Below are 61,277 nucleotides of genomic sequence, written 5' to 3' on the forward strand. Positions count from 1 at the left end.
ATTAAATATTTTATGCAATTCCAACTTTAATAGATTCTTCAGTAAAATATTTTAAAACTTCAAATTTTGATAGTCATATAATTCACTCATAATATTATAAAGGCCTTCAGTCATAACGTGATATGTATCTCTCTAATTTTCTGTTACCCCTCATTGAATTTATGCTTTAAATTAAAGTGTAAAGGATTAATCTGCAATTAATATAATAATATTTTTTACTGAAACAAAGCATTTTTTTAATAATATGATTACTGATAATAGAGTCACTGAGCGTTTAAACTTTATGGGCACTAAAGAATATCTTTCTTAATTTATATAATATCTCAAGAATTTGTCAACAAAATTTTCTCAGATTCATCATGAACGCATATTCATTAACAATGTTTCATTTTAAATGCATCAAACACTAAGAAAATAAAATGAATCGTTTAAAATAATCGGTCGAAAACAGGTTTAAAAAAACTACTTAAAAAACAATGTACTTAAAACTATAAGCATATATCAAAAAATATATAACTAACATAAATACAATTTAATTACAAAAGCATGCAACTAACCTAAAAGTAATTTAAATCGTCCGTTTGATAATGGTTGCCATGCCAACAATCAGAACACAGTGCGCATGCGTGAATTTTCTTCGCCTTTTACGGTAACGCAAATGCGTGAATTTTTCTACGCCAGTTGGGGTAACGCTATGCAGATTATACATTTTTAATTTCCTTTATTCTGTGTTATTTTAATTCAAAAGTACTTCAGAATGAATCTGAAACATGGATTAATTAACAATGTTTAATTTTAAATGCATAAAACATTAAGAAAATAAACAGAATCGTTTGAAATAATCCGCCGAAAAATCTTAACCCTAACCTCATTACTGTTGGGAGAAAAAAAGAACTAAAGCCTAAATCATTTGGCGTTGGGGAAAATGGAAGATTATTTTGGCGGAAAAGTTGGCGGTGGGGAAAATGGAAGATTTTTTTGGCGGGAAAGTTAGTTTTTAATTAATAATTAAAATTCTAATTAAAATTTCAAAAAAAGGGACCCCAGGTGCACATTCCCGACCTCTAAGGTATACATGTACCAAATTTGGTAGCTGTATGTCAAATGACCTGGCCTGTAGAGCGCCAACACACACACACACACACACACACACACATTGAGCTTTATTATAAGTATATAGATAATGATTGATCTGTAAATTTTAGTTTACATATCTGCTTTTTAGAATGTCCTGATCTTGTCATCGTCCAGTATAGTTCATACAGATTCAAATGTGTCGCTAATATCTGGAAAGCTACACTTTTTAAAATTATGTTGATTGGTATAAAATAGAAAATATAAATTAAAAAAAATAGATATGAAGTATGATTTTTTTTTTTCCACTTATGCCCCCTAAAAATTACTTCAAAACAGTTTGCTGGGAAGTAGTATGAAATAGAGCTTTACAGGTACAAAAATAAAATTATTGAAGACGTCTTTGCTGATTTTTTTTCTGTAATTTAGTTGGGAACCTATTTCTGACTAAATTTTAATTTTACGGCTGTACTTTGTTTTATTTTGTAATAAATTTTTTTAACCACTATGCTGACAAATCACCTTATTCACAGAAAAAAACATATTTGTTTGATATCGATGAATTCGATATGTTTAGTTCTGGATTCACATCGTCACCGGTCTGCTCTTTAATCACATGACAATGTTTGTGTGATGTTATCGCAGCTTATAAAGTCAGTCAACCCCCGTATGTCATTCTTTTCGTGTTCTTATAATGATTTTATAATCGGTACTTTTATTTTGTTCATTTTTAAGCAAATTTATTAAACCATGGGATCTATATGCAGTTTATGTTGTGGTAACAGTGCTGATGACATATATGAGGTAAATAAACGCACATTGTTCTATTTAAACTTTCCTTTTTTCAGAATTGAATTTTTTTGAAAGAATTAATATCTTTTATTCACTTTTTTTGTAATTTTATGCGAAATTTTTACATAAATGCTAGATAGATTTGAAAAATAGTTTTATGTTTTCTATTATTTTTACCATTTCGAATTCAAATAGTTGTCGAATACAAAAAAGAATTTGAATGTATCTGAAGAATATTTATATATAAATTATTATTTGCCTAAAAAATGATTCCACTCTTGAAATATTAAATATAAAGCCTTATTATCTAAATGGGTAAGGCTTATCATGAATACTTTTCGAAATGTAGCTGATGTATCATCTTAATTATTCCGGAATACATTTATCTTTTTATTCCCTTGTTATTTAATCAATATTCTTAAAGCTGCATTTGCTCTTTACATTTGGCTGTAATTTCTTTTCTACAAAACATTTTTGAAATGAAATGCGATTAAAAATATGACATATGGAAATTTAGTACTTTAAAAAGTGAGAAAAAAAAACTGATCATAATAATTCTTTTAGGATGAACATAATGACAAAACAAATCTATTGGGAAACCCTGTTGGAGAAAGCACAAGGTCAGCTAGGTCAGTATGAGTGCAATGACCTTAAGTATATATGCAGCTATCATTGTTCAAGAAGTTTATTATAATTTTTTTTTTCTTTTCTACAGTCAAAATATATCTAATAAACATGCCACAAATGGTGTTGGAGACCATCAAGAAAAATTGAATAGAATTTTGCAAAAAACGGCAAAGTATGTTTAAAACTTTTTTAATTTTAATTTTTATGAAATTATAAAATATGTCTATTTTATACTATTTATGTTATGTTATTTTTGCAGCAGCTACATTGATGTGCCAGCCTTAAATTCCTCTGTGGAACAAACAACAGATAAAACCAAAGACTATGAATCTAAAATTCGAGAAAATTTAAAAAAGCATGAATACACAGAGAAATCTAACCTGTTAGAAGATACACCACAAATAGAGAGAACATTATCTGGAGAGCCATTATCACAAGATGATTGCAAAATGGTAATTTTAAATCGGTTAAATGTATTCTTTGCAAGCTACCTGTTATATTTTAATTAAAATCTTATTTTCTATTTTCAGATTTTTTTATTGTAAAAAATCCTAATGTATTAATCTGTTTTATAATTACATAATCAATTTAAAGTTTAGATTTATAACATAATTAGTTAAAACTGTTTGTAAAATTAATTTTAAGTTTGTGACCTTGTAGATGAAATGAACATCTGTGTGGTAAAAATAATTGAGTATGAAGCTAATATAAATCTAGTTAATTTTTATCGATCAGTATTTTTTAATTTGTGCTTCTTGTTAATGCATTGCAGAATTAATGTGTCTAGTTTCAATTTTATTTTTCTGAAGTATGAATATACTGATGTAATAGATTTTTATTATAAAAGGAAAATTAAGAATTTTTATTTTATGTAATATATTAAAATCCCATAATTATGTCCTTAATGTAGATATTACAAGCTATGTGTTTTAATCTTTTATGGAGGTTAGAGTTTTAGCTAGAATTCTGGAAGATAAAAATTGATTAATTCTAACTTTCAGAAAAGACTCTGAAGTGCAAGCTTTCCTGATAAACAGGGCAGCTAATTGATTTGTTTTAAAATGGTTCCTGCACCTCCTAATTCTCTTAATGGTGGCTAAATTTGAGGTTGCTCCTTTAGTTAAGAATTGTTTATTATTTCTTAATATTTTAGTTAGAATTGCTCTTGAAATTTTTGTTCTAGCTAATAATTTATCAAAAATAATCAGTTGAGGAAGTTGGTTTAAAAGCCATATTCAGGATCACTTTTTAATAACTGCCTTTTTAATATCTTGTATATTAATTTTTCTACTTTTTTGCAGTCTGCAAATGAAAATGCTGTTTTTCAATTTCAAGAGTATTTAGTTTGTAAGATGATACTATATTTAAAATTATATTAAATTAAATGAAAAATTATTAGTAGTATATTCAGAAGTAAATTAATTTTTCTATCAAAAGTCTGCAAGTCAAAATATATGTATTAAGTGCTAAAAGTAATATTTTAAGTAAATTAGAATTTGAATTGCATATTTCTTTCTTAATGAATGTCCAAGATCATTCTTTCATATGTTAGTGTACTTTATCATAAGTTTCTTTAATTTTATTTTTATGAATAGAACCTTATAATAATGCAGTTCTAATGAATTAAATTATAATAAGATGATGCTATTTTAATAAAACCAAAAATTAAAATTCTTGGTTGATAATTATACTTTGGAAATATTAATATTATGTAATGTAACTGAGGAATTTTGGAATTCTAGCTTTTTGAAGAAGTCATTGAGATATTAATTACAAAATTTCATCTTTACAAACATGGTGTAAGTAACGTTAAAATGTATAAAAATAATCAGTGTTGCAAATATTAAATTTTAGTAAAATCTATAGATTTAAAGTCTTACTAGGCAATCTTTGTTTAATGGTGCCTTGAAGAAGTAGAAGGGGGTGGAAACAATTTAAAATTTTGAAAGACAATTATATTTTCATTAAGTATATATATCATTTGATGAATTTCTGTATCAAGGCAATAGAATATATTGTAAATTAATAAAATTAATATTACCAAAGAAAAATATTAAAAAAATATTTATTTATACTAATGTTGCTAATTGCTGCTTCTAAAAATAATTTCACTATAAATTTTTATAAAATTTTTAGTTTAATTCTTATTTATCGTATGGTTTATTCTATATTTTATTTTTTTAACTATGCAGTTGTAGAATATAAGATAACCTTTTGCAATATAAAAGTTTAAAAAAAAGGCATTTTTATGTTGTGTAAAAAATTATGAATATTTAATTAAATTTCAAAATTTTTTTTATAGGTTAAAGAAGTCAGTTCATCAATTTTGGATGCTCTCCAGTCTATACAGGTCACAAATTCTGAAAATCTTGTTATACCATTTAATGCTCCAAAGGATAACCCATGAAATTTTTAGAAAATTTCTTTTGTGCAATGCCATAATGTCCCTATATACAATCTCATAGAATGTGATACAGTATTCTGTAAATATTTAATCATGTGTATATATAGAATAGATTCTAATTTTATACTACTATATTCAGTTGTAAAGAGTTTTAACTTTTGTACTTGATGATTGATTTGTAATTTTTTGAATTGACTGTACAAATAAGAATTTCTTTTTTGTATTCTAAAGCACTTAAATGTTGTACAGCTCTGTGATGTTTATTTCCATTGTTGCTTATGATCTTACCGTTCCAATTTTATTGAACTTCAAACTGTGTTAACATATCTTTAATCTTATTTTGTGCCTTTTTGCATATTTTCAGTAATAAACTATTAAATTGTTTTTTGAAAATTTCTTACTAAAATTTTATAATTCTGATTTTATCAATATTTATATATATATAATACAAAGAATTGCTGAGAATTTCAATGTAAAAATAATTTTATAAATATTTTTCATAAACAAAATCTCATTAATTTGATGTATGTAAGAGGGGAAATCAGCACAAATGTCATCCTTGACATCTGAAGAACTTAAAAAAATTATGATATCCATACCAAAATAGCCCTATTGTTGCTTTCAGACTAGGTGTTAATATAACTATCCAAAAACAAAATTAACTAGGCATGTTCTTTCTAATAGGAGATGGCCATAAGAAAAATTATTTCGGGTTTTATACAATTCAGAAATGAAAAACATCCTCATTTAGAAAGTAAAAACTAAAGAAACCTTTACTTAAGTAGTTGAAAATAAGATTTGGGAAAGTTTGTTGTAGGTTAAAATAAAGGTGATTTTAGCACATTTTTAATCTTATTTTCAAAATTAAATATTTTCACACATGTATATATATATAAAAAATGTATTGTGCTTTTGAAAGCTGATTCCAAAGTATTCATTGAAATTTTAATGGGTTTGAGGAAACAGACTGCTGAATATATAATTAATATTAATATAATTTCTAAGTAAATCTTCTAGTTTTATAATTTGTTTCCTTACTTCAGTATTGTATTTGTAGAATACTGAAGATTTCAAATGGAACTTTCTAAATTTCTTTCTTTTTTTTTCTATGAAAAGACATCTACTATAGTTTTCAATGGCCTTCTTGGGAATACAATTTTTTTCTTTCTTAATCAATAATTTAGCTATTATAAAGATAGCTAAAAACCATTACAAATGTGATATATGTATTTAAAAAAATATTTAAATCTAAGTTGATTTCTTATTTTTATTGATTATTTGATTGAAATCTTCAATTAATATTAAATTTAAATAGCACAAAAGAATGTTGGTATCATATAATTTCTCCAGTTGCTGAACAATTCTAATGCATAAGTGAAATTCAATAAATACTAATGCATAGTGTGATGGTGCATAGTTATTTTTTTAGTTTATTGTAACTAAGATTATTAATTCATCTATACTTGCTTATAGAATATTTTGTGTAAATGCTACTCAAATATGTTTTCAAATACAATAGGTAAATAGGATTACAATAGGACTCGATGAATAAACATAACTTCATTAATTTGAATATCAAGTCCAACTTAATATACATCTACTTCAAATAATAAACATAATATGGATTAGGGTTTAACTCTGTATATGTTCAGTTGAAATTTTGATAAAACTGAAATAAAAGTTACTTTTATTTTACTATTATTAAGCTTAAAAAAGATGTAATGCTCTGGTAATAATGAAGTTCACTGAAATTTTTTTCCTGAAACTTTTTTCCTTGTATTCTTAATTAAAATGTATAGGTACAATTTGTCAAGTTATTCATTTTTTTTTTATTGCAATATGTTTAATGATTCATTTATATACGTTAATAATGGATGCAGTAATCTGGCATTCCTTATAAATTCAAAAGAAGAAAAAAATGAAACATTTAGTTTTTTGAAAATAATTTAACAAAATAAATATCCATTATTGAAGATGTCAGTAGGAAAATGTATATTTAAGAATATAAATTGGATGGCTTAATTTATATTCTTAAATGCTTATTCACTTTTTAAAAAAACTTTAATAATTTGTGATTACCTACATGTGTTCAAAAATGAGTCCTAAAAATACTTAAAACATATATGAATTCTCAGGCAAGTATATACACCATTTGACTGCATTATATAATTTAATTTGATTTATCACAAACTTTTCTTTTAGCTAGCAATAGCAGATTTAGGCAATTTACGACCCTGAGTATTGCACATTATGAGGCCCTTCTTTTAATAATTTTAGTTGAAAGAGTTTTATATTTCAATATATTAATTTAATGATTTACTTTAAGCTAATTTTTTATCTCGGAATTTTTGTGAAATGCGTATTTTTATTTAATTACTAGCTACCTTTGATGACCAACTCACTAGGAATAACAGTTGTGTATAATATCAATTAATAATTTATATTAAATATAATTAATATTCTCTTAACAAAATAGCTTCATGCATCAAATTACGATAAGCTTATATACTATAGTTGTATTATTACAATAACCTTACGTCTATTTTGTTCATTGGATATATGAATCTTTTTTTTTTTTTTGCTTTCTCATATATATTTTTGTTTTTTTATTCCCATGTAAGCTACATAGCTATTAAAATTGAATTCTTTATCGTTAGCTTTCAACATTGAAAGAAATTCACATTATTAAATATTTGAATGAAACAGTAAAAGCAGTTTCAACCATGGAAGTCATTATAGAAAATTGTAAAATAAAATATTTTGTAAAAAATTGCTAAAATTCTGGAAAAATTGACATAACTGACATGGCACTATTAAAAATATATTTTTTAAATTTTAAAATAGTGTAAAAAATCAATTTTGTACAAAAATATATTTGAAAATTATCATGTAATAATGCCAAAATAAGTAAATTCCCTCAAGATATATTTGTACTGGATTTTGTAGTTCTTGGTCAAATGGTCTCTATTGTAGAGCATCAATACAAATACATTCTCTTTATTATTAGTTAAGATTATATGATTGATTTGGATCTACATTTGTACAAAATACTATTTATTATAGCAGTATTTAAGCAAGTATATTTTAATAACCATGTAAACATAATGAAGCAGATGTGAAAATTGTCTTTATTCTTTTAAATTGGTAATCTTAATTTTATATTTTATTTCCTAGAATTTATATTTTTTTGAGCTTGTTTAGTTTACAGCTAGGTTAATAATTTATGTTCAATCAACCTTTTTGTCTCCCCCTTCGTGCAACCCAGGTTAGTTGCCTACTTGGAAATCTACCATTGACAGTAACCCCACTGCATTTTATACTTTCCAACAGTTAATTTCCAAAATGTGTTTTTTTTTTTTTTTTTTTTTTTTTTTTGTATAATGGAAATATCAAGAAATTCAGAAATTAATGCACACACATAAAAACTGGACGTGACTTCCTTGACTGAATTGGATTTTTAGTTAAAAATTAATCAGTTGTTATAGTGGAACTTCTGTGATGATGGGTACCATAATCAAATTAGATTGGTGAAAACTTTCTTAATAGAGACTAAATTTTAAATTATGATTCCTTTTCTTTTGGGTAGGTTTCCCAAAGTGATCTATTTGAAATTATAAAAATACATCCACAAGAATTATTATGCATTAATATTTCAAACTATTTTATTAGCTTGGAAATTTCTTATATGCATGTTTAGGAACATTAATTAGTTTTGATATGAGTAATTGTGAATGTTGCTTTGCTGTAACCTATGCATTTCTACAATTATTCAAGAATATTCTTAGAAGAATATTTCCGTATACTCGGAAAAGAGAATTTTACTGATACATTTACAATGCTATTTTTTCCCCCATGAAAATGCATATGCACAAAGAATATTTATGTTTATTTCTGTAAATAACTTTTTGACTTATAAAAGATGATACCCCAAAAAACTATTTTACAACCTCTCCTACTGATTGCATTACAGCTATCCAGCTAGGCTGGGTAAATGTCAACATCATTGATCAATTTGCTCATCAACATCATTGATCAATTTGTTAAAATCAATTTGTAATGATGCATATTCAAAAATTAAATAAATAACTATCTACTCATTAGGAAAAACAATCTGCATTTAGCTCCACCACCCCTCTCTCATTTTTTAAATTTATGAACATTAAAAAAGAATTTTACTTCATCAAATGTGTAAACTCAATCTCACAAATTGCTAGGAGGATTTATGTCAGACTTGGGGCAAAACACTGATATAATCCTTTGTACTTAACAATACCCAAATAGCCCTTCTTTGTTCCAGGATCCAATGATTTTTGCCAGCTTTTCAGCAGCTGCTTGGAGTAAGCATACCTTAAGTTCATTTAACTGAATCTGCATTTAATAAAAAGATGGATATAGTAATACATAATGCACAAGAAAAACAAATATATCCCTTTTGCCTTTTTATTTTATTGACTGATAGCAATAGCAATATATAAATGACTACAATAAAACTATAAACTTAATAAATAATTTTTTTTCTTTAAATAATAATACTTATAGAAATTGCACACTTTCATTTCCTGGAAGATTTAGGTCTAGATGAATGAGTTCGACTAGATTTTCCTCTTGAGGATTTCATACGAGGGATCCTTGTGACGCTTTCAGTGTTGTAAGATAAATAAAGGTGGGAAAGATCTAAGTTATCAATCTGAAAAAAAAATAAAAAATAAATAAAGATAAAACATAAATTTCCAATAAATTTTATTTTTTATTTATTGCCATATTTTTAAAAAATCAAATGATATATATGTATGTCATTCTAATCTAAAAGTAAAATTTTGACATTGAAATAAGAAATCTGAGAACTCTAAATTTCATCTTCATCATGGTCATAGTTTATGCAAAGCTAATGAATGCACTTTGATATGATTGAGGTTGTAATAGCTTAATATTTAATGCAATATAGCAATGCAAATGCAACTAGGGATATACATTCAAAAATAAAATTTATCATATCTATATCCAAACTGATATTAAGTCTTATTCTGAATCCAACTCAAAGAATGAATAATTTTTATCTATAAGATTAATTAGAATTTTTAAAGTACTAACAATTATAAATAAGTACAAAAAAATGGATACATTCATTTTCTTAATCAGTTGTATCTTGACTTTACTTTGAAATGAATAAATCAGGCAAAGTAAAGAAGACATATCTATCACATCAACTGACTATTTATAAATTTTACTAGATATTTGAATCTGCAAAATTTTGGCATTCATTGTCATCAAAATATTTTGAAAACTGAATAAAAAAGCAGGTGTTAAATTGCTCTTATTTGCTGCATCATTGCATTCTTTCCAAGTTGTTACAATGCAACAGACATGAAAACAACTTCATTCATTAATAAAGGAATTATGCTTTACTCACATTATTTGCTGTAAAGTGTGCACTGTGTTTAATATGAATTTAAAAATAAATTGTGAAATTAATCCATTTATTATCACAGATAAATTTATCTAATTTGTAAGATTTTATATTTCCTAAGAAATAATATTGACAATAAAAGTTTTAAAATTTTAATTATTTGTAAACAGGAAATTTTCAAATAAGCATTCACTTTATGAGTTTATATAAACTGTTTGATGTAAAATTTTGAAGGGAGCCTTTAGTAAAATAAAAATTTCAATAATAGTTGACTTAATTATCAAAACAGAAAATATACTCACCTCTTTTTTCTTTTCTTTGTCAGCTGCCGGGAGTTGTTTTCTCATATTATTGCCAGTATAAGCAACACATTTGAGTTGGAATTCTCCAATATCTTCATTCCACTGGACAGCTTGCTCTATAACATCCTGATACTCTGGTGGAATGAACATATCGATAATAAGTTTATTCAAGCTGAGTTCCCGGTCCAATTGTCGAATATTCTCTAGAAGACCTTCCATCTCTCGCTGATGTTCCTGACGAAGATCATTTAATTCATTCTTGGCACTCAGCAGCATCTGCCATACTTTCTTTAATTTCTTGGTTTTACTAGCAGCCTCTTCTTGAAGGCTGGAGTATTTCTCTTCAATGTCTAGTCTTTCAGTCTATATAAAATAGATGGTAAATTGTTTTTAAAAATGCAATTTTTAACTACACATATGAGTTACAAATAATGCTAAAAATGATAAAAAAAATATTAATATGGAAAAAGAACTGAATGAATTAAAAATATATATTTTTGATTAAAACATTATAACTTAAGACTAAAAAAAAATATTTCAAAATTAGAAGAAAAATATAGAACAGATCTTTTTTTAATATTTCTGGTATCAGCCAAGGTTAAGATGTGTATGAAATAAGCATCACCGTCAGGAGCCAAAATTAAATGCATGAAAACATGCAGTTAAAATTTGTAAAATTGTTTAATTATTTAAAAGCTAGAACAAAATTTCTTTATAATGAAAATGAAGAGATATAAGAAAAGTAATAAAGAAATATACAAACAGCTTTAGAATCATTTAAAATTGAACAGTAAAAACTAGGGTTTAAGGAAATAATACATATTTGTTCGATTTTGACAAAAGGAAAAGCAATGAAGTAAGGTTTAAACTTTTATTGCGCATAGAGATTTAATTCAATGAAATACTGTCACTTTTTAATTTCTGCTTGTTATTTAAAGAACTATATTAAATTACTAATCAATAAGCTGTTTTTTTTTTTTTTTTATCATTTCACACTTACAAAACATATTTTGCAAATGGAAAACCCTACAATTCACATTATTAAAAATTTGAAAAAGTAAAAATAGCTTTTACACTAAAATAAAAATAGGAAAATTAATTATTTATAATTCATTTTTCTAATTATGTCATTAACAGTTTCTGCGATGACTGAAATTTTTTATAATACAATTTCACTTTTACAATGATTTGTAAAAGGACAAATAACAACAACGAAATAATTGTTTTTAATAAGTTTTAAAAAAAATCATACTTCTTTTTCTTCTAAAGCTTTTTTCAGTTCCATTTCTTTTTTCTTTCTTTCTTCAAGTTCTTTGGAACTTTCTTCCAATAGCCTTTCCTGCTCTTGTGCTTTCTCTAGAAGATTTTCACCACCAATAATAATTTGCTTTTCTAATCCTTGAAGTTTTTGAAGAAGCACATCATGATCAGTTCTAAAGTAGATGGGAAAAAAGTACTGTTTTTGTAACTTTGTATAAGAAAAATGTTCATTTTCACCAGGAAATTTATAGCTATTTTTAGAACTCTTAAAGTTTGATGATTTTGGTGCAGAAAAAATAGTAAAGTAGAAAGCATTTAAGCAATCAAAATTAATGATAGAATATGAAAACAATTTTTTTTATTTGGTATTATTAATTTACTAATTATATTTCAATTCATACTCATTTTCTTCTTTCTTTGTAAAACAAGCTGAAGAAGTATTCCAATTACTTATATTATATTACATGATAAGCTTAAGAAAAAATTTAAAACAGAAGAATCTTCTTGGTAAACAGATACTTCTGTTTTAAAGTGATAGAGACAGAAAATCTCATTTAAAATATTTTTAAGTAAATTTTAAGAGTTATGAAAAAGCCTTATGAAAATATTTTTAATAAAGGAATATTACTGAAACAATTATCATAAAGAAGGAGAAGAAAAAAACGAAATGAATTTTATTACTATAATTTAGTCAATTTTTGTAACATAAATTGTGATTCAGATTAAGCATTAAAGAAAAATTATTATAATCACTCTCATATAAATTCTTCAATCTGATACAAAGTAAATAACATTATGTGCAACTTTGTTACCATCTAGCAATTTTTATATTATAAATATATTTAAAATGTTGATGAAGCAAAGTTTAGATTTGTTCATAATTTATAGCATAATTTGTAATGTAGATTTGTATCTATTTATTACAAAAAATTTTTATAGATCATTAATATTCTCTGATATAACATAATCAATAGCATGAATTTTTTTACCTTAATAGCATAAATTTTTATCTTAATTAAATGTAAAAAAATAACAAATATTTAATGAAAAATGATAACATTTATTATATTATTTCCTCTTTACCATAAAAAGATAGATATTTCAGGATTAAGATAACATGTAACATTAGAGAATTGTTGTTTAAAAAAAAGGGAAAAATCTTCAGTTGTGAATATTTCCAATGCTTACCTTATACCAGCTAAGTCCCTTTGCCTCTTTTCAAGTTCACTACCTATCTTGGTTCTTTCTTCTTCCAGAATATCTTTACGTTCTGCAAGTTTTTTCCTGTCTTCTTCAATTTGTTCTTGCATTTTCTTAATTTCTTCTTCAGAAAAGGCTAGATATTATAAAATAAGATACCACATTTTATATCTAGCCATTAAAAATATTTGATAAAATATTTGAAGATAATTAAACAAACACATTAAAATTATCTACAGAAGTTTAAAATATACAAATCCATGATTCTAAACACATTAATACAAAATAAATAGTTTTCTGCCATCTTAATCTGTTTTGACCATATGAGTGTCAATTAACATTAAAAACATTTGCAAATGCCCAGATTTTCTTTCTTTTTTTTTAAATATATATAATAGTTAATAACTGTATCAAAAATTTTATTGAAATTATTAATATTATATATTAATAAAGAAAGTAAACATATCAATAAAACTGTTTTGAAAAGTTGATATTTATATATTGTGATTTCAGAAAACTAAAAATAAAAATATTAAGCACATTCAAATTCCATTTCAAAATAGTAAAAGATAAAAATTTCTTAACAACATTGCAAAACTCTTTAAAAAAATTGAAAAATTGAGATGAATAATTTTTGGAAACACAGTCAAAAAGAAAATACATTTTCAAAAATGCCTAAAATAAAATTATTTCAAATTTAACTACAAACAATTTGAAATTACCTTTTTTTCTGTGGGCTTTGGGGGGTTTAGTTTCTTCTTCTCCTTTTTCAGATATATCTTCCCCAGATTCTGTACCTCCTTCACTACCTGTGAGAAATAAAATTAAAGCAATTAAAAATCTGTTATTTTAATCAAAACAAGTCTCTTTAACTTGTATTTCCCATAAAAGAAAATATGAAATGAAAATTTAATTGAAAATGTTTTGTTTTTGTCACTGAATCTTCATTTTATAAATATGGTATTCCAATATTAAATCCTGCACATCTTTTTAGTAATTAGAATTTGAAGAATTATTAATACATTAACTAAATTTATCAATGAATATATATATATATATAACAATGAATTATATGTAGTATTTTTAATAACTACTAAAACTTAGAGGATTTTTTTTTGTTGTAAAAGCACTTATATTCTTTAGCCTTGAATATTAATCATCAATTTTGTCAATTCTGAATTTAAAAAAAATATAAAAAATTATCAAAAAGTGATTAAAGATTTTTTTTATGAATTTCTTGATAGTTTTATATTGTCTTTATAATATGAAAAATTATGAGAATTCATTTTTTATATCATATAAAAAATTCTTATTCTAAAGATAAATGCTTCAAAAATAGATTATAGTGCAAAAGTAATGATACTTTTAAAAGAATGTTATTTTAAAGATTTTAATCATGAAAACTGTTCAAACTCATTTCCTTAAACAAACTATTTCTTCACAATTGTTTGATAAGTTTACATAATTACAAGACTTTTGAATACATCGATATTTTAACAAACTGAATGTTAGAAATAGACAAAGTTTCATTTACCCATTAAATTATATATAGATATATATCAAAGAGTAAGAAAGCGATGAATTTACTTTAATATATAAAATATAAAATTACTATTAATACATGTTTTCTAATAAAACAGATATATAATACTCACACTCTTCCAATTGTTTCTTTAACTCTTCAATTTCATCTTTAAATTTCTTCAGCATTGTATCTTTAGGATCTTCATTAATTTTTGCTTTATTCTTTATATTTTTAGCTCTGTTTGCATACCTCAAAGTACTCAGACTTTCATCATAATTATACTCTGCTGGACCAATATTTGCACACTAAATAGAACAATAATTTGCTGTTGTAATAATCTTTAATATTTTATGCAAATAAAAATATTAAAGAATACTATATCAGTTGATAACTATTTAAAACTATTTATTTGATGGATACAGTATCCTTAGAAAACTCGACAAATAATTTGCACATGTATTAGAAGTATTATTATTACTATTTCTAGCCTAGTGTTATACAAAAAAATATTAGAAATTTTTCACTTAGTTCACTTTTTACTAAATTATTATTTTCATTTGTATTAATTTTATATAAATTAAGAAATTAATTTAATTCTAATTAATTAAAATAGTTAAATCATTATTCACTTGTATGCAGATCATGTTGTCATTAAGAAACATGTAAGTACAATAAAGAATGCAAGGGGTGACATTTATTGATTGTTTAAAGCAGATTGATTATGCCAAATGGCATCATATGGCCCATTTGGCTTTTTTTACTGAAGAAGCTATTAAGAAAATGTCATAATGTCATAACATTTATTTGGAAATTTAAGCAATAAATCAGAATAGTACGAGAAAATAAAATAAAAAATATTATAAACAGCTAATACAATAATTTAAATTGTTTTAAAAGTTTTAGACCAAAACCTACCATTAAAGTTTTTGCATTTCCACCAAGAGAATCTTGCAATAGTCTTGTAAGTTTAGAATTTCTGTATGGAATGTGAGTACTTTTCCCATCTACCAGGGCTGAAATTACATTTCCTAATGTAGACAAAGACAAGTTAATCTTTGTTGCCTCAATAAGCCGTTGACCACTTGATCCAGTTTTACTCTGACGTTCTGAACCCTATGTACAATTAATTATACAAATCAATAAAATTCAAATAGTAATTTAATATCACAATAAACTACAATCTTATGAACAATTTATATTATAAATAAGCTATAACAATGCTGATAGTAAAAAACAGAATTCTGTTATTTTATATACATATAAAATAATTTTCCTCTTATGAAAAGCAACTTATATAAATAACTTTTTTATTGGATATTTGACAATAAGAGACATTAGTAAATATTAAAAATTATTAATACAATTGGACAATATAATTTTTGTTCCATATTATAATATAAAAAATGTATTCATCCAATCAATGTCCTGCATTGTTTATATTTCATAAAACAACTAAAGATTCTTAACAATATAAAGAAAGAATTTTTAAGAGTGAAAAGTTGCTTGCAGTGTTTTTTTTTTCTAGATTGTTTTAAAATTAAATAATATTAATGCAAAAAAACCAACAGTAATAATGAGAAGTTCATTATATTAGATTATGATGGCATTAAAATAGCCAAAACCATTGTAGAATCATTTTAGGATACTTTTATTAGAAATATCTGAGAAAAAGTAAAATTAACTACATATTTACAGATTAGCAACAACAATAATAATAAAAAAAATAAAACTTACAGCCAAATCAACTAAATGAAGTTTTCCTGCTCGAATGTGTTCCTTTCTATCGAATCCTTCTTCACAACTCTCAACAGTAATACTAAATATGGCATGTGATCGAGAACTGTGCAAATTCATATTAGTTGCACCAACAACACCTTTATTAAAAGTAAATAAAACAACAATATAAGATATCATAAATTAACAAAATATAAGGAAGAATGCAGATACCTCCCCAAAGAGAAATTAAAAACAAGTATTTGTTTTTCAAGCTGCGTTTTTGAAAAATTAATAACAAAACACTATTTATTTAAAATCATCGCCAGTGGGTAAACTTGTAATTTAATGTAGATCTAATTTGAAATTAATGCTATGATTTGAATGAATTAATAGTGATAGCAATGATATTAATTTATAAATATCATTTTGTATTTAAGATAATGGATATATAATTTATTTTGGATATATGATAATTATAAAAAATGATTATTAATATTAAAGAAATGTTCCATCACAGGAAATGTTGCTCAAATGCTTAGAAATCTTCCACTTTTCTAAAGGAGAAATCACTAGTTTGTTGTAGATATTCATTACTACAACAAACAAAATGAATAGTGTAATGAATTAAGTTCAAGAAAATATTTAAATTAACAAAAAAAAAAAAAAAAAGGATTGCAAGTCTGAATGCTTAAAACAAACAAGAAATTTTCAAAAACATCAATAAAATATAAAAAAAAACTTTAAAATGATAAATAAGTATACTATGAAAATATGGTTAAGAAAAAATGAATGAAATGTGTTCATTAAAATAATTTATGATTATGAACACTTCTCTATGAGGCCTTCTTTCACGGAATCCTGTATAAAATCATTACTTTAAATTTCTCATTAGTTTTTCAATAATATCAAATTCAGTTTTAATACATACGGTTTTTACTCCCTAGTGTCATTATGCGATCAAGATCATCAGCATTTTTCACAACAACACCAGTAAGATTTTTAACATAGACTCCAATGTCTGGTCGCTCTTTCACCTAAAACACAAATAAGATTTTATATTCAAATAAGATATTATATTCAAGCCTAATACTTCAGCCTGATATAATATGCTCTGAGAAAAAAAAAAGTTTAATAAAAGTAAATGAATCAAAACAAAAGCAAAAAGAGAAAAAAGAGTTAAAAGTAAAAAGAAAGAATTTATTTATTACAACATAATTCAAGTATGAATTTTGTAACTAAGGTTTATTCAAAAATCAATATTTATTATATAATTAAAAAAATCCTTATATTAATATTCAGTTCATAATTTTTTTAAATAGTCTTCATAGCCAAAAATGATATAAAAGTAAATTACATATAAAATTGTTTTATAGTTTTTGAAAATTGTAATTTGCACATGCTGTGAGTAATGATCTGATGGATTTTGAATATTCTGATAGATGAAACCACCTTTTATGAACCATGAAATTTTTATGTTTATTACAAAATTAAATTTGTAGAAATCAGCACTTATTATGTTTTAAATACTATATGTAATCCAGGAAACCTTAATTGATACAATTGACATTTAAGTGAAAGCATAAATTGACTTAATTTCAAAATTATGAGATTCAATAATAGAGTTATAAGAATACAATAGAAAACAACCTGTATTGAGTGAATATACGATAGATTGCATCAAATCAACGTAAAACGGGATACTTAACAAAGTGAAAATTACCAATTCATCTTTTTTTTTTTTTTTCATCAAGATGGCTGATTTTAAATAAAAAAACAATTCTACTATATTGAAACTGATTCAGATTTCATTATAATCCTGACTATTTTTCAATTTATTCATGACAATGACAAAGATTTCTACCATTGTGTCTTTCTTTGTTTCTTGCATATTTACTAAAGGACAGCAATTAATCCCTAAAGATATTATTTCAACCACTAATTAATATTAATTAATTACCAGTGCAGTATTATTGTAACCAGCATCAAACATGTCATGTTAGTCTAATGACATACAGTTAAACCTAAAGTTCGCAATAAAGTTCCATGTATTTACAATCAAAATTAATTTTCAAAAATTTATTTATTTATTTTATTTTGAATCAATGTAAATGTAAAAAAAAAAAAAAAAAAAAAAATCAAAGGAGGTAAATTTCTATTATGAAAATCTAAAATCAAAATAATATTCCGGCATAAAGCACTTACAATCTCCAAATACATAGTGCATAGATTTTTGCCATTTTTGTTTCTCTTTTTTTTTAACACTATAGTTTCATTTTTAAAGAAAGTAAGTTAAAAAAAAACTATACTTTTATTTATTTGAAATTGAGAATACCATGAGACAAACTAAATAATATAATCCAGAAAATTTATTATTTTCTCAGTATCATGTATTTTTGGGCAATAAATGTATCAAATGCTCAACATTTTAATAATAAATTAATAATTTTAATCCCAGCAATTTAATTATTAATCAACATGATTACATTAAATAAACTATAATTGTGGGTAGGTATTTAAGAAAGGAAGGATTTGTATTAAGCAAAAATACATCCATAGCAGCAAAATGTTACATTAAAAGAAAAACTTTTATGATATGACAATTTTGATGTAGGTTTTTATAACATTTCATACACAAGTAAATTAGAAAAAAATGCATTCTTTTTGCATAAAATTATTTTTTATTTCATTTCTTAGCTATTGAATTTTATGTATATTTCCAGGCATCTAATTTATAAAAACAACATAAAACTATCATAAAAAATAATTATAAAAAATGATTTTCTCAAATAAATAAGAAAAGTATATTAAAATAAATAAGCGAAGTATATTAAAATAAACTACCTCCAAACGAACACTTTGATCTTTGCCAAGAAGATCTCGTACTTCCTCATTATATATTTCAAGGTAAGTTGCTCTCACCAGGAATCTATAAATTCAGGTCACTTAATAAAATTGGAGAAATTGCAGATAATATTATAATACATACTTTAAATAATTAAAAGCATAAATTGTAAAATATTTTCTAATGAAATCAAGTTACTGATAGCTTTTATTTTTATATTGTTCATAATGAAATTTTAATATGAGATACTATTTTTTAAATATTTAATGAGATATTTTTTCTCAATTTAAGGTAATAAAAAGCCAATAAATCAATCAAAATCATAAGTTCAAAAAAAATAAAAAATATAGGGTTTCTATAAAATAACTATCACAGTTTGGAAGAATCTTTACTTAATGCTACTCAATGAAATGAAACCAAATTTCATAAATAGGCAGTGAACATTCTGAAAAAGAAAAAAAAGAAAAAAAGTTGCGGGCTGGAAAGATTTTTGGATTGTTGTCACATACATCGTAGATTTTGAAAATTTTCAATGATTATATGAGATCACAATGGCACTCATTCCTTTTAAAAAGACAAGAGCTAACAATCAATCAACAATTACTTGATTTACCATTCATTGTACTTAATCTATATTTTACTTCATATGAGCATGTTTTATTCATAAAGCTGTTTTACAACAGAAAGTTTAACATTGCAATGCTTAAAAATTTAGAAGACTTTACAACATATGATAAAGTCTAATATTTGCTGTAGTAAAAAATTGAAAATAGTTGTCATAAAAATAAGTAAAAAATTTAAGGAAACTCGAAAACTACTGTTGTTAAAGCCAGTAAAAAAAAGTAGTATCAGATAGCAAAATAACAGGAGTTGGTACAAACATATAATGTGACATTTTAAGTGCAGCAAGAAAAAGTGTCCAAATCTAATCATACATAATTTTATAAAAAAAAACACTTAAATGTCACCAAGCTTTGTCTTATATAAAGGGAATGAGCATACTTAAGATCTATTAAGATCCATGTACTGAAGATCCATGGCATGTAATCCATGTGGCTCTAATACTGCTTAATAATATGTTTTTTTTTTTGTTTTTGTTTTGTGTGTGTGTGTGTGTGTGTGTGTGTATCTTTTATTGTTCCAGCATTACTGAAATTTTGCCTAATCCATTTTTCCTTTCACTTATTTTGATTTTTAATTCCAATTTCAGCTCCAGCAGCTTCAAAATTTATCTTATAACCAACTTTGATAGATAAATTCCCCTCCAAAAAAATTCATCTTACCATACCTTCTACAGTGTATACAAAATACAAATTTGTATACAAAATTCAGACCATTCTTCAAGTAGCAAAAGTTATTTTATGGTTCCCTACATATTATTATGCAATTTCAGTACATTATGTAAACATTGTTTACAATGATTTTACCATATAAGCAAATATAATTAATGTGCTTTTGTGATTACACTTTTAATAAAATGAGCTCTCATTTTATAATCATAATTATGAATGGTATGTCTAATTCATGAGATATATTTCAGATAAAAATTATTTTCAATTTACTAAAAAAATATCATATTTCCTAAATCCTCTTCCAAGGGTCACTTTAGATCATTTCATTTAAAGTTACTATAGAGACATCACACAATAACATATCTAAATAATGTTGAGCTTGAATTTACAAATTAAAACAATACAAATGCCTTAAGGGAAAAGTTAAAATTTAACAAATAATTTATTAATTTATCTCAATTTTATAAAGTAATCTACAAAAGAAATAATCATTCTATTTACTTAAAAATCAGTATACTGAGAATCTTTTCTATCAATGAAGATTCAAATTTGATTACTAATACTAATGAATTAAAACCAAAGAAGAACAGAAGAACTATAATTAAGATTATTAGTTTGTATTATAACTATTATTAAGAGTATTAGTTTGTATGATCATAGAAAAAAATTGAATACTAAATTTGACAGTGAAGATTCTGGACACTATTTTAACATAAATAAGTAATCTTGTTATTTCCTTTTTAATTTTTTTCTTTGAATACAGATAATTATAAATTTGGATTTTAGAGAGGAGGAGGGAGATATATTTTTAAAATTTGTGCATTCTTGAAATAGTCACTTTCTTTTATTTGCTTTTAAATATATTTTTTTTAATATAAAAATTATCTTTCCTGCCATTTGCACCATTAGGAAATAATAAATATAATTATGGAAATTTATTTTTTAATGAACTTTTTTTAATAAGATTTTTTCCTTTTCTCTGATTTTAAGAAACAAACAACATACATTTTTAGAAGTAAAGTTGATTACTAGAATTAGATAAATTTGTTATAATAATTCCATTAATTTTATAAAATATTACAATAATTAAAACCACTTTAAAAAATATTTGAAAAGCATATATTTCATGAATAAGATGGGGGGAAAATATAATTGGATGTGTACCTTTTGTCACCTTCTGCTTTAGCAATATGCCCAAAAATATGGGCAAAAGAGTTTGGAATGATACCTTTCTGCTCAGGAATATCACGATTACCTTCCATCGTGAATGTTTTACCAGTACCAGTCTGACCATATGCAAATATTGTTCCTGAAATTTTTTGATAAAAATTGTATATAAATAAATAAAATACAACCACTTAACACATTTATATATATATTTTTTCACAATCTAAGTTTAAGAATAAATCTACATTGTGTGTGTGTGTGGTTGTGTATGTATGTATACATGTAAACATAATTTTGGCAGTTACATGGCCAAAAGAAAGACATTTAATTTTGATTTATTTTTCCCATGGGAATTACGATTTGTACATAGGGATGAAAAGCGAAACACATTTGTTCACACCAGAACAAAGAGACAGAAGTTTTTCCCTTCCGTTATTTACTATGAGATTCTAATAAGGATTTCATAAACACATAATAGACTTAGGAAAGAGAATTTTAGGTATCTTTGAATGAAATGCATAAGAGTTAGGGATCTGTATTCTTCTGCTTGTGGCATGAGACAGGCTCAGCAATTTTTCTGAGCATGTATTAGAAATAAATAAATAAGAAGAATTTAGATCAAGAAGTAAGAGGAAATTTTTGAATTTAACTTTAGAAATTTAATGAAGAAAACTTTAAAAAATTTATAACTTTTTAAAAAATTAGAAAATTAATTAGGATTTAAATTAAATTAAGAGACATATTATATCAAAATATATCTCTTAATCAGCATATAACACTACATATATGTAATGATATTTTAAAATTTAATTTAAACTTAATTAATGTCAAATTTTAGCTCAATTTAGCCCATATTAAATTCATTCTAGAACTTTCTCTTATTTTCTGATCCCATTCCACTTTTTCTATTTAATTAATTCAACAGAAACTTTGTAAAATTACTGAATTGGCTGAAAGCCTAAACATTCCCACATTCCAAGTGAAGAAACAAAATACCACTGACTCTAAAACGTCCCTGTGTTTCCCTTGATTTTTGATTGACATGCAATTGGAAATCCCTATTAAAATATCACAGTATATAAGACCAGAGATAAAAAGTTCATCAGCTTTTTCCCTTATTTCTTTCTGTGTTGTGTGTGTGCTCATTGGTCCTGCTTGTACATAATGCATGCTTCACTGAAATGAAAAAAAAAAAAAAAACACCGTCAACAAATTGAAAGTCTGTCTTTGAAACTGCCTTCTGATTAAAAAATTATATGCTTACACACACACACACATATATATCAAAATACAGGTACATAATAAGTATAAATGCAAATAAAAATTGTAGTGATAAAAAATCCACTAATAACCTGCTTACAATAACATATCCGATAGTATTGCAAGCAGGATTAATAACATTCTAAAAAGTTATTTTTATCACTGAATTTTAACTTTTTTTTAGATTCACTACAGTTCTTCACTCAGAAAAAGTTTGCAACAATAAAGATTTATAAATGAGAAATATCAATCTTCATATTTATTGTATGATAGCAATTGGATAATATTAACAAATTAGGGAATACATTTTTTTTTTCACTTTTAATTTTAACATCAGTGAATAAATTAATCTACTGAGTGAACAAGAAGAGCACTGTAACCAATAAAAGACTGTTACTTAGATTCCATTTTCTTTAATACATTATTAATCGAGGACTCAGAAATTAGTTAAAGGGTTTAATTTGGAAGGTAGGGGCAAAGAACAGTTAGAAAAAGCCATACCAGATGTATACTTAGATAAGATGTAAAATTATAAAAATACTGCATAAATAAGAAAAAGATTCATATTTTCATTATTTAGAAAACAGTTGCATTAAAAAATTTTACTTCAAGAATAAATATTAGTATATATTTTCTTTAACCTCCTTTCCCCTTAAGAAATTTGTATATATACTTAAATTTTTTTACAAATGCATCAATGTTTATATAATGAAACTTCCTACCATTGTATCCCTCCAAAACATTATCAATGATTGGACGAGCAGCCAGATTATACACATCTAATTGTGTAGAGTCTGTGCCAAATACTGTGTCAAAAGTAAAAGTTTTGGGTGGATCATATTCTGAACCATTTGGATTGGATAATGTAACAGATCCTTCTACTTGATTTACCTATAAAATAATAATAATTCAAGTACTTATGTAAAGGTACATTATGAAGAATTATTCTTAATGGCATATAAAAAATAAACTACATATCAGATAATTTTATTCAATATTTAAACCATTTTATAAGCTGCACAAGCATATAGTTCTCATTTTCAGTAACTAAATCGAAGAGTAACCATTCTTGTAGCACCTTATATAATTTTCCATTAGCACTTCATTTTCTAACAGATTTTCATAATATCTACAATTTAGATATAATAAATGTGCACTTAAATAAAATAATTTTTTAAACTTTTTGAAAGAGATTATACTTAGATTTAGTTTTATAAAAAAAAAATCATGATAGGCGGTTAAGAATAAGATAAAATAATACATACACACATATATATACTACTCCATAGTAATCAACATTAAAACTATACATTAAATAGATAGGTTCTATAAGGGATTTTAAACCATTAAATTGTTAATCAAGAATGCTCTATTACACTTCAATATTCAGAACTGCTCAATATTGATTTATTGATGAATATTCTATTACTTGATAATTTTCAAACTTTTGCAATATAAAAAGTAGTTAGTTGTATATAATTCACTGAATATAAAGCTCATTTTAGTAATCGAAGACCTAAAATATATAATTGTGTAAATTTATTTTTGCCGAAAAAAATTCTAACAGATTTGTGTAAGTATTTTTTTAAATTATTATTATCAAAATCATGCACCATCAAGAATGGTGTCAGAAAGCAAAAAAAACTTGCCTTTCAGCATAAAAATAATTATGTTTGGTTGTTTCATATTCTTACTGATATATCTTATATTTATAATTAAAAAATAATGATGATGCATATATGTGTTTGATGTTTTCATCATAAATATTATTTTTGTTACAGTTCTTTGGCAGATTCTTAAATCATATACTTTTTATGTAGCATATACAAAAGCATTTCTTGCATTAAAACATTGTAATTATTATATAATATCTGCTTTGTAATTTACTTTCAGGATACTAAGATTTTAAAAATATCTATTTTTGGAAAAAAAAAAAAAAAAATTCTAAGTAACCTAAAACTTAAATAAGTTTTTCTATCTGATTCTTCAACAACTTTAGTTAGGTTATTAGATAGATTATATGAAAACAAAAATTATAATTATCGATTTTTAAGTGAAACATAGCAATTCTTAATTCTAAATAATTTGTATCTAATGTTTAAAATCTTATGCTTCAAAAGATAATTTTTTCTTGAACTCTACATATGAGTTTTAATCTGAAATTCTAAATAAACATGATATATTAAAATTTATATTTCAAAAGATAATTTTTTGTACTAAAAAAATCAGTTGTAAAAATATATATATATATACATCTTCTCATTTTATACATCTATAATCAAATAACTTTAACTGGTAATAAATTTAATAATATTTATATTAATGTTATTTATAAAATAAAAAATTAATAAGGCAGTTAGTAAATAGTAATTAATAGTGTAATCAATTAACTATCAATAACAGTTCTTGCTTTGAGTAGCGAAGAAGCCACAATTGTTCTGCAAGAAAGATGAAAATGAATTTTCACAATATACTAAAAATGTTCAAACAAATAAGGCAGATGAATTTGATCTGCAACAAATTATTTTAAATTTGCAATTGATTGACTTAAAGTAGCTTTAAGTTATTTGGTTTTAAAAAAAAACCTATTTAAGAAAAAATTTTCTTTTAATTCTAAAAAATGTACAATTAACATCAAGATAATTTGAATATTATAGAAGATTAGGAATATGTAGGAAAAATATTTCAAATTTATTTTAATATTGCAAATATGAAATACAAATTTATTTTGGAAATAAGTAGGTATTTTTACAATAAGAAACCACATTATAAAATATATAGTATTATTTTGAAAGATATAGAAACATAAAATGAAACAATTGAACAGAATGTTGCAACATTTATCAAAAATAACTTTATGCTAACTGAAAAGAACAAATACAATATTTATGTACAATAGACAGGATTTTTTTTTTTCAAATAAGAAATTCTAATAATTCTTCTAATCTCAATTCTAATAATTCTTAAATATGATTATTTTTTTTCTAAAAACAAATCTGCATTAAATAGAATAATGAATTAATAAGAATTCACTTTACCAGTAGAAGGTTATTCCATGTAGGACTGATTTCTTTTTTTTAAAAGAAAGAACATAATCTAAAAACAACATATAAAAAAATAAATTTTCTTCATTTATCTAAGATTTGACATTTATTTGATCAATTTTTTTGCTTATTTTTAAAATATGGATGGTGGAGATTCTACAATAATCTTTTATATATTTTCTTTAAATTATAAACTGGCAGATGTACACAAACTTTTGGCTATAAACAGATAACTTAAATGTATATACTTCATAAAATGATTAGTTTCCAATTATATTGTTGACAAGAAACTTACTTCAACAATATTTCTATAATTTGCAGATTTTTCACTTTCATTCATAGGACGACATCTTAAAACGACTTTAATATTTTCAGCTTCTGGGGCTTCAACCTAAAGAGCATATTTAAAAATTACACAGATTTCAAAATGTGCATAAATAAAAACAACAGATCTGGGAATAAGTTTTAAGTTGCATTTTTGACAAATAATTTGAGATTACCTTGGAACAAATAAATCATATTCAGAATCATAAAATAACAGATAAAGATTTAAAAAAAAAGATTGATATTATTATTTACAGTAGGAAATTTATATATATGCATACATTCTTTTAAATCACTCCATTCAAATATAGTTGTAATATAAATAAAAGAAGTATAAAAGGACATATCATGTTGTCCCTTTATAAAAAAGTGCACTATTATAATTAATATAATTGCTGTAAGTAATAAAAATAAAAATAATCGTAGCAACTGATAGTATGAAGAATCAGAATAGTTACAACATATGAAATAAAATTAACTTTCCCAATAATAGGGTTTATTAATATATTAAACTGCAATAATTATTTTGGGTATTTAAAATATTTTATAAATTCAGAATTTTCAATAAAAAATAAATACACGCATACGTTTATTAAAAATAAAGAAGTGATAACTTTTTAAAAAATATCAATTTCTAGTAGAAAAAAGTACACTACGAAACAATAAACTTACAGGCATCTTTAAATTTGAAACTAGTATAGCACGCAATTAACACTAGAAACAAATTGTACGATTATGATCTGAAACTGTAACATATAATCGTAAAATTAATAACGTCAATTAATTTCGTTTCATAAGAATAATAAAAAATGATAGCTAGGCAGAATCAGTGTTTAGATGCAGAATTTGCAGATCGATGAATTTTATATATTCAGATTGCTATGGCAACCAGCAACAATGACATAAATGATTCTCTGAAATATCGATGTTAAAATTGTTATTTATAATACTACAAAAAAACTTTACAACTCTGTCATATAGTCCATAAAATAATTATTCAATTCATTTATTATATCATAGAAATTTTTATAAAGCATATTTTGCTTAAACCTAAGAAAATATATATCGACTTTTCTCATATTTCACACGTATTTTTCAATAGAGTTGGCAACGATCATTGACAAATTAAATTGGGATGGCGGTTTGAATCAAACTGTTGAAAATAAATACCGTGGTTTAATTATTGTTTTGAATGCTGTATTAGTAAGTGATCTTTGATTTTTTTAAAAAATATTTATATGCCTTTAATATTTTTAATTATCTTCTTAACATATATTAGCGAAATAAATCTCAATAAGTCTGGTGCTGTTGTGTTCATATTTGAATTTCTGCGATATCTTGCATGATTAGCGTTTGTTTGGGGGGCATAACATGAAGAGGCTTGGATTATAATCTATTTTCTTTTTTTTTAAATCTGATTTTCAAAAGGAAGGAATCTAAGTATACGAATAAAATAAGTGTTATCTAAGAAATATTTGATTGCTTTCACTCTTTTTGCTTCACTACTTTCAATCGATACTAATATTTATTTAATCAAATTGTTTATATTTGTTATTTATGATAATTAATGAAAATATTTTATAACTGTTCAAAGTGTATACAATTTGGATTTTTATAACCTGATTATTGCCTTTATTTTTGTTGAGAATTGCTATCTGTTTCTGTCATTATAAGCACAAAATTATGTTGTATTAAAAATTTCATCAGTAAAATTAATAATTATTAAGAATTTCAAAATGCACTTAGTTCTCCAATGTATTATATTTTATTGTGTAAATCTCAAGAAACAGAATGGTTGTTATATTAAAAAATGAAAATGTCCTGTTACTGTTGAAGATCAGATGTTTAAAGTGATTCATTAAATATTTTAATTCAAACTTTTAACAAATATTTTGCCTTTGGTTGCTTGCTTTTTCAATATTTTTTTGTAATTGTTCTTTTACTTAATATTTTATAAATAAAAATATCTTATAACTTTGCTAAAAACAGTGATAAAAACTTTGTCTTGCAAATCAAATTTATTTATATATATTTGAGTAATAGATGATTCTGAAACAATCATCATTTAGGGTAGCATATTTGAGATTATTTATAATGCAATTATTAATTTTAAAAAAACTGAAATTCTTTAAAAACCCATTTAGAGAAAATCATGTTTTTTTAATATAGTCATTATTCATCCATGTTTTGAAGCTTTCTATGATGCATCTGTTTCATTAGTGATATTTTCAGCAGATATCATGCTTCATATCATTTACTGTTACATGTGGTTTGCAAAGCAGGTCTGTTAATTATTTAAATATATATCAGATATTAAGGATTTAGGCATTGCAGTTCTATCATCAATAATAGGATTATGCTAGTTAGAGATTTTTACAAAATATACTTTGTTTAGGCATTTAAAAAAATTTTGAAATAATTAGAAAAACTAGTTCTCTTTTCTCAATTAATGATCCACTTTTGGCAATTTTTATTTTCCACTTTTGGCAATTTATTATACTGATGTTTTTTGTATGTGTCATCATTGGTTGAACTTCCTTTATCACCTTTCATGCTTGAAAGATATTTCTATAGTACCACTTCATTGTAGGGAGAAAACTTGGATAAGCCACAAGTACTGTGTACCAATTTGTCAAATTTTATTTCAAATTGAAAGTTCATGACTGCTAGTATCAGCAGTGATTACTTACACCAAGGTGACATCAGATCTAGAATGTCAGTAAAACTCAAAAAATATTTAAAAATCAGGAAAAATTACCTTTAATGCAAAAAGTAGCAATAACAAAAAATAATAATAATATCAAAACAACCGGGGATAGTTAGTAGTGCAATTAGTTAAAGAATGTTGCTAAGAGCACCTCTAATAAAACTTACAGAAAAATTGGTTTTTCAATATTCAAAAAACAGAGAGAGTGAATAAATTTTATTTCGACCTGCTCTCAACTCAAAATTCATTAATACCATGTCATTATTAAAAGTAATAATGATATATTCTCATGGCAACAGTAATGTTAAGGGAGAATTTTCTATCGATAAAGATTTCTATGGAGGAAAAAAAAGAAAAGAAAAAAAACGCAAGAAGAATTGTTTGTGACAGTATTCAAGGAAATGGTGGAATATATAATTTTGATGTGTCAGAACAATTGATTTAAATATGAGGAATTCACAAGCCAAATATAAAAAGAGAAGAAATGAAATGACAAAAAAGAATTAAGCAAAAATTTGAAAAGGAAAACAGAGTATCAGCTCAAAAAATTCAAAGTAAAAATAAATTAAAAATACAATTCTTGACAGCTTAAAAAGAAGATTTAAATGTTGAAACAAAGATTTCAGGGCTCAAAATTTTTGGAGGGGGGGAAAAAAGTGTTTAACTTTAAACAGAACTGGTTGTTTTGAACCAAGTATTCTTTATTAATACTCTTATAATTAGCATTTCAATATTGAATTTAATAATTATTATTTGTAATTTTTTGCATTTAATTTCTTGCATCTAAGATTATTTATAATAATAAATAGAATTGACAGAATTTTTATTAATTTATAGGAACATAAGTTTTTGATTAAAGCATGTAATTTCTTATATGATTTATTAAAAAAACAAAGTAACATTTTGGCAGTTTTGTTGTTGTTAAAATCCTTGCTAACATATATATTATTATGTGTATATAATCATGATATTTTTATTATTAATATTTATTAATTATTAATATTTTATTAATATTTAATCAAATTATTAATATTTTAATCAAATATCACAATAACCTTTACTGTTAAAATAATTTGAACTTGTGTTGCAAAGAGTAGTTTTAATGGAATTATTATGCTGTTTTGAAATAAAGTATTTTTTTTTCATATAAAAAATTAATCTGTTTAAAAAAATTTTTAGGGTAACCATTTCATTTTTTTTTAAATTAAATTCCATCAATTTTTTTTTCATATTAAATAATTTATTAAAGCATTTCTAATAATGTTTATTGTACACATATAATGATTCTGAGTAGAGAGAAGGCCAGGAAGCTAATACAATTAATGTTCTAAGTCAAGGAAATATTTCAAGTTTAGTCTGGAACTTTTTAATTTTTTTTTTTTTTTTTTTTTCACACAGTTTCTGTAGTTACCCTATATTTTCCACCACCATCCATTTTCACGTGAAATCATAAGCTAAAACTTTGACCGTAGATAATAGTTGGACTGATTCCACTAATTCATTTCACAACTTTGCAAGTACAGCTGGTAGTTATATATGAGCTTCATGCAGAGATACACCTATATAAAACAGCATCAAGGGACAAATACCAAAGCAGCACCTGTTCCCAATTTTTATCATTACAATCTTTATATTCCCATAAAAAAAATGTTGGTGTGGGTGTTGGAATTAAGTCTAAATAATTATATATAATACATTTTTGAGGCTAATGTTTTCTAGCAGTTGGTCAATGCATCCTAATTTTTCAAACAGATTAATTAAACTATCTATAAAAAATAAGTAATACAGCTGCTAAAATGTCAATTATTTACAGAAATCTAGATAAAATGCATAAAAGCAATTGAAATGATATTTTAAAACATAATAATTGACAGATCTAAATATACATTATTATTTCAGAGTCCTCACACAAAAATAGCAGCAGGTATCGTAAGCAAGCTTATTCCAACTGTGATGAGATCAGTGCAATATATATTAATTTTATATTTTTCTAGTGTATCAAAATTTTAACAAAGATAATAATTTGAATCTCTTATTTAAATCTTTTTTAGGAGTTTAAATTACTATTAAATCAATCATTTCCTCAATAATGACAAAATTTAATTGAGAAATTCAAAACAAATTTAAAATTTTTGAAATGCAATTTTATGATATATCATTATGTTGTTGTTTTTTTAGATAAAAGAGCCATTTGAGTTCAATGTCCATTATACAATTATATCGTTTAATGCTAAAAGGTTAAATGCATTTGTCAGTTGATCTTATTTGTGTTGATTGGCACAAATACAGGCCAAACTGTTAGAATTAACTTGCCAAAGTTATCATCCTTGACACAGGTATACTACGGAGGATGGAACTATGCATCTTAAAGCAATTTTTCGACACTAGAATCCAATTTAATTTATCAGAATCTGTTTCAATAGTTTTTGTAATAATTTCTGAAGCTATCACATACAAAGATAGTTCCCAATTGTATGACTTCAAAATTCCAAAAATTTTGCACCAAATTAAAATTTAAATACTCATTTTTTCTAATGACATATTTAGTTGTGCAATATTTCCTCAATTTCAATAACATTTTGAAAATATTTTTAGGTAGTAGTATCATTTGTTGAAATTTTAACTGCCCAATTTCACATTGAGCCTTAATTTCTCAAATACTACTTGTATGATTTTGCTTATAACATGGAAAATCAAAAACAAAAAGATAATTTTAGATATTCAAGGCACATGTATCTTAGTTAACCTTTTTGTGGACTCGGGGAAGATTTCTTTCCGCCTATATGATCTTATGAAATATATGCAGCTCAGATCCCCCTATAATATATTGGCCTTGCTGTTGTATTATTGGGAACAGTAATTTTCACAAGCTACTAAGTAGCGGATCAATGTTCCTAATTCAGAAAATGTTGCTTCAATAAAGTGGATGGACAATAATGCTGTTACTTTGTTGATTACTGCACATAATCCAGTGATTATGACATCTGTAAAGTGAGCAAGAAAAAAAATGGTTTTAAAACAGAAGTATATTGCTGTATATGACAATATCATGAAAGGGGGTGAATGCTTTGTTCAAAGGAAATGCAACAAATAGGAAGAAGATCTGTAAAATGGTGGCATCTTTCTTATTGACTTTCACAACGTAAATAATTTTATTCTGTGCCAAAAAACAAACAAAACAGACCAGCTAACATTCTGTATAGCATTAGCTTTTCACGAATATTCCTCAAGAAAAGTAAAGCTGCCTTGCTTACTTCTGAAGAAAGAAGTGTACAATTCAATTTGATATGCTTGTGGTGAAGAGCTTATAAGCCAGTTAACAGCTACGAAATACGGGCAATTGTTTTTGTCTTGTTACTCAGCTGTAAACCACAACATTGGTGACCTCAGCTCATAACCATCCGCTACATTGGTGACCTCAGACATTGACCTTCAACCTTTGTACAGCTGTTGTGGCGCCATCTACCCACAGCAACCCAAAGTCGTCTGATTCACTTGGCACAGCAACATAAAGCCATCAGACTCACTTGGTGCTACTCAAATGGATACAGGCACATTAGACTCAACAGGTAATAAAACATTACCACTCAACAGCCACATCGCTCATCTTACTGGAGGAAGAGTACTGCGATGAAGAGCTTATAAACCAGTTAACAGCTACGAAACACGAGCAATTGTTTTTTGTCTTGTGGTCTTGTTACTCGGCTGCGAACCATAAGGTCCTGGGTTCTATCCTTATTCATCCCAATCCGCTACATTCATAACCTCGGACGATGAAATTTCAACCTTTGTACAGCTGTTGTGGCGCCATCTACCCACAGCAACCCAAAGTCATCAGACTCGCTTGACTCAGCAACAGCAACCACTCACCCACACACACTTGGCGCTGCTCAAATGGGTACAGGCACATTAGAATCAACAGTTAATACATCACCCCTCAACAGCATATCGTTTGTCTCACTGGAGGGAGAGTACTGTGGTGTAAAGCTTATAAGCCAGATAACAGCTACGAAACACAGGCAATTGCTTTTGTCTTGTTACTCGGTTGCAAACCACAAGGTCCCAGATTCCTCACTCATCACAATCGGCTACACATCCAAGAATTAAAATGTAAACAAAAAAAAATTTGAAAAGATAAAATATATTTCTTTAAATGATACTAGTTAATTAATAATAAAACAAAAAAGCTGGTAAAAATTTAAAAGTGAAATAATAGGCCCACAAAAGGGTTAAATGATGTTTGTCTATAGATCTTATATAGTGATTTGAATCTAAAAAACAGGGGGGGAAACAGCTAAAATACTTTTTATAAAATTCTAACAATTTATTCCATGATTTTATGGTTCCAGGACATTTGCCCTGCCAGCTTCACCGTAATTACACTACTAGCTTCATTTCCTTGGTGAACATTATCAAATTTTAATTGGAAAAGAATATGATCTTTGCAAACTTATTTAATGATTTATTGATGGCATGTATGAAATTTGTTGTCATAAGTCATGAAATCTTCAACATTTTTTACAGCACTTAATCAATGGTATTGAATATGTAATTACTGTTTGGCTAATTAATTTTTTATGTTCATTTTGAAAGTATACAATTTTTCCGTTTGTTGTGATGATTTGATTTTTAAAAAATTGGTTGCTGTAGTTAAATTATGGTAATATGTTGTGATATATAATTAAATAAAACAAATAAAATTGTATTTTCTACTAAAGCTTTTTTCTGGTAATTATTAGATTTAACTTTTATAAATGTAGGTAGTGAAGTACTTAAAAGAGGAAAAGTTCATTTTAATTTGTTGACCTTGGCATGGCTTAAACATTAAAATAATATTTTAATAGTTATTATATGAAACATAATTTTACATAATAAACATAGATTTAGCCATTAAATGTATTTTTAATGAAACTCATCATTTGATACTTTGTTTTTCTAAACCATTGATCTGATCATGTAGAACCAGTTTAATATTTTGCTATTTCTGCCTTCTGCTAATATTTATTTTGATTAAATTGTCAGTTATTTAATTTGAAAAATGTTAAAAACTGCACAAAATCATCTTTGGTGACAAAATTTTTATTAATTGCATAATTATGTTTTTTTCTTTTGCTTAATAAGTTGTCTAATGAAAATTATAAAAAGATAATGGATTAAAAATAATGAAGCAACTTTATCAGAATCATCAGTATTGCAATATTATACAATCAAAAATTATGATTTTTGAAGTTCAGTTAATTAGAAGTTAAGATATTCTCAAACTTTTAAAATTTTGGGATTTATAAGTTAAAATAAAATACATAAATCATTAGACCATCTTAAAAGCATTTGTGACTGAAAATCAATGCATTCTAAACAAGAGTGTTCACCACAATAAAATTAATTAATATTTTTGTGTTCACCACAATTATAATAAATATAATATAGTGTTCACCATAATAAGCCTAAATAAATATTAGCCTGATTAGATGCTTGATGATTCTCTAATTAGTCTTTAATTATTGTATTATTTTTATTCCTAAATTAACTGGTTTGATCTTTTTATTTTAGCAACTCTCTCTGTATAATTAATTTGATTTACTGTATTAACTTAAGTTACTGTTCATGTAATCATGATTTGAATTAAATTGTTTTCAGAATCAATTGTTTAAAAATTCACTTTATGATTTTTAGGAAAAACTTAAAAATGAATAGGCGTTCAAAGCGGACCAACAAAAAGAAAGCAATTCCTTTATACTTTCAAAAAAGTCATTCTAATTCACAGTTTTTAATTACAGGTAATTAATTTTTTATTATATATCATTATGACTCTTAAATTTATATATGAAAATTTTTGGTTTGTTTGTTTTATTCATGAATGGTTATGCAGTGATAAGCTGATTTGTAAAGATATTGATTGTAGTTTAATTTCAATTAAATCATTTAGCCCTTTGTGCTCAGATGATGTCTCTTACTCACCATTCAATATGGTGCATCATTTTGACGTTTTATTTTATTATTATTTTTTAAATTTTAATTGTTAAATATACCAACAGAATGGTAAAATGATGTAGATTCATTTTTTTTCCAGAGAAATTCAATTTAAAACAATTGTATTATTTATTTCTTGGCGTAATAAACAAGTTCATGTCTTAAGTGAATAATTATACATCAAATTACTTTTTTGAGTGCAAAGGGTTAAATATGACTTCATGCCTATGATTTCCTGAATTTGTCAGATACTAAAGCCATCTTATTTTAATTGCCTTTCACATGTTCTGTGCATGGACCTTTTCAATGGAGATCGGTCCCATAATTCATAACTCCTTTAAAAATGTAAATCTGTGGTTCATCTATCTTTTGAATTGTATGGTATTTTAACTTACTTTTGTATTTGTCATTTAAACTACACATAAATTAAACAGAATCATTCTTCCATAACATTCAACAATGGAACAAAATCATGTGATTAAATATTTGATGACACTATGAAAATGATTTGAATTTTAAGCAATATATTTATTATTAGAAATTAGACAAAAAGGTATTTTTAAAAAAATTTCCACGACTTTTAAATTGGTATTATTAAAAGACCATTTTGAAAAGGTAGAAATTATTTTTTTGGGAATAATATTTTTTTAAATTATCAGAGAAATGATTAATTTTTAATTAAAATTTGAAAATAATTGCTCGAAAGTGACCATTCCCACTCTCCAAAGTATATATATTTGCAAGTATTGTTCTAAGAAATTTAACAGAATATCAACTCTTAATTCCATTTAAATTTGCTGCAAAATTCTTTTTTTCGCTAATTAAACAAATTACCATAAAAGTTTTAATAAATTAATGTGCAGTCTCCTTATTTAGATTTCTTAAAGGGATAAAAAAAGTGTGCTATAGTATAATTTTTTTGGTCATTTTATCATTTTTTTCTCAATAATTTTTGGAAATAGTGTAGCATAAAATATGTTTTACAACATTCTAATATTTAAAAAAATTGTCATTTCAATGATGCTAATTAAATTATGGTTTTTCTCTGAACATTGACAGTAATATTAATATAATTTAACTATATATTGTATGATTTTGAACAATATTTTTCATTATTGCAGTGAAATACAAAATGTTTTCATTGTTTCATATAATTTGTGCAATTTACATGAGTCAAAAGAAAGTTATTATGCAAACTTGTTTCAAGAATTATAGAACCAAAAAAGGCAATGCATAATTAGAAGATAGATTAATTGGAGAGTTACATTTTTTTATACTATTTTAATATCACAAGACTTCATTCCATAAGGATGAATAATAAGTAAAATATTCCTATGCACCATGTGTAAGGCCATTTAAATATAAAAAAAATCATAGATATCTATTATAATTTGATGTTTCAGAATGCTTTGTTAAAGTAATCATGAATAACAAATATAAGATTTAATTGAAATTAAATGCAATCATTATTCCTGGTGAACCAGCTGGTTGCCAAAAAACAACAAGTTAAATACTGGGTGATTCATATTGAATGGGATTAAAAGAATAACTCAGTGCAAATTCTGTAATTGATTTGTTTAGCTGAAACAAATTTCTGAAAGTACAATTATATGGTTTTATCTGAAAACAGTGAAAATTCTTCTGGCAATGAAATCATCTCTAGAGACTATTAAGAGAATGCTTTTGCCAGCATCATTATGCAAATGGCACCATCCATGCAGGAAAGAGCATTCTGTATTTTGAAATATGCTATAATGTCTTTATTTATTGTCATTTAAAGACATTTTTCTATGAAATTTGGTTTAAAAAAAAAACTTTCTTATTTTTACAACATTGAATGATGAGTGAAGCAACTTCAGGACGTGAATGGCTTATTTAAAAAAAAAAAAAAAAAAAAAAAAAAAAACAGCCCAGGAGAAATGTCTATTAAAACCAAAGTGAAGGAAAAAAATATATTAAATGTTTTACAAAATTCTGAAAAACCTATGTGTTGTGTAAATGCAGATTTAAACATGCCTGAAACAACAGTGGTGTGTTTTACAGAAACCATTCTAACCATGCACATTTCAGATGATTCTGGTTAAAACCTTCTGACAAACCATTATGTAAAAATTACTTTGTGGATTTGCAACATAAGTTGAATGTGAATAGACTTGCATTTATGGATAAAGCCCCCTTTCACTTATGTGGTCACCATAATTTACTATTTATGAAAAATCCGTATAGAATAATGGAACATCATCATGATGCTCTAAAAACGACGATTTTTTTTAACCATATGCAACAATTGTGCTTTTGGCCCATTTTCCTTCATGGGAAAATCGATTAAGAATTTATTTACCATGATATAAGCTCAGAGTAATTGTTCTCTATGTTATAGGAATTGTTTCTGGTTTCATTCTATCACATTGGCATAACAGTGTACCATTTTCTTTTATAAGTTTTTCACGATTTAAAATAGTTTGTTTCATCTCAAATTTAGTTAAAGGCACTGTTTGTTTTCATTTTCTAAACATTATCGAGTTGAGTTGTTTTTGTTTTATGTACATTTTATAGCTATGATGCCATGGCTAACAAGAGTTGTCTGCCATTATGATCTATCAAGTTTAGCCATGTATTTTCGACTACTATATTTAATTTTTATGTATAGAAAAAGAATGAATAAATAGAATTGTTATGCTATATTTACTGTCTTATGTTTTGCTTATTTCAAATTGAAATAAGCTATTTTTATGGCAGATGAAATAGTCATTTTTATAGCAATAATGAGGCCATCACTTATGGCAATACCTGAAAGAATGTCTACCCCATCGCTGTATTAGGCATGCTGAGTTAAGTGATATGCCATTGCTTTCTTGGTCCCTGGGATCCCCAGAATTAACCTGTTGCAATTTTTTTCTGTGGGTTTTTGTTAAAAACAAAGTCTTTGTGCTCCGCTTCCTGAGGACTTACAGCAACTGAAGCTGTGGATAGCTGACACGTTAGACTCATTACAGGAGATATTCATTCGATTGTCGCAGGAATTGGAAAACCCCATTGGCATTTTCCATATCACCATTGAAGGACATATGCAATCAATACAGAAACTTGGATGAATTAGTTTCATGATGAATCTCATTCATAAAAAATAAATTAATCATAGCATTCATAGATATGCTTTATTTATCATCAATCTTAACATCCAAATTGAGCATTGATGGAATATTTGTTTAAATGCTTAAGAAGAATTTATTATGTAATTACATCAAGTACTAAAACGTTCTAAATATCTAAGACAAAAGAGCTTTTTAGGTTGTTTTCTCTTAAAATTGTTTTATTGCTTAATTTCCTAAAATTGCCTGTATTAATCCAAGAACTTCATATTTCTCCCATGTCCAAATATATAAAAGCCATTTCCAGAGCAGGAACACCAAGCAGTCTGTACATTTGTGTGCAAAATGTTGAGTCTACGAGTGTTATTTATACAAAATATTTAACATTAGTCCAATGTTAGTTCTCTTTCTATACTTTGTGTATAGAAATTTATGAAAATGAGTTTATTCATGGCTGTATTCATCAACTATGCTTTGCTAAAGATTGGAAGGTAAACGCCCAATTCGAAAGATTTGAATTTCATCTTTTAAAATTGCTGTATTAACATTACATTTTCATATTGTTGCTGTGACCAAATATATTGCCATATTTTGGAGTCAGGATTCCCGAGTAATTTTTGCATATGTGTTTTAAACAGACTGAAAATGTCATTTATCCAAAATCTTTAGAGAGAAGTTATTAATTATTATTAACTAGGGTTTAAACCTTATGAAGGATTAAATATAATAACTTAAAATCTGCTTGGTATAAAAACATGTATTTTGCTCTTTTTTGTATAATATAAAACAAATTATGCACTAAGCAAACTACAAATCAAGACTTCCACAGCTGGCACATTAGTGGGAGAGTTTGTCGTGAGATTTCAGTTTAAAAAAATTTTCCCAGCTTGTAAGACTTGATATTTGAGAAAATAAAAGGTTGTGGCAACAGAAATAGTATCACAAGTATGTGGCTGAATGGATCATTTATCATATGGTTAAATTAAAGAATTAAACATTATTGTTATGAATCAAGATAGCTGTTATTTGCATATGGTTTCACATTTTATGCAGATAACCAGATACGTGGTGAGAGGGACAGGTAATATTTGAATGGATATTTAAACATGATATTTTATTCAGCATGTATGACATGTGGATAAATATGATTACAGTGTTAAAAGAAAGCAGTTGGTATTATTCGTCAAATACTTATTTATTTATTTATTATTTTACTTACATATATATATTACAAAATATGTGCTGAAAATTTATTTAAATAATATAATTGAAAGAAAAGGCTGTTGTTTCTGTAATTATTAGTGCATAAATGTTGCTTCTACTTTCTTTAAACTATACAATTTTTCGATTTGTATAAACTTACATTGATGCATTAAAATAAGAAAAATTGGACACATTTTCAATTACAAAACTTTTGTTAGATAATAATACAAATAATTAAGCTATGCAGATTCAATGCAAATTATGAATACAATGAAATTTTAATCCTAGAATTAAGAGAGGGATTGCATTGTTTTCCTGAAGTCAGCCATGGAATGGGAAATGCTTATGTATCATTTATTGTCATTTCATTAAACAAAACTTCAATGCTATTAGAAAACAGATTGTAGAAATTACTCCGGTATTTTTTAGTTCTCCTAAATTATTCCAGCATTCTATTTACAGTACATTTAGCTATTAGAAAATTTTTAAATCAAATTAATCAGTAATTTGATTTTTTTTTTTCTCTTCATCCTTTGCATTCCTATTAAATTCATGTCAAAATATCTTTGTATAGTTATAACATACTTTGGTTTTTAATGTAATTTTAATAAATTAAAACTTGTATTAATTTCTGAATTGTTTTTATTATTTAAATATATCCATTTTCTGAGTCCTCAATGATCTTAACAAAATAATTTAAAAAATGCGCTTTTAACTCAAAAGTTTGAAGGAAACTTTACAAGTAGTTAGCAAGAGCAAATCTCTAGCAATTCGAAATGCAGTTTCTGCCAAATTTCAAAACTATTTCTCTACATCTTTAATTTTTCATCTTCCTAGGAATGGTAATTAATTCAAAATTGTTAGAAATCTGCAAATTTAATGTTAAGACTACATCTAAATTTCACACAGTCAGATTCACTTATCAAAAGACAGATTAAGAATCTTAATTTCCTTATATAATAAAATTTAATATTATTTAACAATTGGACTTGTCCTAAGACAAAGGTCAACAACCGTGAGGTGGAATATATCAGCTTATATTGCTAAGATTAGGTCATGAGAGTTATTGGCAAGATTTAGCGAGTTTTTGCTTGAGGCCTTGCTAATGGAAAAATATTGGGGATACTTTTATTATGCATGTAAATGGGATGCATTTAGAAATTTGTCTTATCAAATAGGTTTAATTTGTAAATGCATTTCAGCTAACTATAAACACCAAATTAAGCTGTTAAAGAAAACAAACAAAGAACTTGCATCTTCACTTCAAGACATTAGATGCAGAGCAGCTGACCAAGAAAGGGCATTGGCAGAATGTAATCGAGAAAATACTCAGATGATGGTAAGTATTCTTTAAGTGTTTAATGATTTCAATATATACAGCATTCCAAAAATAAAATTACATATATCATGGGCATGTGGTATGAAATGATGTAATTGGATTTTTTCCCCTTAGAAACAAATCAGTGTCGAATTCACACAAATCTTATTAAGCCTGAAATAAATTAATACTAAAATTTAGTTCCTGTAATGCTTGAAATTGCATGTAGGATTCCATTCTGCTAGTCAAATGCTATTGAACAACACTTGATTTTGCCATGAAAAGAAAGAAGGGAAAACACTATATCTGCATGTTTCACCTGCAACATGCATTTTAAAATACATGTCATTTTATTGGCCTGAATTTATCACCCTGGCATACATAAAATACTTAAAACTAGGGAAAATATTTTATTTATTTCATCTACACAAGGTATCAACCTTTTTGAAAATAACTTGAAGGTCTGAAAATTATCTTTCAAAGTGAATTAATTAAACCTTTTATATTTGATTAAATCTCTATAATCTGTGGAATTTTAAGAAAGTTTATGTATAAATATGAAAAATTGAAAAAGTCATTTTGGCCATTCTAAATGTTAATGTGTTAAAAGATGAAAAGGAGAACTTTAAAATTAGATATTCTTTACTTAAATCTGAGAGAAATTCTATGATTTTAACCCTTTGTCTTATGTTTTACTCTGAAAATCTGTACATAGTGAATATTTACTCTGCTTAATGATACATATTTGAAGTATTACTAGATTTGATATTAATTATTATTGGCATGTATATATGATTTTAATAATTGTTGCTTGTTGCAGTGATAAAGTTATATTGTTGGTTAAGTTATCTGATGAGGAATTTATCTCTTGTAATACAAATTAATTGTCAGAAGTGTCCATAAGGATGTGCATAGGTGTGAAGTTTATGTTACTGAAGATTTTTTAAAATTCATTTGGGTGAAATAACAAAAGGAAAGTGTTTGTATTATACACTATATTTTGCAAACATTATTTCCACAAAATAATTTTGTTATTAGCAGAATCATCTATAATTTGTAGAAACTTAGGAGACTTGCTAAAAAGTAAAAATTTATGGAGCGAAAAATAAAGTTTAAAGCAGTAAGTAACAGTAATATAAAAACTGTTTTACGATCATGGAGTATTTAAGAGAATTCCCTCCCCATATGATATACAGGGGTGTTTGTGCTCCGGGGAAACCCCGGAATTCCGGGGATTTTGAACTTCGATACCCGGAAATTCCGGGGATCGTCGTTCAAAAGGAAGTAGGAATAATAATGAATTATTTATTTTGATCTGGGTAATTTTGTTTGCTTTGAAAGCAGAAAGCGCAAGGTCAGTGTGTGTGGTGAAAATTTTTCCTTTCTTTCTCCAAAGGCAGTGATAATGCGTGAAAAGGGGGGAAAAACTTCTTTTTTGTTCTTTCCTTATTGCGAGTTATGACTCATTCCCCCGGTTCTCGGACATTCTCTTCTGGATTCTTTTCGGCAAGTAGGCGCGGCAGAAAAAAAAGGGAGAGACTTCGTTCGACCAGATGTGCGATCGCGTGACCTGGGTTCAAAGGTCTTAATTTTGCAAAATTAATGGTTATTAATTTTGCAAAAAAAGTAATTCATTGAACTTTTATAATTAGGTCATTCAATACTTAATAATCGTAATTTTTCATTTCTCTCCCCCCCCTTCTCGAAACTGCAAAATGTCGGTAGTAAGTCCGTAAAAGTTTCCAGGGATTTTTTGGGGTCCCACAAACACCCCTGGATATATGTATATACAGAGTGATTCAAAACTTATCATTCAAATTTCATGGGGAGGTACAGAATATGTCAGGAAACCGATTTCTCATAGGAAAGTATGCCCACAAATGTCATCTACATGGGCAAAATAGACAAGTGAAATGAACGCAAGGAAACAGTGCAATTAGTGGTAACAAATGTGATTTTTATTCCAACAAAGTGAAGTTCGAGTTTACGGTTGATGCTCAAAATTGCAGCAAGAGCGCAGAATTCATAGCGCCGTTACACATCATATTGCCTGATATATCACAGGCAATGCCTGCAGCGGACACTATTTGTGCCACAAGGTCCATTTCACTGTCGACGTGGGTTTTGTACGCATGGTCTTTCATGGCTCAGCACAAAAATAAATCCATGTGACCCACCTCTGATGATCTATTGAGCTCCTAATGTTCAGTTCAGGTAATCACGTGCATCAATTGTGGTGGTTTGGAGCTCAGTCTTGTTGATACCACATATCTCAATGGATATACCGCAGACATTGTCTATGATATGCCAGGTGTTTTTGAAAATGCTCAGTGGTTGATGCATATGATCCTGTGTTCATGTAAATGGTTGCAAATTTTGAGCACCTAGTAGTAACGAATGTACTCTACCTTATTGGAATAAAGGTCACATTCGTTACCACTTAACTTTACTGTTTCTTTATGTTCACTTCACTTGTCCATGTAGACAGTTTGCGGACATACTTTCTTATGTAAAATCAGTTTCCTAAGATATTCCCTACCTCTCCACGAAATTTTAACGATAAGTTTTTAATCACCCTGCATATAGAGAGAGACTTACAAGCTGCTTTTAGTAATCATCCAGTTTATCCATCTTAGTTATAAATTTAAAAAAAAAAAATTATTTAGGTTAGTTATTTTTGCATTTTTATTGATAATTTGGAGGTAAAGCTATCTGAAGAAATTGTTTCTAATTGAAGTTTTTGAATGTAATAAATTGTTTTGACATTTGATAGATACGAATTAACATTTACTATAAAGCAAGCAAAATATTAAAAAAAAATTTAATTTCTAGATTAAATCATTAGTTTCAAAATTAAATTTAGATGCATCCAGATGAAATGGATCATCATTTTAAACTTCAAAGTGTGATAGCTGGTAAATATAATCTAATGTTAACAGAATTTTAATGAATACAATTATTCACTGCCCCTTCTCACAATATCGAAACAATTTCAAATGTATTTTAATTTCTAGTAATATGACATAAAATTAAAAGAAATATAATTTGAAATTAAAAAAATACAAAATTTCTATAATTATATGCAAACATTAATCTGTAGAAAAATTATTTAAATACTTTTTTAATTTAATTTTCTATTCTAATTCTAGCATTTTTATTGAAAGAAAGGTATCATGTAATCTGGCAACTAAAGAATAAAATATAGCATATTCTAAAATAAAATATAATATATAATCTAGCAGCTAAAAAACATCTGGAATCTCACTATATAGAATTAAATTTTATATCAATAAAAACATTACTTCCTACATCTTAAAATATACAAAAGGCATTTTATACACAAAATGAGTTGCCAAAAAAGTCCATATTTTCCGATAATGAACCCCAAAATTTCTGTTACCTGAATCTTTAAGCCAATGCGTTATTGTTACCTGAATCTTTAAGCCAATATGTTTATTTATTCTTTCTTTCCTTTAAAGGAAATCTAACATCGTCTTTTGATTAACCTTATCTACAAATAATAATATTTTTAAAAAATTGTAAAAATAAGACTAAATATTGCATAAGCTTGCATGCTGGAAAGATAATTGTTTGCAGTTTAAAATGGTATAAAAAGTAATTATATGTGATAATTTCTTTGGTTCTTATGATTTCTTCCTTTTGTTATTGAAAATATATATATGCCCGAAAGTGTCAACATTTTCTTTTCTTTTTAAATAGTTACAATTTGATAAAAAAGAAAATCATTGATCCGATATTCATATTTCATCCTTTAAAGTGTATCTGGGCCAAATTTGGTAGTGTGCAAGTCCATCATCGTAGATTGCAGTAGTTAGACTCTTTCAATATTAGTATTAGTAATTACATAAAATAAAATATAGCAGATGGATAAAATTTTGATCATTAATCAAATGGTTAAATCATTTTATACATACTTGCTTACTTTTTATAATAAGATTACTTCTTTTACATAGTTTGTGAAGATGAAGATAAAAGATATAGTGGAAACTGTTCAAAAACTTGTAACTGACCTTGGAGAAGTTTATGATGTAATAGATGGGAAATCTTTTGATTTTCTCAAAAACTGTAGGTGGGTATACTTTAAAGTTTACATACATTTTTTTATATATATATTTTTCATTGTGTTTATTAATCTCTGTATTTATAGTAATTTTAAAATACATGAGATCCAAATCCTAGTAAAGATTTTGGAGAATTCTTAATTTATGATTGTTGATGAGAGTATTTTGTTATTTCTGTTTCGAAGTTTGTGTTTATAAATTAGTTGAACCAAGTCCAAATTTTGTGATCTTTTTTCCACATATTTTGTATTTAAAAAAGACAAGTAGAATGACTTTAGAGTAAATTATAAGCAGGAATTACTCTAATAATTTTTAATAACAAAAAAAGTTTAAAAAATGGACTATGCCAAAATTTATTATGTGTTTTAGGAGTTTGCAATCGGTGTTTTAAACTTATATTTAATGCTTCTGTTAGTTTATAAAACTCGGATAAATTTATATATAAGCATAAAATGAGCGATTTTTCATGTCCATTTCTGACTCTAAATAATCATCTTAGATAGAGAAAGAAATTGAAATAAAAGCATATACTAATAACAAGTAGTATTAGCATGCCAAGTTATGTTGATAAAAAGATTTAATAACTATCCTAAATGTTTAATGGTTGTAGATTGTTTGATTAGTATTATTGAATTAATTCTTAGTATAGACCTAAAAATAATTTAGAAATGTGCAAAATAATCTGCATATTGGCTGTCCTGATTTATATCTGTGATTCTGGTCTTTTATTTAATTAGATTAGCCTTTTCTCTGCTATCTTTAAACTGTAGTAGATAAGAAATAATCGCAAATAGATGTGAATCTCATATATAAATGAAATATTATCTGCAGCAGTAAACATGCTAAGAGTTACTGATATATTTATGGAGAGATACATAATATATCCTCCTTTCCCTAATCTCAAAAATGAGCATCTGCCCTTTCAATTTAACTTGCTTCAAATCTGAAACTTCTTCAGTGTGCTTCTTCTGCTCCAGGCCCAGTTAATTTGTCCTCTTCTGTTTCTTTTTTTTGAAAAATTGCTTCATAATTTTCTTGAGGGGATAATAATAAATAATGTTCAAATTATTATTTTTTAATTTTTACAATTCACTGATTAGATTTTTACAGCAGTTCAGTGCAACTTTTCCCAAGTAAAAATATCATCTATTTATTGAAACTAATTGGCAAAGTCAAAGAACAAGTTTTCTAAGCACTGGCCCATTTGCCACCAAATTTTATTATTCATCTTTTTTTTTTAGAGTGAGAAATTAAAATAAATGCATAAAAATGTATGCCACTTCACATTATGTTTGGGGTGGGGGTGGGGATATTTGACAATCTTCTGACCACAACTACTGTCCGATTTCACCATTTTTTATTTCATTTGAGCGCCATGATGTCTGTATACCTCATCAATGGTCACCTCTCCTTGTTATTATTATCCCCTCCATTTTGAAAAGACATCACAAAAATGAAGCCTTGGCTCAGTTCCTTCTTAACCTTAATATGTGGATTGATTTTGCCAATTATTTTTCACATTTTGTAAGATAAGTAACCAATGGGACTGCTATTTATTATGCAAGTGTAATTTAAAATAATACTTTTATTTGATGTGATAAGATGTAATGCATAAAAATTGGCTGACATTAAATTAGTACTATTAATGTGGTTGACTTATATCTGGTTGCCAAATTGTTAAGTTAATGCTTACCAACTATGTACTCAGATTAGGACTGTGAAAGAATGTTAAATGCCATACAATAAAAATTAACTTAAATAATTTATTTGTTTAAAATAGTTTCAAACCATTCAGATAAGATCAGAATAAAATTTGCTTCTACTCTTAATAGAATAATAGTATTGCTAATATAAAATAGTAAAATCATTCAGATATAAAATCAAGCCAAATTTATGCCGTCATTTAGCAACAGCTTACATGCTTGCCTCATTGGAAAAATCAGTGACAGCATTATATTTTTTAATTGGATAATATGAAAGCATGAGTGTAAATTGAGCAATTTTGATTTAAAATCCAAATTGTTGAACACAAGAAGTTAAAGCAAATGAAAGTATTGAAGAATCATTCATAAGCAGAACTTGTCAAAGTAAAACATTAATATTAGCAATCCATGTACTTTGAAATAAATTATATTTACTTTTGGTAATGAATGTTATTATAAGTACTTATTACTAACAGAAATTCATAATTGTATGGTAATATAATGATACCAAAAAAATTGCAACACTTCTTCGAGGCTGATGGGCATAGCAAACAGGGGTTGTAATCCTTCTAGTTATTGTTATTTTGCTTTGTTTTGTTTTCTTTTCTAGCTTAATTATTATTTCAAATGAATTAACACAACAATGAAATAGATATCTGAATTATACAATCTGATTTCCTGTAATAAAAATTTAATGTAGCAAGAGTTGGAATGGTGAAAGTAATGGGGGTTTTACTATGTTGATATTGGTGTATAATTTTTATTCACTTAAGAAGGAGGATCTAACTTATTGCTGCTGTAAAACTGCATAATAAAAATATTCCTGGTACATTAAAATTCAGATATTTTTAGGGTTGTTTTTCTTAGTATTTTCAATCAACTGAATGAATTTTACTGATTTCAGTCATTTTTTTATGTAATCTTAGGGAAAATGCATATCTTTTTTATTTTTTATTTTATAAATAATAATTAAAACTGGCTTGAGTGATTTTCAAAATAGTAATTCATAGATCTTACCTGTTATTATTATTATTATTATTTAAATTTTATAATTGCTGAAAGTTTGTTGCAAAGCGGATTTCAATTGCAGTTAAAATTTAATTATGAAAAATTAAATGAATAATTATTTATAGATTTAATGTTATTTTATTTTAGACTTCATGAAAATTAGGAGTTTGTGTTTTAGATAGTGTTTGCATGCTTTAGATATATTTTTTTGCATTGGATACAATACTAAGAAGAAATTCAATAACATGAATGATGTAATTAATTTGGCTAGAGCTTCGATTTCTACATCAAATTATTCTATTTATTATTGCAATGATCTGTATGAATTTATAAAAGTAATTATCAAAAAGAAAACAATTTTCCCACTCATTCAAGTCACAAATTCCAAGTCAGTCATTTATATAGTTATAGTATATTTCATTATTCAAGTTTGTACATGCATTTTAATATTCCTCCTATGAATGTAAAGACAGAAAAGAAAAATTTACTAGATAAGATATTTAATTATTTAGTATTTTTAAAATATAGCATTCTTTTTTTAGTGCCTCTCACCAAGAAGCTCGGCTTCAAATTCGTAATCCAAGTATAAGTACAATTGAAGAGTCTGCTTCCTCATCCATTATAGAACAAGATTTAAATAAAGAAGAAAATCTTTGCATTGAGAGTTCTACTATACCTCCAAGAAACAATTTGCCTTCTGTAACACCATCATTTTTTGATGCCGATAGCTCTCGGACTGAAATTTATAATGTTCCTCTAGTTTTAGCTTCAGAACAGAAATTACAAAGTTTGTATTGCATATTTTCATTTTTGAGATAATTTGTCTTACTTATTAATATCTAGTGTTCTATTTATAAAACAGTTACATTTAATTTCTTTCATTAAAGACATTTTATCATTTTCGATTTTTCATTATCTAAGAAGCCAATACGGTTACCCAAAATAATTTTGAATTGACATTTATCATTCATTACTCAGAATTTGAAATATCATCTTAAATTTAAGGTTTTTTTAAAAAACTTTTATTTATTATCTGAGTAATAGAAAGAATTCAAAAGTAATTATTATTTTATTACATTTTAAAAATATTGATATTTGTTTACAGGGATTTTTAATGTGACATTTTACTATTTTTATATTCTTTCAATTAAAAACAATTTTTCTTCTGAGTTTAATTTTCTTTCAGTTTCATGTTTTAAATATTATTTAAAAGAAATTTATTAAAATCAACGCTTTAAATTAAATTAAGCATCAATAGGGTAATCAAAAAATATAAATCTTATACTTGTGGTGTATTTGTTTTTCTTTATATTGAATTCTATATATATTATTTTTCTTTGAGAATGCTTATATTTAAAAAAAATGAAACTAGGGACTTCACGCTGAAATTAAATTTCTTTTGCTATTACAAAGAAATCTTTTAAAATGGATATATTCCTTTAAAAATATATATTCGAAATTTCGGAGAACATAGCTTGCTCTAAGATGTGTTTCATGCTTGCATAAAATTTCATGCTTGTGCTTTTCTTTCTCTTATAAAAGTTTTAAAACTTTTTCAGCAGACATTATCATTAATATTCAAATCATAAAATGATACTAAATTTAGATGTTGGAATTTTTTCCCTTCACTATCTGAATTATACTTTGCATTTATTCATTAATTTTTTTATAAGATTTAATTTCTATTATTAACTTGTAATAAAATGCCTTACGTCATTTATGTAATAAATAAATTAGATTAGTTGATCTCATTCTTATCCTTCAAATATTTTAAAACTCTTTGATTATTCTTATTTTGTTTTAAGCATTCTGTAAATGTTGTAAAGAAACTTCTGTATATTTAGTGGAATTTATTTTCTTTTTATTTAACTTTTTGTCAAGTAAAGATTGTAATACCGGGATACCGAATACCGGTATTTTGAGCCATTTGTACAATTTTGTATCGATTTTTCGGAATTTACTAGAATTTTTTTTAATTGTCTTGTAATTGTTTCAATTGTTCAGGAATTGCCAATATAGCAAAATAGTATACATTTTTGTTTTTATGTCTCCCTAATGGACGAAATTAATTAGACTGTGAATACAAAGTTGCATCGTACAATCAAGAGAAGTGATAAAATACTTTATGACAATGGATTGTAAAACCCTCCACCTTTTGCGCATGCATTAGTATGGGTTTACTTTGGAGGAGGAGATAGGAGTGAGAGGAAAGATGAAAGAAGATGTTTAGGAGGAGATTCTAAAACATGTTGGAACAGTTTTCTCCTAATGATGGAACAATATTTGAAACAGAGAAATCCAGTCCAAAAAGCAATAATCGACTTAAACCAGCAAATTAATACTTCAGATACAGAATTTGACTTAATATCTAGAACAGGTTTTTATAACTTCAGATTAAAACTGGCTGTTGAAGCATTATGTCGGAGAGATTCTAATTTATTAACAGCTAATGCGACAATAAATTTCATGTTGCAGTCACTGAAAGAACAGCACACATTACTATCTGAAGAATTATATATTACAAGTGCATGGTGTCGAGTGCACTTTGGAGAGTCCCACCTGCTCACCCTTGGTACTTTGGTAAGAGTCCCGGTTGGTGTCACTGTCTGAATATCTCTAGAAAACAGCAAACGGCTCTCTCTCATTTTTTTAAGTGGACACACCAAATCCCTCACCTTCCAACACGGACGAAGGATCCTTACTGAATGTCCTTGGTGCAAGGCAGATCAAGCCTCCCCCAATCATATTCTTAAATTTTACGATTTTTGAGATTTTAAGGCATCTACTATTGTTTTTGGACTTTTTAGAGATTTTTGATAATGCAGCTATACCCCCTTGGATCAGAAACAGCAACAACACTTTTTTGTGATTTAAATAAATAAGATGTTCCTTTACTTTTTTGTGATTTTTTATATACTGTTATAATTTATAAGTTACAAATTATTTTTGTGATATTCACATTCTCTAATAAAACTGGTAAATAAAACAAACACCTGTGTTTTCTTTCTTTTCCTAAAATTTCTAATACCTGTATTAAAACCGGTATCCCGGTATTAAGATCTAAAAAATACTGAATACTGGTATTGAACTTTTGGTCCGATATTGCAATCCTTAGTGACGAGTAATAATTATTGGTGTTATGCATTGCTTAGTAATATGAATATTAATATACATTTTCTTTCTTTCTTTATATTTAGATGTTTCAAATGAAAACCAGAGTGCAGTTACAAGATCAAGTAAGTCTTTGGAACGTACTGGCTCTACCCCTCTTGACCCAGATTCACCACCTACTCCTCAACCACCAGTTTTGCCTCCTAATTTTCAGTTATCCATTGAATCCCGAAGTTTATTAGATCTTTCTAAGTTAAAGCCTATCACTACAACTGAATCAAAAAAATCAGCAGATTTTCTTAAACCTCAGCTTATTACTTCTCCATTTGCCATAAAAAATGCAGGGAAATCAACAATTTCAAAAATTCCTGTAAAGAAACCCACTGCTTCTATTAATAGTGACTCTCCCCAGTTGTCCATTCCTTCAGATCATATGAATCGAAGAAAAACTTTTGTGGTTGAAGAAAAAGATGAAGAGCCTCAAAGATCTCTTCCACCTTCTGACCGAAGAGGTACATTTGTATTGAAATCATCAGCTGATAATGCAAAATCAGATATAATTTCTGATCGAAGGGGTACATTTGTATTGAATACATTGGCTGATAATACTAAATCAGAAGAAATTTTTGACCGCAGAGCAACTTATTTTATTCCCTCTCAGCCTGAGGAACAGCCTGATTCTTCTCCTCCAAAAGCTGTTGAAAATCATATTCCTGTTCAGAATGCTGCACCCAATCAAACCATTTTGCTCTGTGAAGATATGGAGCTTACAGAAATTATACCTATTCAAAATCAATCTCATCAATTCATTCCATCAGTACCACTGTGGAATGAAAAGCTGGAAACTAAACAAACTGGTTTAAGTGGTCTTAAATTTTCTGCTTCTGTTAGCAATCAGATTTCATGTGCCAATTCACTTGTTAAACAGTTTCCAGCTTCTAATATTAATTCTTCAAAGCAATTTGAAATTAGTACAACACATGAATTTGCCAAAGAGGCCAAAGATCAGAATGCTGTGAGTGTAAAAAAAAATGAAGATAATAAATCATTAGTTTCTTTTGTTGTACCGAAAACAGAGCTGTTGACTAAAGTAACAGCTCCTGCTCAAGATGTGAATTCTACAGATTCACAGCAGAAAAGAAACAAAGAAAAGGATGTTATTAAAAAAATATCAAACAAGGAGATAAATACAAATATCAAATGTCCTGCAAAAGAACTACCATCACCGATTGCTACTTTTGTTAAACCGGATATGTCAATACAGGAGAAAATTTTCCATAGTATTTCAGGCATAAATGCTGTATCAGACAAAAATAAACAAGCTCTTGATACCATACATCTTACTGAAGATGATCGCAAGAAGTCAACTGCTTTGAAAAGATCGTTATCTAAGAACCAATTTACAGTTGAAAAAATAATGGTGAATGAGGTTGTTGAATCACTCGAAACTGGTAGAAAATCTAGCAGAAAGCAGAATATATGTTATGATCAATTTTTTTCGGATTCTGAAGAATCTGATGCTGATTTTGATATAGATTTTATGGCAGAGAAACGATTTTCACTTAAACCAGGACGAAAAATAATCAATCCAAATAATAATAAGGTTTTTGTATTTAAAAAGAATTTAACTAACCAATGCACTGACAATGACATTCCAACTGATAAATCTCTAGAGGAAGATGCTAAAATTGATCAAGAAAAGGATGTTTTTAATTTCTCTACATCATCGGATGCTGGTAAGTCTCCTCTTAAAAAACACAAAAAAAGGAAATCTGTTATGCCTAATAGTAAGAAGCGTAGTGTAAATAAGCAATATGATGTTGATAAAAAATTATCAAAAAGAATGAGCAAAAGAAATTCTAAGCCAGAAGTGAACCAAGATGAAGTTCCTGTAGTTGCACATGCTCGCAAAAGTATTCTTAATTTGAATAAAGATAATTGCCCATTACCGTTGAAATCTAACAGAAAATCTGTTAGGTTCACTTTAGTAGGCATTACACCTCAAGATGAGATAAATCATCCTGATTGTGATTCATCCAATGAAATAAATGTAACTCCAGATAATGAAGAATCTAATGATATTCATAATATTGAAAGTGAATCGTCTGGTAATTCTTTAGGTAAAAGATTAAGTAGTAAGAAAAAATATATCTCAGCTCGTTCAAATTCCTTAAAAGCTACTGGAGACATAGTCAAGCGCTCTAGTTCTAAATCAAAGAAAAGCAGAAAGCGTGATTCTCTGGAAGATGTTTGTGAATCGGACTGTAGCCCAACAAAAAAAGTGTTTCAAGAATCTAAGGAGGTTCCGCCCCAAAATACTGAAATATGTAATAACTTAAGTTGTGAAAAGCAGGAGCAAAATAAGGACTTTACAGATAAATTTGAACTACTTCAAGGTAAAACTGGGTCTGTTTCTTCTGAATTACCTGAAGAGAAACCAATTAACACAAAAAAAGATGAAATTGAAAAAACAGATACTAAGAATGTAAAAAGGCCGTTTTCAGGGGTATCTGAACGCATAAGTAATAAGAAGCAATCGATAGTGGATGATCTTTTCCCTTCTAAAACAGAAGAAATGAAGCCAGTTAATGTGAAAAAAGAAAAAAATTCTTGCAAAAAACTTTCTGAACTATCCTCAGATATAGATGTTAATAAAGTAAAAAGACCTTTTTCAGGTGTATCTGAGCGTGTGAGTAATAAAAAACAATCAATAGTGGATGATCTCTTTCCTGAACTAGATGATGCAATTTGTGAAATTGTTGATAAGAAGATGGAAACTTCTTTAAAAATGAGTGAAGATGGTCCAAATAAGATATACAGTATAAAGGAAGCAGGAAAATCTATAGACTCTAATTGCAACAAAGGAGATTTAGTGACTCCAAAAACATCCAAACAAAAAAGTGACTGTGGAAAGAAAAAAAATTCTAAAAAGAAGAAAGCCTGTCCTAGGCAATCTAAAGATAAAGAAAATACCCCAAATAATGCTGAAAGATTTTTTAAACTGGATGTGCTGACTAGTGACAACAATTTACCATTTGGATCCAAGGAGTCTGCAGAAAAGGTAGTTCCGCTGAAAAAATCTAAGAAAAAAAAGGAATCAACTTGTTTGCTTCAGAATGATTTAAAAACTGATGTTCTTAGTTCTGAAAATGCAATAGGTTAGTATTTTGAATATTTTTAATTATTTGTTTGTTAAATATATTTGCATCGATTGGTTTTATGTATTTTTAAAAAAGAATATTCTACCCCACGAAAATTATTTATGATCAATCCAGCAATATTACTTATGCCTAAGGGCAACAGCAGATTTACAAGTTCCACAATGAAAAGAATTCATTTATGCAACTACATATGTATCAATATATCCAATCCAGATAATATATTGAGTCTATATTTTAGAATGTTTCTATCAAATTGGTTAAAATCTCAATGGATTAGAAATAATTTAATATTTATTTGAGGTTTAGTTTCGTTTGGTTATATTAACGCCCCATTTTAAAGCAACCCTATGACTAATTTGGGATTGACCTTGTAATTTTGAACTGCAGTCAGATGATAAGGACAACACCTGAGCTGGCACCCTCCTCTCCAAACTTCCACACCACACCAGCGAGAAAACATTTGGTCCCCCAGATTTAATGTGTACTTGACCCGCTTACTTCAGGGTTCTTCAATGGAATCAGGTCTGGAACCCAAAACCCTCCTATTCTAAAGCTGAGACCTTACCACCAGGCCACTGCGACCCATATTTATTTGAAGATATTCTGCTTAGCTTTCAAATAATTTGTTACTTTTAAATACTAACTTAACATCTTATTATACTCAATTTAAAAAAAAAAAAATTCACATGCAGTTGAGTCTATTTCATAAAAAATCATCATTCCGCTTAAAAACTTTGTTATAAAAAAATTTTATAAGTGGACATTGGTAAATTAGTTTTAAAAACATGGAAGAGAAAAAAATGGCAACATACCTATCATCATTTTAATGATTTTATTAAATGGTCTGTCATGACTCTTTGAAGAATAGCCAGTTTTAAAACTTTCAAAGCAGATACAGAAGCTTTTGAAACTGAAAGAGGTGTGTTGTGCAGCACTTACACTATTATTTGCACTGTACAAACCTGTGTATCCGTTGCTCATGAGCAGTATTTGTATACTATTCAATTTGCAAGTATGTGAATACCTTTAGTTATTGCAACTAATAGTTAATGGTCCCTTAGATTGAGAGCAGTGGTGTATTAAAATTATTTCTAAAAGACATGTATTTATGAGTATGAAACAACAAAATTATTTTTTAATTTCTTAAATTAATAATTTTTTAATTGTTATTATTTAGTGCCAGATGAAGTAGCTAGTGGCCGTCCTAGAAGAAACAGACCAGTTATAAGTTTAAAAGAACCAAGTATTAATACGTAAGTAGTTATATAATATTGATGTTAAATTAAATATGGTGGAACTTTCTGTTATGTTTGCTTCAAAATAATTGTTGTTATTAAAATTTACCTCATTTTAATAAAACTAAATTTTTTACACCAAAACATCTTTAAAATAGTTGAGTATGGTTCTCCAAGGTTTTCTTGTTATTAAGCATTGAAAATTATATATTTATTGATTATTTTCTCTTTTTATAAAAGTTTTTGAACAGAAGAAAGTTGAACAGAAATTCTGCACATTATAATTTACTTTGAAAATTTTCCTTTTTTATACATTTGTTTTAACCATATATTCTAAAATCATCAGAAAGCAGAATATTTACCTCTATAAGTTGGCATCTCGTTATTATAATACTTGATTTTATATTTATCAAAATTATTAATTAATGTAATAGGAATGTTCAAAAGTAGGGATTCATTTTATTGGCAGTACCTATGTATTAATCCCTAACTTGAATTAAAACTGATCTTTTAAGGAATTTAATTAAAGAACATTTCAAGTCTCAAGTTTGAAATCAGAGTGGTTAAAGCATTTCGTTGAAATTAGAGTAAATATGAATATACATGATTCCATTCATTGTGGACAAAGAATATTTAATAACTAATAATTGGATTAACATGGTTCTTAATTCAGTTGAAGTACTTAGACAGCTTTTGGATATAATCTTCAATTTCATCAATTTTCAGATTGTTATGTATAACTTTAATAACTACATACCGCATTGCCACTTTCTGTAGAATTCAAATTTTCTTCCTGTGCATTTTTACCAGAAGCTTTCAGGTTTGGGCTCAGATGAGGTGTAATTGATTGTATATCAGAACTTTATTTTTCAATAAGAGTGGTGACTTGTCTGTCATTGAAGCAAATGATTAAATGTTCTTAAATTGTTACCTTTATAATTTTAAAAATTCATCACATTATAAGTAACATACTTATTGAAAGTGACTTTGCTGTCAAAAAACCCTACATATTTACTTTTTTCACTAATGAAAGAATGGTATTCCTCATATTTGAAATGAAATAACCTGAGTTTGAAATATGTATGTAGGTGATAATGGTCATTAAAGAGATGGTAGGGCTAAAAAAAATGATGAATTTTAAATTGTTTATTTTCTAATTTCTACTTATTTTGTCAAATGTAAATTAAATCTTTAAAAAGAGTTTGGGAAAGCATATTGATTCCTTATACAAAGCAAAAAAATGAAGGAAAAGTATTTGCTTCAACAGAAGTGAAATGTCACTATCTTATAAATGGGATGCTGAACATTAACAAATTGAGTTAGTAAACAATCTTTTTTACTTGTCTATAGAGCTATTGGTGATTTCTTTTTAGAGATTTTTTTTTTTTTTTTCCCTTCATTGAACTTGTCTTTGATGGAGTCAAATTATGTTAGTACTAGAACTAAGTTGCAATAATTTTATTTAAATTTAATGCAATGAATTTTAATCGTCCCACAGATTAAATTTGTTCTGAAATATCGAGATAAGATTATTAATGATGACTATATCCATATTTAGGAAATTTTCTTGCATAAATAAGCAATTGACTGTATTGTTTATTATTTATCACTTTCTAATTCATCGCCTTTTCTTTTGTGTTTCAGTAAAATGAGAAGAGAATAAATTAAAAGACACCTGAGGTAATTAAGCTACTTTATATAACATCAAAAATTTTTGAAATATATTTATGAATATTATAAAGAAATTGATTTTGCACAGTGGAATATTATGATATCACTATATTACATACTATTCATAAACTTTATGATAATCTTGATGAACTGTTTAATATTATATTAAAAATTAAATTCAACAAGAATAATTATAAATTTTTTTTAAATGTTGTTTTAGTATTACAGCATTTATTGTTTAAATCTTGTTTGAATTATTTACTTATAATTTGTTCTTGTTTAATTCTTTTCTTGATTTTTCCTAAACTTGAAAAGTTTTACTTTTATATTATTTACTTTTACTACTTTTGATATAACTTATGCAGATGTATGTTTTATCAGAGAAGACAATATTGTTGAACAATTTTCCTCTGTGTTTATTTTAGTAATTTTTTTTTCTCTCGCAACCTTAAAGTTTCCATTGCCTAAAATTTAAAAATTAAATAATGGTAAATAAAAAAATTGATTAAATTTGAATGTTTTTTTTTTTTTTTTGTTTTTTTTAAATCAAACAATTTTTTCAGTTTTTTGGAGAGGTCTGAAGAAGAAAAAAACCTCTTCAAAAACGCTTTATATTGTCCTATACCATTCTCTGTTTAGTGTGCTTGTACTTGCCCCTCGTTATAATATATATATATTTCTGTATAAATGAAACTCAGGATCATTTACTTATTTGCAAAAATTAAACACATCATAGTTGTATAACTACCAGCATTGAATAACTGTGTGTGCATATTAAAAATCAAAATTTTGCTAAAAAATAAAAGTTAATATAAAAATTCTGCCTTGCATTTAATGTCCGAAGAAAGCAATATTTATATCATAACTTTAAAAGTGTTGATGAATGTTAGAATAATTGATTTGATAGCTTTAGTTTGAACTTAATTACAATAATAATAATTTTATTATTATATGAAATTAAATTACTATCATTAAAAATTGTTCTTTGTATATAAATCATTTTTATTTAACATGATTCAAGCTTGTTATTTTGTTGAAAATTGTATAAAAATGCCAAAGTTTGCTTCTTTCTTATTTAATTAAATATATTAAGAAACAACTGATTTTCAAAGTTGTAAATAATAAAAGTAATTTAATAATGTATCCTAAAATGACATATGCAAACTTGATCATGCTGCTTTTCACTGTTTGGGGAAAACTTTTTGTAACAGGCAATTAAGCATATAGTATAGATTGCACAGTTTAAAATATCCCAGATAAACCTGTTAAAAGTTATTGTACAATAATTTACTAACATAATGACCTTTTAAATCTTAAAAGAACATTCAAGCATATTTTTATTTTAGCTATATTATAAGATATTTCTTGTAAATATATACAATAATTTGTCGACTCAACAGTCCAAAATCTTTTACAAATTTGCATTTCTGATTAAAATGTTTAAATGAAAAAAATATGTCTGTTTCCATTGAAAAATATGATAATTATTTTACTTGCTAAATACTTTTCAAGGTGAATTGAAATAAAGCAGAAATGTAAGTGGTGTATATTCATCACTGTGTAGTGTAGGATAAGATATAATATTCTCCATACTGCTCATACATTTACAACACATAAGCCACCACTACTTACTACTAATAATTTTATTTGTCAACTGCATGTTGAAATTGAGATTCAAAATATCTTTTGTAGTATATATTTTGTGTAACTTATATTCTTTTTGTTGCTTCCCAGCTGTTTTTAAATCATATTTATTTTCTTTTTAAAGCTAGAATTTCATGCACCGGGGAAAATAGCATATTTATATTCAAGATGCTTTTCTGCTGTATATATATTTCATATTATCATTCTATATTTTATTGTAAATGTGTTTGTTTATTTTGATGTCTGCAAAATAATTTTTAGACTTTTATATAATTTTATTACCCATTATTTTTGATGTCTTATTAGAATTAATTTTTTGCTATCCAACCATGAAGTTGTATGCAATTAAATTTTTTCGAATAAATGACTTTATATAGAACATTTTCTGCTTTGTTTCCTCTCTTCCTTTGACTGAAGATCTCTAAAGTTAACTTTCTTCATTTTACCAGTGTAATTTTCAATGCTTCTAAAGTAATTTTTATATAATAAAAACAAGACGTTTTCTTCTGAAGAAAATATTAATGTCTTCCATATCTTGAAAATTAAGCATTTTTAATGGTAAATCTCTAATATTGGAGAATACATAATTTGTGATACATTTAGTATGTTTGTGTTGTAATTGAAAAGACTGTTTGCAAAACTTAAGAGTAGATTCAAAAACGAGTCAATTTTGCTAATGAACATAGGGTCAGAAATATAAAAGTGAGAGTTGCAAGGGTTTCGTTACTATTGAATTAAATAAAAGAAAAAGATACACAAGATTAAGCGTGCAACAAAGAATATAAATTCTCAATAAGATAGCTACTCAGTTGAATAAATAAATTTTTAAAGTTGTACATAGCATGTGTCAGATAGCAAAAGTATATAAACAATTGATGAAATTATAGAAACAAGATGCCCTTAATTACTTTCACTGAAGTTAATTAATCTCAATGCAAGATTCTTTGATTGTGCATAACATGCTTAAGTTGTTATTTAATTTCACATTATGCATCCACAAATGCTCGAACTTTTGATTTAATTGCAATCATGAGACGCTATTTTAAATTCTTCAAATTACTGTAAGGCATCTGATATACATCTTCTTTCCATAAGTGCACATAAAAATTAAATGTAATGAATTTTTTTTAAAAAAATGAATTATTAAATTTGAAAATCTTATGATATGATTTCTAAGAGAAATTTTCTCATTAAGTCAGCATTCATAATGCCCTCTATCGGATTCAGAGAATTAATAATGCTGTGAAATAACTTTATGAGTCATGTTTGTTGTATGTAGCATCGAAAAATTACCATTATCCCTAATTATTCTTTAATATGTCTAAGAATTTTTAAACACTCTATATGATGCTAAGTGGCTATAACAGCTAACCATTAGAGTACTTCAACTAAACCTTCAAATGACTTGCTTTCTGAAACATATACTCACTTTGCATGTTGTTATTGTGAATTGTATAAATTTGTATTGCAAGTTTTATCTGGTATATTATTTTCTTTTATTTAATTGACTGAAAAAATCCGATTTGCCCCTTTCCCTTCTTATTTTTTTGACCCCTTGTTAAAACATGACTGACTCTTAAAATTTGTAATATCCTCTCAGGTCAACCTGTATATACTGTGTTGAAAATGGAAATTAATTACTATATAATTAAAGATTGTTTTTATAAATTTATATGACTTAACAAGCGGACAGCATTTGATGTATATCCGTGATTAGCATTGCTATCTAATAAAATACTCAAATCTGTTCTAAAGAGATAGTAGAGAAAGAGTCATCTAATTAAATAGGACGACTGAATCATAAATGTGAGTCATGGCAATTTTATGAAACTTGTTATTGTGTTTCTTATCAAAATAAGAAAATGCTTTGATGCAAATAAATTTGTTATTGAACTTTGGAGCTTTCAGTTGTTCAAAGTAACATTGTTCCTCTCTAGTTTCTTGTGAGCATCTGAAATATTTATACATAAAACATTTTATTTTTGATTGAAATCTAGATTCTATTTGTATTGTCTTCATGAAATATAATGATTTAAAGATGTCTGTTCACTTTATTCAGTTCATGTTATATGTTTAACATGAGATATTTATATGAGCCTATTCTCACAAAGTTTGAAAAAGCCTGTTTGGGACATTTTCAGGTGCATAGGGGATGAGAGGTAATTCATCACCAACTACTCATATAAAATGGACAATTCCATTCTGTTTTCATGTATAAATAATTAACCCAGGTTTTGAAGTACTAGAGTTCTCGCACTAGCCAGGCTCTTAGAATTAAAGTATAATGATACACATTTTCAGACTTTCCAACAATATTTTGGTTGCGGAGAACCTCACATATTTTTCAGAGTTTATCTCACACATACAAAATAGAATTATTTATATGGATGCGATCAAGGTAAGTTATATATAATGGAAATTTTCCAGTGCAAACAGTAATTGTTCCATTTATTCAATGAATTGACAAACGACATTTCGGTTATTCAAGCATATATTGTGTTAATTGCTTTACGATGTGTATATTATATTATTGTGTGTCAATAATTGTGCCTCCCGAACATTCGTCACTTAGTAGATACCAGCGCAGCACTTGGAAATTAATGAATTCGAGCTTCTCAAACAAACGAGGAGCTATAAGCGAGCAATGAAGCAGATCGTTTACAAATTGCAAATTCACGTACTTCAGAATTTCAAGATCAGCATGTGGCAAGAATTGAAAGACAACGCTACAATATGTCATATTTCATTGTTTTTGCTTAAGGATTGAAAGGAATTCCAATACTTAATCAAGATAGATGATATTTTTGCCTTTTAGCTTGCCAAGATGAATTTTCCTCTTTTCTGGGCACATCCTCGATTATTTTTTTCATCAAAAGAGAGTATGATGGGAACAGAATTTTCTACATCTATTTAAGCTTGCGTCTTTTCGTCACTAATTCGCTACAAATTTTTATCCCACAAGTCTAATTTTCATATTTCAATTTTGACTTTAAAAAATACCTCTCTGATTACAACGGATTTTAATGTATATTTCAGATGCATAACACAAGTAATTACTGTAAATGTTTAAATACAAAAATAATTATCAGCGATTATAGGTATCTGCAGCCAAAATTGATGAATGGAATGAAAACCA

General features: G+C 26.4%; 3 protein-coding genes across 4 annotated transcripts; 2 read left to right on the forward strand and 1 right to left on the reverse strand.

Annotated features, from left to right (window-relative positions):
• The first annotated feature begins 1,691 nt into the window (after positions 1 to 1,691).
• Positions 1,692 to 5,290, forward strand: LOC129981286 (uncharacterized). The gene is made up of 5 exons (XM_056092060.1): positions 1,692 to 1,878; positions 2,431 to 2,495; positions 2,582 to 2,665; positions 2,753 to 2,945; positions 4,796 to 5,290. Exons 1-5 carry the CDS (start codon positions 1,825 to 1,827, stop codon positions 4,898 to 4,900), a joined length of 501 nt encoding a protein of 166 aa, XP_055948035.1. The 5' UTR covers positions 1,692 to 1,824; the 3' UTR covers positions 4,901 to 5,290.
• Positions 5,291 to 9,323: 4,033 nt separating this feature from the next.
• LOC129981028 (kinesin-like protein KIF3A) lies at positions 9,324 to 27,112 on the reverse strand. The gene is made up of 14 exons (XM_056091633.1): positions 26,909 to 27,112; positions 26,208 to 26,303; positions 23,591 to 23,759; positions 21,606 to 21,750; positions 19,149 to 19,233; positions 17,236 to 17,341; positions 16,326 to 16,465; positions 15,507 to 15,704; positions 14,722 to 14,896; positions 13,789 to 13,875; positions 13,055 to 13,202; positions 11,859 to 12,039; positions 10,607 to 10,969; positions 9,324 to 9,584 (listed from the first exon to the last, which is right to left on the reverse strand). The coding sequence occupies exons 1-14, from the start codon at positions 26,912 to 26,914 to the stop codon at positions 9,450 to 9,452; spliced, it is 2,034 nt and encodes a 677-aa protein (XP_055947608.1). The 5' UTR covers positions 26,915 to 27,112; the 3' UTR covers positions 9,324 to 9,449.
• A 240-nt stretch (positions 27,113 to 27,352) lies between these two features.
• LOC129981762 (uncharacterized) lies at positions 27,353 to 58,512 on the forward strand. 2 transcript variants are annotated; one of them, XM_056092749.1, is made up of 9 exons: positions 27,353 to 27,439; positions 34,617 to 34,720; positions 40,411 to 40,547; positions 44,501 to 44,616; positions 47,862 to 48,106; positions 50,517 to 53,588; positions 54,769 to 54,844; positions 56,471 to 56,506; positions 58,266 to 58,512. In XM_056092749.1, the coding sequence occupies exons 2-8, from the start codon at positions 34,630 to 34,632 to the stop codon at positions 56,487 to 56,489; spliced, it is 3,756 nt and encodes a 1,251-aa protein (XP_055948724.1). In that variant the 5' UTR covers positions 27,353 to 27,439; positions 34,617 to 34,629; the 3' UTR covers positions 56,490 to 56,506; positions 58,266 to 58,512. The 2 variants fall into 2 exon arrangements, with proteins under 2 accessions (XP_055948724.1, XP_055948725.1); XM_056092750.1 differs by having other exon boundaries at positions 58,270 to 58,512.
• Positions 58,513 to 61,277: the final 2,765 nt, after the last annotated feature.

Source organism: Argiope bruennichi, chromosome 8 (genome assembly GCF_947563725.1).
Source record: "Argiope bruennichi chromosome 8, qqArgBrue1.1, whole genome shotgun sequence".
Taxonomy (NCBI): Eukaryota; Metazoa; Arthropoda; class Arachnida; order Araneae; family Araneidae; genus Argiope; species Argiope bruennichi.

Excerpts from the sequence above, each read along its gene's own strand:
- LOC129981286 (XM_056092060.1), top strand. The coding sequence starts at position 1,825 with ATGGGATCTATATGCAGTTTATGTTGTGGTAACAGTGCTGATGACATA. Across the intron at positions 1,879-2,430 it reads GTGCTGATGACATATATGAG|GATGAACATAATGACAAAAC; the intron begins GTAAATAAACGC and ends TAATTCTTTTAG. Across the intron at positions 2,496-2,581 it reads GAAAGCACAAGGTCAGCTAG|TCAAAATATATCTAATAAAC; the intron begins GTCAGTATGAGT and ends TCTTTTCTACAG.
- LOC129981028 (XM_056091633.1), bottom strand. Across the intron at positions 21,751-23,590 it reads TGTTTTGGAGGGATACAATG|GAACAATATTTGCATATGGT; the intron begins GTAGGAAGTTTC and ends AAAAAATTTCAG. Across the intron at positions 19,234-21,605 it reads AAAGCAGAAGGTGACAAAAG|ATTCCTGGTGAGAGCAACTT; the intron begins GTACACATCCAA and ends CTGAATTTATAG.
- LOC129981762 (XM_056092749.1), top strand. The coding sequence starts at position 34,630 with ATGAATAGGCGTTCAAAGCGGACCAACAAAAAGAAAGCAATTCCTTTA. Across the intron at positions 44,617-47,861 it reads GATTTTCTCAAAAACTGTAG|TGCCTCTCACCAAGAAGCTC; the intron begins GTGGGTATACTT and ends TTCTTTTTTTAG. Across the intron at positions 48,107-50,516 it reads TTCAGAACAGAAATTACAAA|ATGTTTCAAATGAAAACCAG; the intron begins GTTTGTATTGCA and ends CTTTATATTTAG.